Source organism: Symphalangus syndactylus, chromosome 9 (assembly GCF_028878055.3).
Source record: "Symphalangus syndactylus isolate Jambi chromosome 9, NHGRI_mSymSyn1-v2.1_pri, whole genome shotgun sequence".
Classification (NCBI taxonomy): Eukaryota; Metazoa; Chordata; class Mammalia; order Primates; family Hylobatidae; genus Symphalangus; species Symphalangus syndactylus.
In genome coordinates, this window is record NC_072431.2 from 72503345 (window position 1) to 72565264 (window position 61920).

Here is a 61920-nt window from a genome sequence, read left to right on the forward strand (position 1 = left end):
AATTCTTGTAGTTTTTTGTAGAGATGGGGTTTCACTATGTTGCCCAGACTGGTCTGAACTCCTGAGCTTAGGTGATCTGCCCACCTCGGCCTCCCAAAGTGCTGGGATTACAGGCGTGAGCCACTGCCTCCAAGCTACACGCTGCTTTTTTTTTTTTTTTTTTTTTATTGACTGATTGATTGAAACACTCTACTTTTTCATAGTTAAAATTGTTTATAGGCCATATGCAGTAGCTCACTCCTCTAATCCCAGCACTTTGGGAGGCTGAGGAGGGAGGATGGCTCGAGACCAGAGTTTGAGACCAGCATGGGCAATATAGTGAGACCCCATCTCTATAAAAAAAATTTAAAAATTATCTGGGGGTAGTGACTCATGCCTGCAGTCCTAGCTACTGAGGAGGCTGAGGCAGAAGGATCACTTGAGCCTGGGAGTTTGAGGTTGCAGTGAGCTGTGGTTGCACCACTTCCCTCCAGCCTGGGTGACAGAGCAAGACCCTGTCTCAAGAAAAAACAATAAACAAATAAAAATTATTTATAGTTATTATTATTTCATTAGTCATACTAACCAATACCCTCTTTTTGTGAACAATTTTTCAAAATGGTATTTCCTTTTTTTCTGCCAGGATATAGAAACAATACTGCATATACTCATTTGAAGGTACAAAATTCTGTTACTTGCCTTTTCCCTTCACTTTTTTTTTTTTTAAACAGTCTGGCTCTGTCCCCCAGGCTGGAGTACAGTCGCACAATCTCGGCTCACTGCAAGCCCTGCCTCCTGGGTCCAAGTGATTCTTGTGCCTCAGCCTCCCGAGTAGCTGAGAATCCAGGTGTGCCCCACCTCATCGGGCTACTTTTTGAATTTTTTGTAGGGTCTTGCTATGTTGCCAGGCTGCTCTCAAACTCCTCCTGCCTCAGCCTTCCAAAGTGCTGGGATTACAGGTATATGCCACTGCACCCAACCAATTTTGTCGTTCCTTTTTTGTTTTTTGAGACAGGGTCTCACCCTGTCACCCAGGCTGGGGTGCAGTGGCACAGTCATGGCTCACTGCAGCCTTGAACTTCTGGGCTTAAGTGATCCTCCTTCCTCAGCCTCCTGAGTAGCTGGGATGAGAAGTGCACACCACAATCCCTGGCTAATTTTTGTAGAGACGGAGTTTTGCCTTCTTTTTTTTTTTTTTTTTTTTTTTTGTGAGCAGCAGCAAGATTTATTATGAAGAGCAAAAGAACAAAGCTTCCACAGCATGGAAGGGGACCCGAGTGGGTTGCCTGGAGTTTTGCCATTTTACTCAGCTGGTCTTGAACCTCTGTGCTTAAGCAATCTTCCCGGTTCAGCCTCCCAAAGTGCTGGGATCACAGGCGTGAGCCACCGCTCCTGGCTGATTTTGTCATTTCTTGAAAATGAGATTGGGAGCTCCCTGAGAAAACTCTTCATTTTCCTTGTATGTATTCCTCATTAAACTAGCCCAATGTTCACTGCTTGGCCAACCCCAACATTGCTTATAACTTATCTAAGCTAATGATAAATTATCTAAGCTAACAATTCAAAGGCAGCTGGGCGCGGTGGCTCATGCCTGTAATCCCAGCACTTTGGGAGGCCAAGGCGGGTGGATCACATGAGGTCAGGAGTTCGAGACCAGCCTGTCCAACATGGCGAAACCCCATCTCTACCAAAAATACAGAAGTTAGCTGGGCATGGTGGTGGGTACCTGTACGGGCAGTGGTGCGATCTCAGCTCACTGCAACCTCCCTCCTCTTGGGTTCAAGCAATTCTCCTGCCTCAGCCTCCAGAGTAGCTGCGATTATAGGCACCCACCACCACACCCAGCTAATTTTTGTATTTTTAGTAGAGACGGGGTTTCGCCATGTTGGCAGGCTGCTCTCAAACTCCTGACCTTAGGTGATCCGCCTGTCTCTGTCTCCCAAAGTGCTGGGATAACAGGCATGAGTCACCTTTCTGCCCAGCCAAAAAGTTTCCTTTTAATCCTTTTTCATTCATCATTCACAAAGACTATCATTTTTTTTTTTGACAATCTCTATTTTTAGATCTCAGGAAACTAAGTGGTAAAAACTTCAGCACGGCCAGGCGCAGTGGCTCACGCTTGTAATCCCAGCACTTTGGGAGGCCGAGGCGGGTGGATCACGAGGTCAGGAGATCGAGACCACGGTGAAACACCGCCTCTACTAAAAATACAAAAAATTAGCCGGGCATGGTGGCGGGCGCCTGTAGTCCCAGCTACCCGGAGAGGCTGAGGCAGGAGAATGGCGTGACCCTGGGAGGTGGAGCTTGCAGTGAGCCGAGATCATGCCACTGCACTCCAGCCTGGGTGCCTGGGTGACAGAGCGAGACTCCGTCTCAAAAAAAAAAAAACAAACTTCAGCACTATATATATATTTTTTTGAGACAGAGTCTCGCTGTGTCACCCAGGCTGGAGTGCAGTGGCACAATCTCAGCTCACTGGAACCTGCACCTCCTAGGTTCAAGTGATTCTCGTGCCTCAGCCTCCTGAGTAGCTGCAATGATAGGCACCCACCACCATGTCCGGCTAATTTTTTTGTATTTTTTGTAGAGACAGGTTACACCACGTGGCCAAGGCAGGTCTCAAACTCCTGGCCTCAGGTGATCCGACCACCTTGGCCTCCCAAAGTGCTGCGATTACAGGTGTGAGCCACCACACCCGGCCACACTATATTTTTGGTGTAGTTTTTCTTATGTTAGAATGACATGATAAAGGCTAAGCGCTACGTGAAATGGACACATTTGGTATTTACGACACTTGCTATATAACATTTGCTTCCTGCATTGATTTTAAAATGCTTAGAAATAAAATCCCTGGCTGGGCATGTTGGCTCAGTAGGTGACCGGTTAGTTGTATCATTCTTTTTGAGACAGGCTGCAGTGCAGTGGCAATATCATAGCTGACATAGCTGACTGCAACCTCCGCCTCCTAGATTCCAGCTATCCTCCTACCTCAGCCTCTCGAGTAGCTGGGACCATGGGCATGCACCACCACGCCCAGCTAATTTTTGTACTTTTTATATAGATGGGGTCTCACTACATTGCCCAGGCTGGTCTTGAACTCCCAGGTACAAGTGATCCGCCCGCCTCGGCCTCCCAAAGTTTTGGGATTACAGTCGTGAGCCACCGCGCCCCGGCTCCTAGTTGTTTAATTCTTACAAAGAACATTACGCAGCTGTTAATGAGGACTTCCCATTGATATGGCACACTCTCCAAGACATTTAAAGTATAACACACCCTACAGTGTGTATTAGGAATTGCCATTTGTGTGGGGAAATGATTATATTCATATATAAGTTTATAAATTCAGAAAGCATTCCGAAAATTCATCGAGTATCCAGGGGTAACTGTGCTTGTCTCTAATGTTTAACTAGTGGCGGGAGGAAGATTTAATTTCCACCACATGCCCTTTGGTGCCTTTTGAATTCAGAACAATGTCCGTTATCTATTAAAAATAAAATACCGGCCGGGCACGGTGGCTCACGCCTGTAATCCCAGCACTTTGGGAGGCAGAGACGGGAGGATCACTTGAGCTCAGCAGTATCACTTGAGCTCAGGAATTTGAGACCACCCTGGGCAACATGGTGAGGCCGTGTGTCTACAAAAAGAAAAAATAAAGTAAAATATCACGTGTTACTGAATCCCTGGTATTTGGCGGGCACTGCATACTGTAAACAATTGTGGAGCTCTTTGGAAATTTACCTTAAAAGGGAGTCCTCTCAAAGGCTGGACACCATGACTCTACAAGGGTGAGTTTTCAAATCTACCATAGAAGCCCAGGGCCACAGCAGCATCCTGAGTCCTACTGACGGACAGGTTCTTATGACTCAACTCCCATCGCACCAGTCCTGCAGCTTTCTAAAGGTATCCAGCACTTTCTACCTTGCATTCTATCTTCATCTTCGCTAGTCCTTACAGCACCGCATGATCCCGGCGGAGGGTGCTTATCAGACTAGCTTGTGTGTCCCAACGGCACCTACAGCACCGTCAAGCACAGGGTCCAGAAAGCTCTAATGAAAGGCATGAAAGCAGCAAGGGAAGGAGACTGAGGAGCAAACCGCGCGAGTAGGGGCGGTAGGAGGCCCACCCTACGCCCTGTCCCGCGCGGAGCACAAGCCCTGCCCGCATCCTGAGCTCCCGGGTCCGCAAAGTTGAGCCCCACCGGGCTGCAACGCCGGAATCCAGAAGCACTTAGTGCCAGGAATAGGCAACTCCCGTGCGCGATAACGTCGCGGCCGCGGCGCGAGGGGTGGGACCGCAGGCACCGTGCAGCCGCGGACCAATAAGCGGGCGCCGAACAGCCCGTGGCCCAATGGCGGCGGCGCGGGCACGCTAGGGGCGGGCCGGGCGCGCCGACTTTTCCGGAAGATCCGGATAGAGCCTCCGGGCCACGGCGCGCCGGCTCTGGGCTCTCCGCGCGCTGCATCGCTTTCTCTTTCTCCTCTGGAGCAGCTATGGCGGCGGCGAAGACCGTGAACCCCAAGGCCAAGGTGGCCCGAGGTGGTCTGCAGGACGTGCTGAGGACCAACCTGGGGCGCAAAGGGACCATAAAGATGTAAGGCGGGGCTGGCAGGAGGGCTGGGCTGGCACTGCGCGCCTCTGCGCACCTGGCGGGCCCAGGACCGCGGACGGGAGCCCGCTGCCTCGGGGCTCCGCAGCCACCCCTCCTCGCGTCCTCCCGGGCAGGTCCTGTTCCCTGCTAAGCCCCACCATCGCGGCCATTTCTTCCTGCGTCGTGCCGTCTCCATGGAGAAAAAAGAGGCTCTAGTGTGCGGCGTTCCCCGCCTTCTTGGGCTTCCAGACACCCTGAGGGCTCTGCACAATCTCTGCGGGGACGGGGTGGGCACTACACCTGTCCTCCAGCCTGTGGGAGATAACTAGCTCCATATTCTCAGCTCCCTAAGATCGGGGAAAAGCCAGTTTTCTAATGGGACTTTTTAATTTAGTTGTCATTGATAACTAGCTCCATATCCCCGGCTCCCTAAGATCTGGGAAAAGTCCTTTTTGGTTTTGCTTTTTTTTTTTTTTTTTTTTTTTTGAGACGGAGTCTCGCTCTATCACGCAGGCTGGAGTGCAGTGGCGCGATCTCGGCTCGCTGCAAGCTCCGCCTCCCGGGTTCATGTCTTTCTCCTACCTCAGTCTCCCGAGTAGCTGGGACTACAGGCGCCCGCCACCACGCCCAGCTTGCTTTATTTATTTATTTATTTTGTATTTTTAGTAGAGACGGGGTTTCACCATGTTAGCCAGGATGGTCGCGATATCCTGACCTCGTGATCCACGCCTCGGCCTCCTAAAGTGCTGGGATTACAGGCGTGAGCCACCGCACCCCGCTAGAAAAGCCCGTTTTCTAATGGGACTTTTTAATTTAGTTTTCGTTTTAATTTAATTTCGTTTTTGTCACAATCTGATTCATTTCTGTCCCTTAAACAGTCTTGTTTCTGGCGCTGGAGACATCAAGCTTACTAAAGACACAAGAGTTGACGATCAGCCCTGGCCAACATGGTGAAACTCGATCTCTACTAAAAATAAAAAAATTAGCCGGGCATGGTCCTGCACAGTGTGCTGCTTCACAAAATGGTGAGAGGTGCTCTGCTAGGTCAGAAATGTCTTGATTTTCTGTAGAAATTTTGCTTTGTAGAAAGATTTGCAATGTCCATTCTCAAGGTAGGAGAACATTCAGAAGTGACATGTAATAGTGACAGTAATACTACTGACTGTGCCTGGAGTCTGACAGCCCTGTCTTTGAATCCCTGCTTTTTTGCCATTCACAGTCTGGGCTAAAGGACTGTAATTGTACATTAATTATAATAAAATTTGAAAAATTAAGGGTGGTTGATACAATCACATGGGCAAAATGCATGAGGATGGTTTTTCTCTTTATGGTTTTTTTTTTTTTTTTTTAAAGACAGAGTCTCACTCCGTTGCCCAGCCTGGAGTCCAGGGGTTCACTGCAACCTCTGCCTCCTGGGTTCAAGTGATTCTCCTGTCTCAGCCTCCCAAGTAGCTGGGATTACAGGCTTGCTCCACCATGCCCAGCTAATTTTTGTGTTTTTTGTAGAGATGGTATTTCACCGTGTTGGCCAGGCCAGTCTTGAACTCATGACTTCAGGTGATCTGCCTGAGTCAGCCTCCCAAAGTGCTGGGATTACCAGGCATGAGCCACCGCATCCAGCCAGTTTTTCTCTTTTTAAAACAGCAATTTCTCTGTTATGTCTCATCTCCATCTCCAACTGGAGGGGAGAGAAATCTCTTTGCTTTAACATTTTTAAAGTCTTAGGGATGGAGAATATGAAATTACTGAAGGGAGTATGCGTTTTACTCATCCCTAAATTCCCAAAACTTAGCAGTTCAAATCCAAGAAAAGGAAATGATTTCCTGCTGATTTGAGTTCAGAATAATTAGGGTTTTGCTGGTAGTATACCATGCTATCAACATCCAGATGAAATATCTTTAGTAAATGAAGGGGTGGTCTGCCCCTCCACACCTGTGGGTGCTTCTCGTTAGGTGGGACGAAAGACTTGAGAAAAGGAATAAGACACAGAGACAAAGTGTAGAGAAGGAAAAGCGGGGCCCAGGGGACCGGTGCTGTGCTTACAGAGGACCCACACCGGCACTGGCCTCTTGAGTTCCCTTAGTATTTATTCACAATTATCTTTACCATCACCGGTGCTGTGCTTTGAGATGTATATGCGAACCTCTCCATAAACCTTTTAGCAGTATTGCTCCAGCAAGCCCCACCTTATTCCTAAAGGCGGTTTTCACAATTATCTTTACCATCACCGGTGCTGTGCTCATCACCCAGGGACGGGCAGAAGACAAATGTTTTTCTTTTTCTCTAGATTAAAGAGAATGGTGATGACCTTTAACCATAAGCAGCCTTTAGGCACTTGTTTAACAAAGCACATTCTGCACCGCCCAAAATCCTTTTAACCTTAAGTCATCACAGCACATGTCTCTTGCAAGGACAAGGTTGGGGGTAGGGTCACAGATTAACAGCATCTCAAATACAGAACTAAATGGAGTCTCTTATGTCTACTTCCTTCTGTATAGACACAGTATCAGGCTGATCTCTTTCTTTTCCCCACATTTCCCCCTTTTCTTTTCAACAAGACTACCATTGTCATCATGATACAGAGATTACATACTTCACAAGGTAATAGAATATCACAAAGCAAGTGGAGGCAGGATGAGTTCACAGGTTGGTGTTAAAATTGAAATTAAAATTGCCAACGAAATTTTTGGGCACGCATAATCATTGATAACATTTTATCAGGAAATAGGGTTTGAGAGCAGACAACCTGACTGGCCAAAATTTATTAGGTGGGAATTTCCTCATCCTAATAAGCCTGGGAGCACTACAGGAGGCCGGGGCTTATTTCATCCCTTCGGCTTCAACCGTAAAAGGCAGCACGCCTCCAAGGGGGTCGTTTATAGGCCTACCCTCAGAGCGCATTCTCTTTCTCAGGGATATTCCTTGCTGAAAAAAAGAATTCAGCGATATCTCTCCTATTTGTGTGCAAAAGGAGAAAAGATATGGCTCTGTTCCGTCCGGCTCACCGGCGGCCAGTTTAAGGTTACCTCCCTTGTTTCCTGAACACCACTGTTATCTCGTTCTTTTTTTTCAAGATGCCCAGTTTTCGTATTGTTCAAACACACGTCCTCTACAATTTGTGTAGTTAAGGCAATCATCACAGGGTCCTGAGGTGACATATATCCTCCTCAGCTTACAAAGAAGATGATGGGATTAAAAGATTAAAGTAAAGACATAAGATATTACAAAAGTATAAAGTTTGGAAAACTAATAAAATGTCCATGAAATCTTCACATTTTATGCTTTTCTGCTGTGGCTTCAGCCAGTCCCTCAGTTCAAGGTCCCTGACTTCCCGCAACATTCTCCCTCCCTTTTCTTCTATATAAATGTGCCATGGCGATGAAGGCTTGTTCGTTCTCTCGATTTTGGCGCAGGATTCTTCGACTGGTCCGGCACACTAAAAACAAACCGATCAAACAGAGACACATAATTCCAAAATTTACTGCAGTAGAGTTTCCAATAGACTGAATCCAAGTCGTGGGGTTTAATCCATAAAGATTTTTTGCCACTTGATCTAACGCCTCAGCTCCAGGCACAATATTTAAGTGACTCTGAGAGGCTTCAAAAATTTGTTCTTTTAATTTAGAAATGTCTAAAGTGAGATTATCTTCTCTTCCCTGTAAATGGCGTCTTACCATGTCCCAGTGATGTCTAGACTCATTATAAACTTGGGGTGTAATACAAAAATCTGACGTATTCCAGTCACACTGTAACTGGAAACGATGTTCCAAGCTCATGAGCCTATCTCCCATCCAAATGACAGTTTGTCTAAGGTCATTAATTTGATTAGCCAATTTTTGATCGATACCAGATTGTGAATTCCACAACCTTGTGGAATTCTTTTGCCAATTGTCAACAAAGCTTACTGTCTGAACAGAAGAGTGCAATGCGACTCCTGCCACAGCGGCTGTAGCTGTGACTGCAATCAATCCCATAATCACTGCAATTAAAGTAAAAATGAATCTTTTGGATCTATTTAAAATGCCTTTTAATACTTCAGTCAAAATATGAATGGATGGCGAGGCCTCCCATGGTCGATCCATGGACACAGGGATCCACACGCCTTCTCTTGCTCTCACAAGCAGAATACGGTGCTGCCAATCAAAAGTCGAATCAATGCAAGTAAACAATCTGCAATTTTCACATGTTATAGTTTGGGAGTCTGGTTTAATAACTACATTTCCTATGACTAACATATAAGGGGGTTTTACACAACTTAGTAAAGGAACTGTTAGACTGGAATTTAGGTTGATAGAGTAAAATGTTTTATAATCTCGTTTCTATAGTTTGGTTCCCAGACCAAATTCTAAGGTGGTATGTAGCCGCAGTAAGCCTCCATAATTCTGGATGTTCAGGACCAAAAACCGGACTTATTATTTTTGGTCTTGGAGTAGAGGTTCCCTTTTCTCCCCATTTCCAAGGGTAGAAAGACTGAAATTTCTTGTACCTATGTTTGTCTAAATTTTTTATTAAGTCACTATCAACAGTTGGACTCACTAGTGCATTGGGACAGAATTGAGTTTGTCCTGTGCAATCGTGGTAGAATTGACCTCGAGGTGCCCAATCTATAACAGTTCCAAATGTGTTGTTTTGTAAAATCACGGCACTATCGGCCACACATTCTTCCCAAACTAAATCTTTTGTTTTTATGGAAATCTCCTTGGGGCAAGGTCTTCCTTTTGGCCTAAATATTAATGATCTTTGATAAGAGAAGTCTTGTAAATAGTTTACCTGTGGTTTGAGTGACATACCGCTTACCATATGATAAGTAAATCTACTGGTGGGATTGAGAGTAGGTACTTCTACCAACCAATTTTGGATAGCAGGCATTAAACATCCTGGTGCTCTCCCGAGACATATAGGAGGATAACGATACCCAATGGAAATATTTATCATCATTCCTTCTTCCTCCGGTTTTGCAGGGCAACGATCATCTGTGGGACCAGCTACCCACACACTATTATTAACATATACTTCAATGGGATTATCCATCCAAGTGACTGCCCGAATTAAGGGCGGGAAAGGCACATAGGCCCAGTAGGTATAATTAGCTGCAGCTGCTCCTGCAGGCATGGGGAGACTTACCACCGTTGATACAACCATTAAAGCTGCAAACAGCATTTTTTCTGAGGTTTGTGTCACCTTTGTGCTAGCTAGGCTTTTTCTAGCTAACAGTGTCAGCTTCTTTAACTGTGCCCAGGTTGGCAGCTCCGCCTTCTTGGTGCGTGGTGACTTCATCTGTTTTTCTAATATCACCACTTGATTCATCCTGCGAGTCAATGGTGCCTGATTGCGGTGTTTCCGTCTCCGTGGAGGCGCTTTCCTTTGCATCTCCGATGGGTTCATTGTAGAACTTCAAATGTCTAGTGGGTATCCAAACAGGAAGCTGATTTTCTCCTGGTGAAACACAAGCAAAACCTCTTCCCCAGGTTATTACCTTCCCTATCTCCCATGTCCTATTTTTGTTGTCTTTCCACCAAATCAGTTTTCCTTCATGTGGACTGTTCTTTTTACCCGTAAGATGTTGTTCTGCAGAAGTAGTAGTCTGATCTCTATAAATGTTTAAAAAATTTAAAGTATAGAGTGCTAGATTAAGCTGCATCTGAGGAGAGGTACACTCCTTACTGTCTCCCCCTTTTTTTTGTTTAACTAACTGAGTTTTGAGTGTTCTATTAGTTCTTTCAACTATGGCCTGTCCTTGGGAATTATAAGGAATTCCTGTTGTATGTGTAATATTCCACTGATTTAAGAATTTTTGGAAAGCTTTACTACAATAACCTGGTCCATTGTCAGTTTTAATTTTTTCTGGAACTCCCATCACAGCAAAACAAGATAATAAATGTTTTTTAACATGGGAAGTACTTTCTCCTGTCTGGCATGTTGCCCATATGAAATGTGAATAAGTATCAACTGTTACATGAACATATGATAATTTTCCAAATGAAGGTACATAGGTAACATCCATTTGCCATAAGGCGTTAGGACACAGACCTCTGGGATTAACTCCTGCCTCTTGGGTGGGCAGGTGTAGTACTTGACACTGGGTACAATGTTGTACAATATTTTTTGCCTGTTTCCACATGACATCAAATTTGTTTTTTAACCCTGCTGCATTTACATGAGTCAAAGCATGAAGTTCTTGTGCTTTTATGAATGCAGAGGATACCAGTAAGTCAGCTTTTTTATTTGCTTCAGTTAAAGGTCCTGGTACATTAGTATGTGCTCGAATATGAGTAATATAAAATGGGAAATTCCTTTTTCTTACAGTTTGTTGTAACAAATTGAACAGCTGGTTTAACTGATCATCCATGCTATATTTAATTAGAGCTGTCTCAACATCCTTTGTAGCCTGTACTACATATGCAGAATCTGATATAATATTAACAGGTTGATTAAAATCTTCTAACACTGTAATGACTGCAATCAACTCTGCCCTCTGAGCTGATTGATATTCAGTTTTGATTACTTGCTCCTTTGGCCTTGTGTAAGCCGCTTTTCCATTGCTGGAACCGTCAGTAAATACTGTCAGAGCATTTTCTAAAGGTTCATGTCTGGTAATTTTAGGTTAAGATCCAAGTAGTCAATTTTAAAAACTGGAAGATTTTTGTTTTTGGGTAATGATTATCAATAATTCCCACAAAATCAGCAAGGCCAATTTGCCATGTACCAGAATTGATAAAGGCTTGTTTAACTTGTTCCTTGGTTAAAGGAACAACTATTTTGTCTGGGTCGTTACCACACAATTTTATTATTCGTAATCTTGTCTGACTAATTAATGTAGCTATTTGGTCCAAGTACAATGTAAAAGTCTTAATTGTACTGTGAGGAAGGAATGACCACTCCACAAGATCAGTATTTTGAACAATGATGCCTGTTGGAGAATGTGCAGTGGCAAAAATTAAAAGTTGGAGTGGAGCTAAAGAATCTATTCTATTTATTTGCGCTGACTGAATTTTTTCTTCCACTAATTTAATTTCTTTTGTTGCCTCTGGGGTTAATATTCTTTTACTATTTAAGTCTGGATCTCCTCTTAGGATAGAGAACAAATTTGACATGGCATAGGTAGGAATGCCTAGAGTTGGCCGAATCCAATTAATATCGCCTAACAATTTTTGAAAATCATTTAGTGTTTTTAACGTGTCTTTTCTTATTTCTATTTTTTGTGGCTTAATTTTTCTATTTTCTATTTGCATCCCCAAATAATGAAAAGGATCAGAGGTTTGGATCTTATCAGATGCTATTGTTAATCCTGCGTTGGCAACCTCTGCTTGCAGAAATGTGTAACAGTCAATTAATTTGTCTCTTGTTTCTGCAGCACATAAAATATCATCAATATAGTGAATGATATAACAATCTGAAAATTTGTCTCTAACTGGTTGAAGGACTTGGCCTACGAAAGTTTGACAAATAGTTGGACTATTAAGCATTCCCTGAGGTAATACTTTCCACTGAAACCTGGTGGCTGGTTCTTTATTATTTATGGCTGGTATAGTAAAGGCAAATTTTTCACAATCTTGCTCTGCCAGAGGAATGGTAAAAAAGCAATCCTTAAGATCAATTATAATTAAAGGCCAGTCTTTTGGGATCATGGCCGGAGAGGGCAATCCAGGTTGGAGAGGCCCCATGGGTTGAATTACAGCGTTTATGGCTCTTAAGTCCATTAACATACGCCATTTGCCTGACTTTTTCTGAATTACAAATACAGGAGAATTCCAGGGTGAGAATGAAGGCTCAATGTGTCCCTTTTCTAATCGTTCCTTTGCTAATAAGTGTAAAGCCTCCAGTTTTTGCTTTGGTAGCGGCCACTGATTTACCCATACTGGTTTTTCTGCTTTCCAAGTTAATGGAATGGGTTTAGGAGGCTCTACAGTGGCCGCCCCTAAAAAGGATACCCTATTCCTTTTCTTTGTAGATTTTTCTTAGTCTCAATTGGGACTTTAATGCCATTTTCATTTTTTCCTAATCCTTTCCCTGGTATATATCCCATCTTAGTCATGATTTTTTGACTCATGGGGCTGTATAATGGAGCGGGCATAATGATTTCTGCACCCCATTGTTGTAACAAATCTCGACCCCATAGATTAACAGGAATTGAAGTAATCATTGGCTGAACAGTACTTTCTTGATTATCTGGCCCTAAACAATGTAAAATCATTGTACTTTCATACACTTCTGAAGCTGTGCCTACGCCGACAAGTCTTGTTACAGCCTTTTGTTTAGGCCAATTTTTTGGCCACTGATTTAAAGCAATTACAGAGATATCTGCTCCTGTGTCTACCAACCCTTCAAACTGTTTTCCTTGAATAATGACCTTACACACAGGTCTGCTGTCAGAGACCAGACTTGCCCAGTATGCAGGCTTTCCTGCCAGATCAGTGCTTCCGAACCCTCCTGTTCTTTTTATCTCACTGTTTGCAATTTTAATATAAGGTAGGAGTAATAATTGAGCGATCCTGTCTCCTGGACTGGCACTCCAAGGAATCGAGGAACTAATAACCAATTGAATTTCGCCTTCATAGTCTGAATTAACCACACCAGTATGAATTTGAACTCCTTTTAGATTTAAACTTGATCTTCCTAAGATTAGTCCTACAGTCCCCTCAGGCAATGGGCCGTATACCCCTGTGGGGATTTTTTGTGGAGGCTCCCCTGGAAGCAGAGAGACTGCTTGTAAAGTACACAAATCTGCTGCACTGCCACTTGTGGCGGGGGTTAATTGCTGTATTGTGATAACTGGCTTAATCCCTGAGACACTTGCGACAGTGGGGGTTGTTGTTCCTGAAAACCCTGAGGAACAAAGGGTTGAATTTGGAATGCCCCAGTTTGTTGCGGGGCCTGAGGCTGGCCCCTCCTCTCGTTTCCCGACAGTGGTTGCCCATTTTTATCAAATTTGGAACGACATTGATTACCCCAATGTTTTCCCTTTTTACATCTTGGACATAGGCCAGGTGGCCCTTTTTCTGTTGTTGTAGTAGCTTGAGTAGTTACATTTGGCTTATTTGTGACTAGGCAATTCTTTTTTAGATGACCAATTTGACCACAATTATAACATTTTCCCCCAAATGTTTTCACTTGTCCTCCTAAAGCAACTCCTGTGATTGCCTGAGCCATAAGCATAGCTTTATGCATAGCTCCTCCAATTCCATCGCATGCTTTAACATACTCTGAGATTACATCTGATCCTGCGGGAACCCTTCCTTTTAATGGCTTAATGGCTGATTGACAATCCGGATTGGCGTTTTCATATGCCATCAACTCCACTATGACTTTACGGGCATTCTCATCGGTAATTGACTTTTGAGCAGCATCTTGAAAGTCTTGCTACAAAATCAGGGTATGGCTCTTTAGAGCCTTGTCTTATTGTATTAAAGGAAGGGCAGGCGGTTCCTGGGTCTTGGATTTTCTCCCAGGCCCTAAGGCAGATAGCCCTGATTTGCTCAATGGCCTCATTTGGCATTATTGCTTGTTGGTCAACAGTGCTCCAATTTTGACCTATTCCTAATAGTTGATCTGCATCTATGTTAATTGGAGGATTGGCAGTCCTATTTCTTCGGACCTGTACTTGTGCCCCATCAATCCACCAAGTCTTAAATTGTAAAAATTGAGAGGGTGAGAGTGATGATTTTGCCAGAATCTCCCAATCATAAGGAATGAGTCTATGTCCATGAGCAATGGAATCTAACAATGTTCTCATGTAAGGAGAGTTGGGTCCATACTGTTTTACTCCTTCTTTCATCTCTTTTAGCATTTTTATAGAAAAGAACTGATATCTGGCTTCAGCTACAGGAGGCTCTCCCTCTTGGGCCCCTTCTCCAGGTGGTCTTGCTTCTAATATTACTGGGAATTGCCACGCCTCAATATCTCCCTGTTTTCTTGCCTCATCAATAATTTTATGTATTGCACTACCCTGTGTACTAGGCGGTGCTGTAGGATTAAGTCTCATGGTGGGCGGCTGAGGATATGGCACCCTGCCCTGTGGCACTGGAAATGCTCCTGGCTGTCCATATAGATTTTCTGGAGGCTGCCGATACTGCAGTTCAGCTGGCGGCCAGTATTGATAGGCTACAGGCGGCTGGATCTTACTTTCTACCTGCTGATATTGTGGACACTGTATTTGGATTGGCATTGCCGTGACAGAGACTCTATCTTTTCCTACTTGATCTTTTTTTGGAGTCTGTACTTGTTTAACCTGCATTTGAGGTTCTAAGGTTGCAGGCATCTGAGCTGTTGTAAGAGGAGTTGGCCCTCGTGGTTTAGACTCTGATGGCTCTGTCAATTCTGGATCTTTTTCCTCTAATTTTAACGTTTCAGGATATATTACCTCCTGTAATTGATTATTGTCAACATTTTGCGTTGACCGAGCCATTACCGGCTCTGCTACACATTTACAGTGTGAACTTTCTTTTCTTTTCTGGGACTTTATCCCTGCCTCTTTTTCACAATCTACTGCACAGCTTTTAGGGACATCGGAAACTGGAACGCTATCTTCTTCTGTTTGCAGCGGTTCTAAAGCTACTTTAATAATGACCCAATCATTCCATACTGTAAATGGAATGATTTTACCTTCCCTACTTGCTTGTTTTAATTCTTTGCCAATTTTTTCCCAATCTTTTAGATCTAAAGTTCCCTGTTCTGGAAACCATGGACAAAACTGTTCTATTGTTTGAAAGAGTGTATTTAGATTTTTGGTAGACACTTTAACTCCCCCTCTTTTTAAGAGAATTTTTATAAAGCTGCGATAAGAGGCATATTTACTTTTAGTTTGCCCCATTGTTACCCTAGGTTCTTCCGAGCGCACAAGCTTACCGCAAGGCTGACTGTAGACGTACTCGGGAGTCTCTCGTCGACTTGTCCTCAATGACCACGCTCTAGCGTACCTTCACCTTAGAGAAAAGCGCCTCCACGTTGGTCGCCAGATGAAGGGGTGGTCTGCCCCTCCACACCTGTGGGTGCTTCTCGTTAGGTGGGACGAAAGACTTGAGAAAAGGAATAAGACACAGAGACAAAGTGTAGAGAAGGAAAAGCGGGGCCCAGGGGACCGGTGCTGTGCTTACAGAGGACCCACACCGGCACCGGCCTCTGAGTTCCCTTAGTATTTATTCACAATTATCTTTACCATCACCGGTGCTGTGCTTTGAGATGTATATGCGAACCTCTCCATAAACCTTTTAGCAGTATTGCTCCAGCAAGCCCCACCTTATTCCTAAAGGCGGTTTTCACAATTATCTTTACCATCACCGGTGCTGTGCTCATCACCCAGGGACGGGCAGAAGACAAATGTTTTTCTTTTTCTCTAGATTAAAGAGAATGGTGATGACCTTTAACCATAAGCAGCCTTTAGGCACTTGTTTAACAAAGCACATTCTGCACCGCCCAAAATCCTTTTAACCTTAAGTCATCACAGCACATGTCTCTTGCAAGGACAAGGTTGGGGGTAGGGTCACAGATTAACAGCATCTCAAATACAGAACTAAATGGAGTCTCTTATGTCTACTTCCTTCTATATAGACACAGTATCAGGCTGATCTCTCTTTCTTTTCCCCACAAGTAAAGACTTGCTAATCTAGGAGGTGTTGTTTTTAGTGGGTTCAGTAGTGGCCCGCGTTAGCAGAAAAGTGGAGCCATAGTTAAACTTGACGTCAGAATTGTTTGGGGGCCAGGTGCGGTGGCTCATTCTTGTAATCTCAGCACTTTGGAAGGCCGAGGTAGGTGGATCACTTGAGGCCAGGAGTTCACGATCCCTGGCCAACATGGTGAAACTCCGTCTCTACTGAAAATACAAAAATTAGCCAGGCATGGTTCTGTACGCCTGTAGTCCCAGCTACTCCAGAGGCTGAGGCAGGAGAATAAATCGCTTGAACCTGGGAGGCTGAGGTTTCAGTGAGCCAAGATTGTGCTACTGCACTCTCCAGCCTAGGCAACAGAGTGAGACTGTCACCAAAAAAAAAAAAAAAAAAAATTTATTTGGGTTTTAGTGTGTGAGAAATACAGCATAGGTGAGAAGCACATAGAACATTTACAGTTTAGGAAATAATTATAAAGTGGACACACACAACCGCCATTGTAGTTAAGGAATAAATTGTTGCCACCACCTCAGAAGTCCCCTCCCACTGGAACCTCTCTCCAATCTCCAGAAGTCTGTTTTTCAGTTTTCTTTGAAAAAATTACAAACCTACGAAAATAATAATTATATTGTATGTGCCCTTTACCTAGATTCACCAATTGTTTACATGTTGCTCCATTTCTTTTCTATTTTTCCTCTGAATCATTTGAAGGTAAGCTGCAGACATGTCATTTTACCTCTAAAATACAATTTTTTTCCGCTTTTTTTTTTTTTTTTAAGACAGGATTTTGCCATGTAGCCCAGGCTGGTTTCGAATTCCTGAGTTCAAGGGATCCATCTGCTGTGGCCTCCCAAAGTGCTGGGATTACAGGCATGAGCTAACACACCTGACCTTTCCTTTTAAATTATTTGGCCATTGCAGAGTAACAGTGGAGGCTGCTGAGCTTTCATTTTAGGAGATACCTGGCTTATTCTCACTAGAGCCCTACACTTGCCTAAAGAGGCAAGGGTGTAAAATTATCTGTTACTGTTAACTGTTAGCTGTCATCTTGAGTAAACTTTTACTGAGCCTCAAGCTTCCTCATCTGTAAAGTAGAGATAACCTGGGAAATAAATTACACATGAAAATGTTTCGATCATTACAATTGCATGCGCATGATAGCTAATTGTGACTTTTTAATCTTAGTAATTTGTAGCCAAATACTTGGGTAGCTTTTGCAAGTAGATAGCACTTAAAGAGGCCCTTCATGCATTCTGTTTGTGGTATATTTAGACTGCTTCATATGTTTTAAGTGATTCATTCTTTTTCTACTTTCAGCAAATTCAACACCCAACAGCTTCCTTAATAGCAAAGGTAGCAACAGCCCAGGATGATATAATTGGTGATGGTACGACTTCCAATGTCCTAATCATTGGAGAGCTGCCGAAACAGGCAGATCTCTACATTTCTGAAGTATGCACAACTTTTTTTTGTTTTGTTTTTTTGAGATGGGGTTTCACTCTTCTTGCCCAGGCTAGAGTGCAATGGCATCTTGGCTCACTGTAATGTCCGTCTCTTGGGTTAAAGCAATTCCCAGCCTCAGCCTCCTGAGTAGCTGGGATTACAGGCATGTGCCACCACACCCGGCTAATTTTGTATTTTTCGTAGAGACGGGGTTTCTCCACGTTGGTCAGGCTGGTCTCAACTCCTGACCTCAGGTGATCCATCCGTCTTGGCCTCCCAAAGTGCTGGGATTAAAGGTGTGAGCCATCACGCCCGGCACACTTTTGTTTCTGTAATATTTTATTGTATATAGGATGTGTCAGATACTTATACAAATTGATGTGTTAATACTAGCGGAGGCCATGCAGTAGAATTAGGGGGCTTAAATCTGGGTCTTTGTCCTGGTCTAAAACAAATTAATTGTGACCTTGGACAGGTTATGGAACCTTTTTTGGCCTGAAAATAATTGTGTAATCAAGTTGAATTGCCTATGTGATTTGTATCTGTCTTTAGATTAATAATTGAGATTTTAAAATGGGATGTTTAGGACTAGGCATATTTATTTGTTAGGAAAAAGACAACCAAAAGCTTACATTTGGATAAATTCCACTTTTTTAGCCCTGACTAGTTCCAAGGTTTAAAACAAACCTCAGTGAGTACGAATCTATTGTCAGAATTTTCTGGTAAAAGAGAGCAGACAGTCTTTATTTATTTTTATTAGTAAATGATGTGAATTAGTTTGAGATTACCTATAGAAAAGATAGAATAATGCTACCATCTGTGAGTTGTTGGGACACAGTGTCGATTTTGACACGATTCGGAGTGGTTTGCACAGTGAACACCCAAGTGTGCTTTATAGTTCCCTTGGCTTTGACCCTGTGCTAGAGCATTGCCTGCTCCTCTCCTCTGCATTGAAAGGAATATTTATCCTTTTAAATGTATTCAGAAAGCCAGCACATTATATTACCTCGTGTTCAAAGGTGTGATGATCAGAATATCTCTCCAAGAATTATCTGAACTTTATCATGAACTATAGTTGCACCTAATTGAAGATGCAAGTGTTATTGTGTGTTTATTGTAGGCCCTTCATCCCAGAATAATTACTGAAGGATTTGAAGCTGTGAAGGAAAAGGCCCTTCATTTTTTGGAAGAAGTCAAAGTAAGCAGAGAGATGGACAAGGAAACACTTAAAGATGTGGCCAGGGCATCTCTTTGTACTAAAGTTCATGCTGAACTTGCAGATGTCTTAACAGAGGTATGTATTAAATTTTGTCTGTGTCTGGTATGGTACACCTATATGAAAATCTCTGATAGTAGAAACATGAATATAATTACCAAGTTCAATCACAAGGTGCTATGTAGGTTCATTTTTGTGGTAGTGATACCTAATCTGTGTCTCTAAAAAGTAAAATGAGGAAATTTAAGTAATAGTATACCTAAGCAGGTTTTAAAAGTAAAACTGGAGCTTTCATTAAAAGGTTTATAAAGTGGAGATTTTGTTATTAGAAAGCTTCCAGTTAATGAAACACCAGGAGGAATGTTAATGTTAAGGAATGTTAATGTTTGGGAATTACAGATTGAGATTTCAGAAATGTAACAGCTGTTCATATATAATGTATTCTATCTGCTTATAGAAAAAAAAAATCAGTGTAGAAATTGTAAAATGAAGAAACTGTTCACTTTAGCCTTCTGAAAAGCAACATGTTCTGCTACTGCAAATTGAATTTACTTAATGGTTATCCTTCTCCTGTTGCAGGCTGTAGTGGGCTCCATTTTGGCCATTAAAAGAAAAGATGAACCTATTGATCTCTTCATGATTTTGTGATCATTGACAAGAAACATAAATCTGAAACTGATACAAGGTAGGTGGTAGAAGACTATGAAATACTAATAGTTGGGCGTGGTGGCTCAGGCATGTAATCCCAGCACTTTGGGAAGCCGAGGTGGGTAGATCACCTGAGGTCAGGAGTTCGAGACCAGCCTGGCCAACATGGAGAAACCCCGTCTCTACTAAAATTACAAAAATTAGCCGGGCATGGTGGCGGGTACATGTAATCTCAGCTACTTGGGAGGCTGAGGCAGGAGAATCGCTTGAAACTGGGAGGTGGAGGTTGCAGTGAGCCAAGACCACACCATTGCACTCCAGCCTGAGTGATAAGAGCAAAACTCCATCTCAAAAAAAGAAAAATACTAATTAAGTGTGTTTTGAAATTTAGGGGTGCTTTGTACAATATATATTGTTGGCAAAATTTTTAATATATTTGGATATAGAATATTGTATATTTACCTGAAGATATAAGTTGGATAAATTGCTAGGTGAAGATTGTTTTTACTTTTAGTAATATTTTTTCCTGAAATAAGGTGAATATTATGTTGTATTTATGGGTAGAATTATTCTGAAAAGTGAACAACATCAGTCATTTGGCGTTTATTGAATTGCTAGGTACAAAGCATAATGAGAAGCAGTAAAGGAATTAAAAAAATTTTTTTTTCCAAAGACTTAGTTAGAAAACATGTGTATGTTCATTTTTCCTTTCTTTTTGTGGAGAATGGAGTCTCCTTATGTTGCCTAGCCTGGTTTTGAATTCCTGGGATTAAGGTGTCCTCTCACCTCTGCCTCCCCAAGTGCTGGCATTACAGGCACTTGGCAGAAAACATGTTTTTAAAAGATGTCATCATAGTTTGACAGCCTACCAGGGAGATTATCTCTGCAGACTTTTCTGTACAGCATAGGATCTTCAAGTAATTCAAGAAACAACGCTGACTGCATGAAAATTATCAATGCCTTCTCAGTTCAGTGTTTAACATATACCCATCGGGAAATCAATAACCATAATTCTGTGTGTGTTTCAACAGCTTAATCAGAGGGCTTGTTTTGGACCACAGAGCATAGCGTCTTGACAGGAAGGAAAGGGTGGAGGATGCATACATCCTCACTTGTAACATGTCATTAGAATATGAAAAAACTTAAGTTTATAGCCCCTTAACGGTGAAATGGAGGAGCTTCGTGTTTTAGGTGAATTACTTTTTTGTGCAACTTCGTTTCCCACTGTAAGGACAATAATCCTCAAATTGGTTTGGGAGAGTTATAGGAAACAGCCTCTGAAGATGTGCAAGGGGCAGGATTGGAGCTCAGTGAGCTGTTTGTTAAATCTTAGGACTAATCCAGTTTCAGAAGCTATTTTCTCAAAAAATAAATGTTTCCCTGCTTTCTGTAACTTTTTTTTTTTTCTTCTTAATAGAGAAGTGAATTCTGGCTTTTTTTTTACAAGAGTGCAGAAGAGAGAAAAACTCATAAAAGCTGAAAGAAAATTCACTGAAGATAGAGTTAAAACAAATAATAGAACTGAAAAGGAAAGTCTGTGGTGATTTAGATAAAGGATTTATTAATCAAAAGGTGAGAATGAAAATCCAGTGTATAAACTAAATAGTATGTATCATCCTTTTTACTTTTAAGGTGAAAGATGTTGAAACTAATTTTTATTTTTATTATAGGGAATTGACCCCTTTTCCTTAGATGCTCTTTCAAAAGAAGGCATAGTCGCTTTTCACAGAGCTAAAAGGAGGAATATGGAGAGGTATGAGTAGCAGATTTATCCGAGTAATTTGACTTTTACTTATTTTGCAAATGAATTGGGATTACTTGTTTTTCTTTATACTTTATCTTTGAGTTTTTCAACTGTACAATTAATTGGCATTAACTATATTCACATTATTTTGCACCTGTCAGCACTGTCCATGTCTAGGATTTTTTTTATCATCACAAACTGAAACTGTATACCCATTAAATAGTTACTCCCTGTTTCTCATTCCCCCCATGCCCTTGTAAACATTATTTTACTTTTTGTTTCTGAATTCAGTATACTTTCTCCCAAAGAGGTCACCACAATGAAAGTTTTTTTAAAAATACTTTATTATTTTTTTGAGACAGTCTTGCTCTGTTGTACAGTGGCATGATCGTGGTTCATTGCAACTTCCACTTCCTGGGTTCTTAGGATTCTCGTGCCTCAGCCTCCCGAGTAACTAGGATTACGGGTGTCTGCCACCATGCCCGTTGAATTGTTTCATTTTCTTTTTGCTTTTTTGGTAGAGATGGGGTTTTGCCATGTTGGCTAGGCTGGTCTCAAACTTCTGGCCTCAAGTGATCCACCCACCTCAGCCTCCCAAAGTGTTGGGATTACAGGCGTGAGCCACCATGCCTGGCCAATAAACAGCTCTTGTCCATCTTTAGATTTCATTTGCTGACTTGGGGAGAGTGGTTTAAATGGAGGGTTAAAAGACTGGTTTTCAGCTGGTTGATGGCAAATGAAAAGGCTTAGGTTAAAGTACATTTTAAAATGTAATTTTGTGTGTAATTCTGAAAAATTCCTTTCTAGAAATTACCGGTCTTCTCTTTGAACTTCACTGGTAACATTGCTTATTCATTTCCCTTAAAATGCTATTTCAGGCTGACTCTTGCTTGTGGTGGGGTGGCCCTGAATTCTTTTGAGGACCTAAGTCCTGATTGCTTGGGACATGCAGGACTTGTATATGAGTATACATTGGTAAGTGTATTTTCTTCTTGAGGGTAATAGAACTTTTTAGCTCATGAATTATTTTTGTTTTGTTTGTTTGAGATGGATTCTCACTCCTGCCCGGGCTGGAGTGCAGTGGTGTGATCACAGCTCACTGCAGCCTCATCTTCCTGGGCTCAAGTGATCCTCCTGCTTCAGGCTCCTGAGCAAATGGGGCCACAGACATGTGCTACCATGCCTGGCTAATTTTTTTTTGTAATTTTTATAGAAACAGGGTCGTATTGTGTTGCCCAGGCTGGTCTTAAACTCTTGGGCTCAGGCTGTCCTTCACCCTCAGCCTCCCAAAGTGCTGAGATTATAGGCATGAGTCACTGTGCCTTGTTCATGAAGTCTTTAGCAGAAAAATTAATTGAAATTCAGGATCAGATTTTTGTTTATATACATTTTGAAGATTTATGTGTAGTAATGGGAAGCCATTTATATGTGATTTTTCAAAAAGATAATTTGGTTTGATGCGATCGAATTTGTTCCTTATTAATATGCTGCTTGTCATTCTCTGTAAGTCCCTCTTCTCTCTTTGCACAAATCCTGTTTTTGAAAATCATGTTTATTCTACACAAAGGGAGAAGTTCACCTTTATTGAGAAGTGTAACAACCCTCGTTCTGTCACATTATTGATCAAAGGACCAAATAAGCCCACACTTAGATCAAAGATGCAGTAGGGGATGGCTTGAGGGCTGTCAAAAGTGCTATTGATGATGGTAAGATCCTCACCATATTTCAATTCTATTAAATTGTTTTGCTGGTCTGAAAAGCATGGCTGAATACTGTGTTCTTTTATCAGTAGTTTACACAGCCAGACACCATGCAAAAGCAGTCTTCCCTTTAGAATGACTGATGGTATGCTAAGGTTTTTCATAGCATATCATTATTAAAGGTGAATACAAATAAATGAACTAATACTGATCTGTTGAAAGAGCTGCCAGTGGCCAGTGAAGCCATTCTGGTTGGACCATTCTCCTATTTGATGTTAGTCGCTTGTATTGTGGCTTTCAAAAGCAGTACTTAAATTGATGTGGTCATAGTGAATTTGTAAGAAATTAATGGCTTTCATATGTATATTTTGTTATTCATAATTAGTTCTACAGTTTTCTTAGCATTTTGCTTTTTCCCCCGTCCAACAGGCTGTATTGTTCCAGGTGCTGGTGCCGTGGAAGTGGCAATGGCAGAAGCCCTGATTAAATATAAGCTCCGTGTAAAGGACAAGGCACAGCTTGGAGTCCAGGCATTTGTTGATGCGTCGCTCGTTATTCCCAAGGTGTGTATGCCTTAAACAGTCAATCTTCCAAAAGATTCAGCTGATCAAACCTTTTTGATAATGTAGGCTTTATTCATAATACGGATTTTGGATAAACAGGTTTGATCAGTTTTCTTCCTGACTCTAGAACATCCAAATGTATTTGGTTTCTCTGGGAGGCCTGCATAGCTGACATTTCAGATGGCAAGAGAGAACCTGTAGCTTAATATTTGCAGTATTAGGGGTTATACTTGAGTACACACTTGCTTTTTGTTTTGGTTTTAAACTGATATCATTGTTTTTGATTATATACTAATTTTGAAGTATAGTTTATGACTGGTGTATTGCTGCTGGGTTTGGGGTAGATGAGAGAGTTGATCAGTAACTTGTGTCTGGTTATTCTCTGAAGGGAACATAAATGTTCTGTCTTCATGCAATGAGATTTTCTTTTTTTTTTTCTTTTTAAGAATTTGGAGAGTTTTGCTCTTGTTGTCCAGGCTGGAGTGCAATGGTGTGATCTTGGCCCACTGCAACCTCAGCCTCCCCAGTAGCTGGGATTACAGGTGCCTGCCACCACACCCGGCTAGGTTTCTTTTGTATTTTTAGTAGAGATGGGGTTTCACCATGTTGGCCAGACTGGTCTCGTACTCCTGGCCTCAGGTGATCCACCTGCCTTGGCCTCCCAGAGTGCTGGGATTACAGGCGTGAGCCACTGCATCCAGCCGAGATTTTCTTTTGCTTTTTTTTATTTTTTTTTGGAGATGGAGTCTCTGTCGCCCAGGCTGGAGTGCAGTGGTGTGATCTCGGCTCACGGCAACCTCCACCTCCCCCTCCCAGGTTTAAGCAGTTCTCCTGCCTCAGCCTCCTGAGTAGCTGGGACTACAGGCATGTGCCACAATGCCCAGTTAATTTTTTGTATTTGTAGTAGAAACAGCGTTTCACCATGTTGGCCAGGATAGTCTCGATCTCTTGACCTTGTGATCCACCCGCCTCAGCCTCCCAGAGTGCTGGGATTACAGCTGTGAGCAACTGTGCCTGGCCTTTTTTTTTTTTTTTTTTTTTTTTTTTTTTTTAAATACCAATTCTTCCTGTTTTCTCAAGAATTAAATTTGTTTACTTTAGGTTCTTGCTCAGAATTCTGGTTTTGACCTTCAAGAAACATTAGTTAAAATTTAAGCAGAACATTCAGAATCAGGTCAGCTCGTGGGTGTGGACCTGAACATAGGTAAGAGAATGCAACTGTCTGTAGAGGGAAAACTAGATGTAGTACATGTGAGTTGAAGCCAGGAAAGATTCAAAACGGGGACCAAAAAAAAAAACTTTTTGCTTTGTGATTTGACACCAGTACTATTAGGGAACTCTGGATTCTAAAATGGGATAAAATAGGATATTAATAAAAATGGAATGACTAGGTATAATAATTAAGGGAGTAGAGTAGACTGAGTAATTTTGGTATAGTTTTGTTGGAGATGTTGAGTGGTGGTAGATGGTTCAGATTAATGTTGAAGGATTTTCATATTGCATTTGACTTACTCTGTTCTTTCTTTTTTTTTTTTTTTTTGACAGAGTCTTGCTCTTTTGCCCAGGCTGGAGTGCAGTGGCAAGATCTCAGCTCACTGCCGCCTCCCAGGTTCACGACATTCTCCTGCCTCAGCCTCCCGAGTAGGTGGGACTACAGGCACCCGCCACCACGCCTGGCTAATTTTTTGTATTTTTAGTTGAGATGGGGTTTCACTGTGTTAGCCAGGATGGTCTCGATCTCCTGACCTCATGATCCGCCCGCCTCAGCCTCCCAAAGTGCTGGGATTACAGGTGTCAGGCACCGCACTCGGCCACCTTACTCAGTTTTTAATCAAGTACTATGATAAGAAAATAGATTGGGTGATTATATTCATGGGTGAAAAACAGCTAAAGATAGCAAATAATGCCAGAAAAGGGGATCTAGAAATCTAATGAAATGGTGACAGCCCTGATCTTAGGCCCCTGTAACAAAACAACACAAATTAAGTACAAAGTAGGAGACAGATAACAGGTACATCCATGCAGTATGTGCAAGACCTATTGTTGTCAACATTATTATTTAATAAAAGAGATTTCTGGAATGAGAGAAATGATCAGTCTATTTTAGCCAGATTATAGTTGCAGTGTGTACTTTAGTATGGGTAAACAGAAATGTATCCAGAAGAAGAGAGGGGTGTTCAGGTCTTCTAAGTAGAAGTCAGACACTCCTCAAATATTGTGGACAGGGGTCATGGTTTAGAGTAGAAAATTGGGCTAACAGGGAAGCTTTGAATTCTCATAGTTAATACTGGCGGAAATGAGTCATCAGTGATAAAGCCACACACAATATTGTTGGTTCTTATTGACTGAACTTACTTTGGTTGCCTTTTAGGTGAGCCCGTGGTAGCAGCAGAAGCAGGCGTTATGGGATAACCATTGTGTAAAGAAACAGCTTCTTCACTCCTGGTAAGTTTGGGAAAATGAAAACTAAACTGTTAGAGAATCATCATACTCTTTTCATTTAGTGTTTTCTGTTTAGTTGCTCATTTTCCCCCATGAATAATGTAATCAGCTGAAAGTATGGAAACCGAACTAGCCCTCTGATGTGTATAGGGGAAGGGGGAAATTTAACTGGATGTTAACGTGTGCAGCTTAGTTGGAAGTGGGAAGTTGAGTCGAATTAGGGCTCCTAATCATCTGAGCCATCTAATTTTTGTCCCCCTTTCAGCACTGATTGCCACCAACATTCTCTTGGTTGATGAGATCATGCAAGCTGGAATGTCTTCTCTGAAAGGTTGAATTGAAGCTTCCTCTGTATCTGAGTCTTGAAGACTGTGCAAAGTGATCCTGAAGAATACAGCTGTGGAATTTTTGTTCAAGCTTCAAATGAGTTTCAAGGGAATTTTCCCATATGAAAAAAGGAGAGAACACTGGCATCTATTGAAATTTGGAAGTTCTGAAATTATAATTACAGTATTTTTTTAAAATTGCACTGAAGTGTACACACATAAAGCAGGCCTTTCACCCAGTAAACAGGATGTTTTGCTTTAGCAGCAGTGACATAGAATTCCATGTTAGATAAGCATGTATTACCTACCTTATTAAATACTCCTTGAAAAAGCAGATTTTAATGGTTTAATTTTATGTGGACGTGTGTTAAATTATTCAACAGTACCCTATTGTTAAGCATTTGGTTTTAAAATTTTTATGCTAATATAAATAACGCTTAAGTAATTTAAAATTTTGGAAGCATCCCCTGTTAAATTTCTGAGTAAATTTATTGATCAGTTGGACTTTTCACGCTTTAGAAATAGCTTTGCTAAAATGCTCCCCCTACAAAGTTGTAGGAAATGGGAAGAGGAATAAACTAGAGGCAAGGGAGTTGAGAGAGCTGGAAGGCATGGTGGCTAAGGGCTACAGTTATCAGGAGAAATTTGAGATTTGTAGGCTGACTATATTTTCAAGCTTCTGAACTTTTGCTTATGCAAAATATTCATCCCAAAGCCTCTAGCGTCATAGTTTTCTCACCCAAATTACTATGTTTCCACAAGATTTATATAGTTGGTCTATCTCTGTGGTCCTTGAAGGTGAAGTTGGTGTTACTAGGCTGTGTGTTTTGGGGGCTCAGCAGTGACCTGGAGTGTGCAAATAAATGTTAAGTTGAAACCACCTTTGTGGTCTTGGAATGGTTTGACACACAGAAGCAATCTTAAAGGGAATGAAAACTGTCCAACCGTTCAAGAAGTAGTGAAGGGGCCTCTAGGGACCCTCAACGTGCTTTTCCTTACTTCTCTGGGCGGCCCTGCAGGTGGTATGGCCAGTCCTACCCTTCGCGTCCGTCAGTTTCCCCCGCCGAACTGTTGGAACTGTTGGGTGAGGGGCGGTGGTGGAGCAGCATGCGCATGTGTGGAGGAGGCGACTGCCACCATGGTGCGTGAGGGCGGATGAGCAGCGGGGCCGTGGTTGTGCGTGGCGTGGCGTGCCAGTCCTGATGCCAGCATGGGTTGTTCACCGCTGCTGTCCCTGCTGTCGCTCCTGGTTGGTGCGTGGCTCAAGCTAGGTCATTGAACCACCAGCCACCCCGGGGGCGCTGGGAAAGGGGATGGGGCCCTCCGCCCTGGCGGGAGAGAGCCTGAGGCCCCTCTGCCCGCTTCCGGGATGCACCTGCAGCCGCTGGCTGGGGAGGTCGCTCTCCGTGCGCATAGTGCCTCACCGCCTTGTGCTTTCAACTTCTTGGTCTGGGATCTTTCAAACTTATAAAAGGGAAAGAGGCCGGGCAAGGTAGCTCACACGTGTAATCCCAGCACTTTGGGAGGCCTAAGCGGGTGGATCACTTGAGGTTAGGAGTTGGAGACCAGCCTGGCCAACATGGTGAAACCCCGTCTCCACAAAAATACAAAAAATTAGTCGGTCGTGGTGGCGTAGTCCTGTAATCCCAGCTACTCAGGAGGCTGAGGCAGGAGAATCGCTTGAAGCCACGGGGCGGAGGCTGCAGTGAGCCAAGATTGTGCCATTGCACTCCAGCCTGGGCGATAGAGCGAGACTTCATCTCAAAAAAAAAAAAAAAGGGAAAGAGGAGAATGTAACGAGGAACGACCCCTGCCCCCACGTACTCGTGGGCCAGCTTAAAGAGCTGCCAGTTTGTGGCCAGTCCTGCTCCTGCGGAATCGCACTCTCCCCGTCTCCTGGAGCCATTCTGAAGTGGGTCCAGACATCCCATTTTATTCTACACCTTCAGCTGGAATAGTCAAAAGAAGTCACGAAAAAATAATTACCCTCTCTCACCTAAAAAACTGACAGTGCTGCTTAATAATATATCCAGTCTGTTCAAATTCATCTATTATCTCATAAAGGGTTTTTAACGTTTGCTGGCTGAATTAGGGACAAAATAAAGCTCATACGTTGCAATTGTATGTTATTTCTTAATTCCGATTCAATCTATTTCCCTACTTACTCCTTGTATTTATTTGTTTTTTTTTTGGTGGGGCCGGGGGCAAGGTCTCACCGTGTGGCCCAGGCTGGAGTGCAGTGGTGCCATCATAGCTCACTGTGGCCTCAAGCAATCCCTGCCTCAGCTTCCCAAAGTGCTAGGATTACAGGCCTGAGACACCACGCCAGGATGATCCATTTTTTCCCCTTGGCGATATGTTTGTTGAAGAAACTGAAAATAGGCCGGGCACGGTGGCTCACGCCTGTCATCCCAGCACTTTGAGAGGCCAAGGTAGGCGGATCACAAGGTCAGGAGTTCAAGACCAGCCTGGCCAATATGATGAAACCCCGTCTCTACTAAAAATACAAAAAATTAGCTGGGCATGGGGGCACGCACCTGTAGTCTTAGCTACTCAGGAGGCTGAGGCAGGAGAATTGCTTGAACCCGGGAGGCAGAGGTTGCAGTGAGCCGAGGTCGCACCACTGCACTCCAGCCTGGGCAACAGGGCAAGGCTCTGCCTCAAAAAAGAAAAAGAAAAAGAAAATGGATGAAATCAGTGTGAATGTGTCAGAATAAGAGAACCAAAGATAGATAGGATCTTGAGGAACATCAAAAGACCAGGACTCTGCCTTGGAAGAAGTTACAGTGCTTAGACATCCTTTCTTGGAAAGACACTGAAGTGGTGCATGAAGCTGAAGAAGTGTGGCCTATTGGAAACAGCACTGTAAAGAGACCCGAATCTAGTCCTGTCACCTGCTAACCAGCTCTTTAAGTCATACTTTTTTGGGGGGTCTTGGTTTCCTCCTGTGGAATAAGGAGTTTGAAGCAAAGACCCTTTTTTTATTTATTTTAAGACAGAGTCTCACTCTGTCGCCCAAGCTGGAGTGCAGTGGCATGATCTTGGCTCACTACAACCTCTGCCTCCCAGATTCAAGTGATTCTCCTGCCTCAGCCTCCCAAGTAGCTGGGATTACTGGTGTGCACCATCATGCCTGGCTAATTTTTTTCTTTTTTTGAGATGGAGTCTCACTCTGTTGCCCAGGCTGGAGTGCAGTGGCGCAATCTTGGCTCACTGCAAGCTTCGCCTCCTGGGTTCACGCCATTCTCCTGCCTCAGCCTCCTGAGTAGCTGGGACTATGGGTGCCCGCCACCACGCCCGGCTAATTTTTCTGTAGTTTTAGGAGAGATGGGGTTTCACCTTTTTAGCCAGGATAGTCTCGATCTCCTGACCTTGTGATCCGCCCACCTCGGCCTCCCAAAGTGCTGGGATTACAGGCGTTAGCCACCACACCCAGCCTAATTTTTGTATTTTTAATAGAGACGGGGTTTCACCATGTTGGCCAGGCTGGTCTTTAACTCTTGACCTCAGGTGATCTGCCTGCCTCTGCCTCCCAAAGTGCTGGGATTCCAGACGTGAGCCACCACACCTGGCCGGTCCTTTTTAATTCTATGATTTTTCTGAAGCATTCAAACAAGTCTAAAGGTGCTCATTTAACTATTTGGCGATAACCATTGCACATTTATGGCAGGAGCCAGGGATACACTGTCAAAAATAGATATGTATTATATACTTCCCTTCTGGAGCATGTAATGATGAGAATCACTAAGAACTGATAAGAGTTCAGTAAGTGGAGAGGAAGAGGCAGAGAAACAGCATGAGCAGAAGGATGGGTAGAAAATGCTAGATGTATTTTAGGGTAGAGTGTCTCAATTTGCCTAGGTGGGGCAAGGGTTTGTGTAGAGGAAGAGATAAGTGCAAATCTATCATGTGCTCAACATTTCACCCATGCTGTTTTATTACTATCTTTTTATTTTTTATTTTTTGAGACAGGGTCTCACTCTGTCACCTAGGCTGGAGTGCAGTGACACGATCATAGCTCACTGCAACCTTGAACTCCTGGGCTCAAGCAATCCTCCTGCCTTAGCATCTGCACCCTGTCTCTGAGCCATTGCACCCGGTTCTGTGTTACTTTAATTGATACAGCTACTACTTAAGAGATAGTGAGATACTATCCCCATTTTTCATACTTATTTTTTTTCTTTTATCAGCAAGCTACAGTTGTGCATAGGTATCCCCATTTTTCAGATGAAGAAATTGAATCCCAGCCGGGCGTGTTGGCTCACACCTGTAATCCCAGCACTTTGGGAGGCTGAGGTGGAAGGATCACTTGATCTCAGGAGTTTGAGACCAGCCTGAGCAACATAACAAAACCCCATCTCTACAAAAAATACAAAAATTAGCCAGGCGTGCTGGTGCACACTTGTGGTCCCAGCTACTCAGGAGGCTGAGGTGGGAGGATTGCTTGAGCCCACGGGGGCAGAGGCTGCAGTGAGCCAAGACTGCATGACTGCACTCCAGCCTGGGTGACACAGTGAGATCCTGTCACAAAAAAAAAAAAAAAAGAAAAAAGAAAAGAAATTGAATCTCAGATTAAGAAATTTGCCTAAGGTTTCCCATCAAACTAAGTGGCAGAACAAGAATGTGAAGGCAAACAAAACGCAAAAGGAATTTAAAGCCAGATTTTTAAACCTCCACATTTTTTGTTTTGTTATACCATCATGAGTATTGCATATGATCCAAATATTACCACTTGTTTTATATATATGCATGTATTAGCGATAACTCTCCTTTTTATCTGCAGGAAATGGACAGGCTACTAGCATGGTCCAACTGCCAGGTGGGAGATTCCTCATGGGAACAAATTCTCCAGACGGCAGAGATGGTGAAGGCCCTGTGTGGGAGGCGACAGTGAAACCCTATGCTATCGACATATTTCCTGTCACCAACAAAGATTTCAGGTACATCAGGTGTTCTTCCAGGAGGAATGAAGGCCCTCTCTAATCTCATTCTTTTTTTCTTTCTTTTTTTTTTTTTAGACTGAGTCTCACTCTGTCACCCAGGCACTGGAGTGCAGTGGTGCAATTTCGCTCACTGCAACCTCCGCCTCCCGGGTTCAAGCGACTCTCTTGCCTCAGCCTCCCAAGTAGCTGGGATTACAGGGGCCCACCACCACACCTACCTAATTTTTGTATTTTTAGTGGAGACGGGGTTTCACCATATTGGCCAGGCTGGTCTCAAACTCCTGATCTTGTGATCCACTCACCTCGGCCTCCCAAAGTGTTGGGGTTACAGGTGTGAGCCACTGCGCCTGGCCTAATTCTTAATATTTAAAGGGAAACTAACTTGTTCACTGTCACATGTCATCTTTGCAGTGTACTATGGGATAAGTGTTATCTATGTTATTCAGATGAAGAATCTGAAATCCAAACAAGTTTGACTGACTCTGTCAGGCAGTGGATGAGCTTGGCCTGGAACTGAAATCCCTGGGCTCTTGAGTCAGTCTGTGCATTTTCCATTACACTGGGCATAGCACTGAGAAATATAAGCAAATGCCAGTCACTCAACAGAACCCTATTCTACATGCGGAAAGGGATTGGGAGAAGGGACATCATAGTAGAGAGTCCCTTAAATTCCCCTTATAGGCCAGGTGTGGTGGCTTACACCTGCAACGTGAGCACTTTAGGAAGCCAAGGCAGCAGGACTGCTTGAGCTCAGGAGTCTAAGACCAGCCTGGCAACACAGGGAGACCCTATCTCTGCTAAAATAAATAAGTATATAAATATACATATTATATATATAAATGTATATATAACAATCCATCTTACTCTGACAATCTGCCTGCTGAAACTTACTAAACCATACCAAACTATATGAATTTATTTTTATTATTATTGTTATTATTTGAGACAGGGTCTGGCTCATCACCCAGGCTGAAGTTCAGTGGTATGATCTCAGCTCAACACAGCCTCTGCCTCCCGGGCTCAAACCATCCTCCCATCTCAGCCTCCTGAGTAGCTCGGACTACAGGTGGGCACTACAATGCCCAGCTTATTTTGTGCTTTTGATAGAGACAGGGTTTTGCCCTGTTGCCCAGGCTGGTCTCGAATTCGTGGGCTCAAGCAATCCTCCTGCCTTGGCCTCCCAAAGTGCTGCGATTATAGGTGTGACCCACTATGCCTGGCCTTGAAAATCCATTTTATTTTATTTTATTTATTTATTTTTTTTTTGAGGTGGAGTCTCGCTGTCACCCAGGCTGGAGTGCAGTGGCACAGTCTCGGTTCACTGCAAACTCTGCCTCCCAGGTTCACGCCATTCTCCTGCCTCAGCCTTCCCAGTAGCTGGGACTACAGGCGCGCGCCACCAAGCCCGGCTAATTTTTTTTTTTTTTTTGTATTTTTAGTAGAGACGGGGTTTCACCGTGTTAGCCAGGATGGTCTCAATCTCCTGACCTCGTGATGCGCCCGCCTCGGCCTCCCAAAGTGCTGGGATTACAGGCGTGAGCCACCGTGCCCCGCCGAAAATCCATTTTATTCATTTATTTACTTATTTAGGTGTGACCCACCATGCCTCGCCTTGAAAATCTTATTTATTTATTTAGAGACAGAGTTTTGCTCTTGTTGCCCAGGCTGGAGTGCAATGGCGCGATGTCGGCTCACTGCAACCTCCACCTCCCGGGTTCAAGCAATTCTCTGCCTCAGCCTCCCCGAGTAGCTGGGATTACAGGCGCCCGCCACCAAGCCCAGCTAATTTTTGTATTTTTAGTAGAGACGGGGTTTCACCATGCTGGCCAGGCTGGTCTTCAATTCCTGACCTGGTGATCCACCCACCTCGGCCTCCCAAAGTGCTGGGATTACAGGTGTGAGCCACCGCGCCCGGCCAATCTCAATTTTTAAAAAGATGTTTTCTTCGTTTCCTAGCCCCTTCTACCCACTTACAAAGTTCCAAAGGCTTTAATGCTATTGCAACGGCAGTCAGAGGTCAAGCTGGCGGGGGTGCGGCGCAGATCCCTAATGCGGGGCAGCCTCAAAGGGGGCCGACCCTGCCCAGCACGAAAGGCACCGGGCGGTGGGGGACGCTCCGGAGGTCCCCGGAACATGGCTGGGGGAAGTACTGGGGGGTGCACACACCCAGGCTCAGCTGAGGCGAGTGCGCGGCCAGGGTTGCAGCTGGCGCTGGTTGGCACTTGCGCCGGCCATTGAGGAGCTTCTGGGCGACTCTGCGCTCATGCCTACCAGGCGCCAGCCGGTAGGTGTGCAGCGCCTGCTCGAGCAGCGTCAGGCCTTTGCTACGCGGACCCCGCAGGCCGGGAAGTCATGCAGGTAGTAGTAGTCCAGGTGGTCGTAAAGTTCCTCCTCATAGCTTATGGGTGGCGGCGGCTGGGCTGAAATCTGCGCACAGGACGTCTCGCCGGGCCGCCCGTGGTCACCCTCCCGCGCAGGCGCGCTCCTGGAAGACCCAGCACCTCGAGTTCCGATTGGCTTTGCGTGTGGGGCGGGCCTTTGCGACATCTTGCGGGGGGCGCCTTCGGTGACGTCACAGGGGGGTCTTCTGCCACGTCACAGGGGCTGTATAGAGCCTGGAGCTGGGCAGTCTTCTCAGAGTGGAGCCTGGTAACCGCGACCTCCCCGCCAGTTCCTGTGTGTTGCTGGCTGGAAAGGGATAGTTAACAAACTCCCACCCAGCACAGTATTTATGTCGGTCAAAAATGGAAAACTATGTCCGGGCGCGGCCGAGGTGGGAGGATCCCTTCAGGCCAAGAGCAGCCTAGCAATATGGCGCAACCCCATCTCTGTAGTCCAACCTCAGTCTCCCAGCTACTTGAACCCCAAGATTCAAGGCTCCAATGAGCTATGATCTTACCACAGCACTCCTGCCTGCGAGACTGAGGTAAACCCTGTATAAAAAAATAAAAAAGAACACTATCCAAGTGTACAACCGGGAGGGACTGCTTAAGGAAAACATGAGGCTGCCTGGACCCTGCTATCCCAGCACTTTGGGAGGCCGAGGTAGGAGGATGGCTTGGGTTCAGGAGTTCGAAACGCGCCTGGGCAACATGATGCAACCTCGTCTCTACGAAAGACACAAAGATTAGCCAGGCGCGGTGCACGTTTGGCCTAATTTTTGTATCCTTCGTAGAGACGGGGTGTCTTGCTATGTTGCCCGGGCCGGTCTCGAACTCCTGGGTTCAAGTGTTCTCACCTTGGCCTTTAGAGTTGTTGGGATTACAGGCATGAGCCACCGCACCCTCCTGGGCTAGGCTATTTAATAACATAAGAAAGTGCGGTGGCTCACGCCTGTAATCCCAACACTTTGGGAGGCCAAGGCAGGTGGATCACCTGAGGTCAGGAGTTTGAGACCATCCTTGCCAATATGATGAAACCCAGTCTCTACAAAAAATACAAAAATTAGGCCGGGCGCGGTGGTTCACACCTGTAATCTCAGCACTTTGGGAAGCTGAGGTGGGCCGATCACCTGAGGTTGGGAGTTCAAGACCAGCCTGGCCAACATGGAGAAACCCCATCTCTACTAAAAATACAAAATTAGCTGGGCGTGGTGGTGCATGCCTGTAGTCCCAGCTACTCAGGAGGCTAAGACAGGAGAAGCTCTTAAACACAGGAGGCAGAGGTTGCAGTGAGCCGAGAAGCATCACTGCACCCCAGTCTGGGTGACACAGCGAGACTCCAGAGCTTGAGACCAGCCTGGGCCATGTAGTGAAACCCTGTTTATACAAAACAAACAAAAAAGGCCAAGTGTACCTGTGTCCACCTGTGGCCCCGCTACTTAAGAGGCTGAGGCAGGAGGATAACTTGAGGCCAGGAGCTGAAGCCTGCAGTGAGCTATGATCATCCCACTGCTCTCCATCCTGAGCAATAGAATGAAGCCATGTCTCTACATAGCTAGCTAGCTAGGTAATTGATACGTAGTTTTCTATCGGAAATTTTTTTCCTAGACTTGAACATGTTTTTCTAAAGTAGCATTCAACACATCAGCATTTTACAGTGTTATTAGTTGTTAATATGATTTTGTTTTTCTGAAATACAGTATTCTTTACAAAAGCAGTTTTGTCTTTCAAAGCACATAGGTCCTCCAGTGAATTTGTCTGATGTTGGTGACCTTTGCTTTCTGATGACTGAGTCAACAGTATCTGTTTCATAAATAATGTAGCCCTATTTTTTTTTGAGACAGGGTCTTGCTCTGTTACCCGGGCTGGAGTGCAGTGGTGTGATCTCTGCTCACCGTAACTACCGCCTCCTGGGTTCAAGCGATTCTCCTGCCTCAGCTTCCTGAATAACTGGGATTACAGGTGCCATCACATCTGGCTAATATCTTTCTGTTTTTATTTTTGAGACGGAGTTCGCTCTTGTTGCCCAGGCTAGAGTGCAATGTCGCCATCTCGGCTTACTGCAACCTCCACCTCCCGGGTTCAAGCGATTCTCCTGCCTCAGCCTCCCAAGTAGCTGGGATTGCAGGCATGCGCCACCATGCCTGGCTAATTTTGTATTTTTAGTAGAGACAGGGTTTCTCCATGTTGGTCAGGCTGGTCTTGAACTCCCAACCTCAGGTGATCTGCTCACCTCAGCTTCCCAAAGTGACAGGTGTGAGCCACTGCACCCGGCCTAATTTTTGTATTTTTAGTAGAGATGGGGTTTCACCATGTTGGCCAGGATGGTCTTTAATTCCTGACCTCAAGTGATCGGCCTGCCTTGGCCTCCCAAAGTGTTGGAATTACAGGCATAAGCCAACATGCCCGGCCAGCCCTATTTCTTTAAGCATATACGTTTTGCACTTGTTAAAAGTATTTGAACATATAATTATCCAGCTTCCCTTGTTTATGTATGTTTGAATTTTGTATAAGCTTAAATATTTTTTCCAATCTAAGCTTTATTATATCCCCTTTCTTCTATATTTATATAATTTTAGGTGGCTGTCTTTGTTGAAAGTTTTTTCTGAAAACCCTTAAAACAGAATATAGTTATTGGCAGCAATTTCAGAGTTATTTGAGGGCAAGTGGAGATTTATAATGATGATTCAAATGAAGCAAACTAAAAAGTAATGAAGCAAGACAGAGGATAAAGCAGTATTCACTTGAGCACATCCCAAAAAAAATAAAATTTCAAATGTAACTAGAAAAAGGTATGCTGAAGATCGTAATACAGGAATAATTATTAATATTCAAAATAGCTTTAAAGCTGCTCACCTTTTGAATGTTGGGAATTGACCAGGAGGTGGCTGTAACCTAAGGTGGTTCCTTCTGTAATGACCATTTTCTTTTTCAACATGATGATGATTCTCCACCTTCTAAGAGACCAAAGACCAACCAACCACCACAGCCACCAGTTCCGGAACCTGCCAATGATGGGCAACGGAAAGTGAGGGAGTTCAACTCTGGTAAGTTCTCAGTGAAATCCACAACCTTTTCCTTCATCTTCTGGACTCTCAATGTGGCTGATGAAAGTTACAACATGCTCATCTGCAGGGGGAAATGCTTTAGCATTGTAAAGCCAGGAGCTTTTTGAAAGTCACATTATAGACATTGTTTAAACGTGGTTTGAATTTACCAAAGCATAGGACATTGTTTCATCTCATATTAATTAGTTGGCTCAAAATTAGTGTTAATGACTTAGTAATTCAATGGTTTCTCTTAGCTTTAAAACCTTCTTTATTTCAGAACTATTTCACCTCTTGGTTTTCATTTTTGCTGTGTGTCACTGCCTGCCAGCTGCTAATGTGTTAACTCCCAGTGGATCATGTGTCCTGTGAAGGGACTGAATGAGATATTAATGGCAAATTATGTTGATGATTCATATTTTGAATATAAATAGATCATTAAGCTTGTACACATTTTGAAAATAGTATGTTAATATTCTTTTGTGTCATAGTCCCAATGATTGGCTACATATTGAATTTATATGTACATTAAGTTGTTGTATGTTTATGTTCTTTAGCATTCTAACTTGCAACTGTATATCTGTTAAGTCTTTTTTTTTTTTCCAAGAAGATCAGACTCTGATTTATTGAGGCATCTGTTTGATGCCAAGTTAAGTGGCCCAGGCTCTGTGTAGGGGGGTGAGGTTAACGCAGGAAGAAGGATGGTGAGGGGCAAGGGTGCCAGGATGAGGTTGGAATGAGGCTCCCCAAGTTTCCCTGGCCCTGGCCGGTTGTGCTGCTGGCCTGAGCATCTGATGAGCTTGCAAGAGTGACTCCGAGAGGTGGGTGGTCCAGGGGCTAGGGCAGGGACTTTGGAGTCACGCTGTTGGCTTTGAATCCAGACTCCTACACTTGGTAGCTGTGATCTTTCCATGCCTCGGTGACCTGCAGAACTGAGCTCTGTCTGAGCCAGGTCCCATCCAGGCACTGCGGATCCCTCCAGAGTTAAACCACCCCAGGTTGCTCACTATCTGCTGCCTTCTCAAGCAGATCCTTGTCTCCTTGGAGGCCTTCACAATCCAGTGGAGGAGGTGAAACTCATCTGCCTCTGTCCCTCTGGGTGCGCCTCATGCCAGGTGCATCCGTGGACACAGGCCATGCTCCTGGGCTTCCAAAGTTGGAGAAAGTTGCCAGGCTCAGGTGGCTATATCAGAGCAGCTGCTACCCTCTGGACACAGTGACGAAAGAACACTCTGGGCCTAGAGCCCTGGTCTGGGGCACTGGGCAAGGCTCTTGCACTTCTCTGAGCCCATTTCCCCATCTGGAAAGTGTGCTGATTGAGTCTCTCTTTGGGCACTGAGGGCTCAGTGTTAGTTTGAGAGCCAGCATCTGGGGTTTGGGCTGTAATTCCCCTTCAGCCCCATAGCTGAGGGGAGTCAGGGACTTTGTCGGGATTACCCTAGGCATCAGTCCAGCTTCCTGCTCCTGGCTTGGGCTCAGCATCTGAAGTAGTTTGGGGGGCAGGTGGTCCTGGTGGGGGTTGGGTCTTTTCCCCAGACGTAGGTCACTCCCAGAGCCAGAAATCTTGACACCTGCTCTGGGCTAAGGATGCATCTGGTCCCCAGGGTGCAGGTAACTGCCCACCTTACCTGGTTTCTGCCTGCCAGGGCCAATCTTCAGACGTCGGGACTTCCCAGCCTATCCCACCTCCCTCTCTGGCCAGCCTTGAATCCTCGTGGGTCCAGCACTTTTTCCAGGCCGTCTCCTGGTTGTCCTCCTGCCCCGAGGCCTGGCTCATGCTGCTCCCCCTCCCACTCACCATGACCCACAAGGACCACTCCACACCCAGCTCAGCCCCATCCCCTTGGATAGTCCTTTCTCTTTCCTCAGGCGACCAGGTGCATATCTTGGTGTCAGGACCTTCCCTGCACCTGGGAATGCCTACTGGTCACCTCGGTCACAGAGACCAAGGCATTTACTTGATATGAGTGCCTTTGGTTCATTGTCTACATGGCCAGGGAGGGAGTCAACGATAGGCTTTTCACTTGCTGCAAGGGCCAGTTTTCCTGGCCCCATGGCCCTAGGGATGGAGGATGCTGCAGGATACACACCGCTCACTTCCCAGCTGAGGACTGTGGGCCATCTCAGGGCAATTTCACAGTCACCACATGCCCCACCCCCTCAGCTCTGCAAATACCAAGCAGCTCAGCCTGCCTAGGGGACAATGGGCTCAGGACTGCCCAAGTGGACTCAAGACTGCCCAGGTAGTCCCCAGAGTGCCCTTGGCAGGCCCCTCACCTAGCTGCTCCCACAGCTCTGTAGCAAGAGTCTAACCTTTTTTGAGTGTGGAGCCTGCTGAGAATGAGAGCTGTGGGCCGTTTTCCCAGAAACGCATGTGCCCGCTCTCCACACAAAACCTTGCATTGTTTCAGGGGACTCACACCTCCCTAAGTGCCCAGTTATTGAACCCCTCGGACCTGAGAATGAGAAACTTTGCCTCAATAGAGTCTTTCTGTGTTGCCCAGTCTGGAGTGCAGTGGCACAACCTCAGCTCACTGCAACCTCCGCCTGCCAGGTTCATGCAATTCTCCTTCCTCAGCCTTCTGAGTAGCTGGGACTACAGGTGCGCGCCTACCACTCTTAGCTAATTTTTTGTATTTTTCGTAGAGATGGGGTTTCACCATGTTGGCCAGGATGGTCTAGATCTCTTGACTTCGTGATCCGCCCGCCTCGGCCTCCCAAAGTCCCAGGCATGAGCCACCATGCTGAGTCAGGGTCCCTCTTAAACTTGTATTTTTAAGGTCTAGGGTCCCTCTTACTTAATCTTTTTTTTTTTTTTTCTTTTTTTGAGATGGAGTCTTGCTCTGTCACCCAGGCTGGCAGTGGCGCAGCCTCGGCTCACTGCAACGTCCGCCTCCTGGGTTCAAGTGATTCTCCTGCCTCAGCCTCCTGAGTAGCTTGGACTACAGGCACCTGCCACCATGTCTGGCTAAGTTTTGTATTTTTGGTAGAGACGGGGGGCGGAGGCAGGGGGTTGGGGAGGGGAGGGGGGATTTTGCTTTGTTGCCCGGAGCTCAAAGTGATCCGCCCACCTCTGCTCCCAAAGTGCTAGGATAACAGGCCTGCACCACTGCACCCAGCCACTGTAAAGCCTTATTTCCACACAGCTGAGACATGTTTTAGGAAGTTTGCCAAAAGACCTTTGGAGACCTCCTCATTGTGGCCTCCCTGTTGTCGTGTTTAATTTGATTGATCTTTTCTGCCCTCCTGCTTTTCAGAAATTAAAAGGCTAAAAAGAGGTATTAAACTTTAAAACTTCTCTTATAGTCTCCCATTAAACTAATTCTAAGAACCACCAAAAAAGGGAAAAATGTTTTCGAAAGCAGTAAAATGATATGGACTGTTAGTATGTAAAATATAGGAAATAAGTCATTATATATTAGTGCTGCTCTGACATAGGGACATATTATTGAGAATCAGCTTTTGCTCAGTTTTCAGAGAAATGGAATAATCATAACGCTAATCTGTGTAAACAAGTTGAAGAATTGTCTGACAGAAAATACAGTATGTTTAAATTGGAAAAGTCCTGTAATACTTTGTTCATTAGCATTTATACAATGGGGTTATTGTTCATCGTGGGGGTACTGTGGACAAGCCCAGGGCTGCTGGTAAGTCATGCCATCCTTACACGTCTCTCCTTTTAAGGTGCTTTGTAGTTTCTGTCTAAATATTAGAAACATTCGTTGTTTCTAGATTACTGCAAAACTAAGGAAAAGTTTTATTTCTTTAGCATTTCTTTTAAACTTTCAGCATGGATATTGGGGATTTATTTACATATTTATTGCAAAGCCCTGGATCTTAGAGATTTAATTGAATATTATTTTTTGAAGCTAATTGTTTCTCTTAATCTGCTTTGTTAAATTCAGTATTCACCAAGATGCCCCTATTGTCTCTACTTTTATCTTTTTTTTTTTTTTTTTTTTGAGATAGAGTCTCACACTGTTGCCCAGACTGCAGTGTAAGGTGCAATCTCAGCTCACTAAAACCTCCACCTCCCGAGTTCAAGCGATTCTCCTGCCTCAGCCTCCTGAATAGTTGGGATTACAGGCAATTCTGCTGCCTCATCCTCCCAAGTAGCTGGGATTACAGGGATGTGTCAACACGCCCAGCTAATTTTTATATTTTTGTAGAGACAGGGTTTCACCATGTTGGCCAGGCTGGTCTCGAACTCCTGACCTCAAGTGATCCACTCGCCTCAGCCTCCCAAAGTGCTGGGATTACAGGCGTAAGCCACCACACCCGGCCTATGTTTTTATTATATTGTTAATTTAGTACTATTCTGAATAAAAATAATTTGCTATTACAGTTTTGTAAATTCACTATGACAATTTTATAAATGTCAGTGCTTTTTATAAAGTGAAACAGATTATGTTGTGGGGCTTTTGTTGTGATGGTGATTTATTATTTAAAGACAGTAATATTCAGTTGTGAAATTATAAAAACAATCTTCACATTTTATATATATATATATATATATATATATTTTTTTTTTTTTTTTTTTTTTTTTTGAGACAGAGTTTTGCTTTTGTTGTTCTGGCTGGAGTGCAATGGCGCAATCTCAGCTCACGGCAACCTCCGCCTCCCAGGTTCAAGCGATTCTCCTGCCTCAACCTCCAGAGTAGCTGGGACTACAGGTGTGCACCACCATGTGCAGGTAATTTTTGTACTTTTAGTAGAGACAGGGTTTCACCATGTTGGCCAGGATGGTCTTGATCTCTTGACCTCGTGATCTACCTGCCTCAACCTCCCAAAGTGCTGGGATTACAGGCGCAAGCCACTGCGCCTGGCCCACATTTTATAATTTTAAAGCAGTATTAATGGTAATTGCCTTAGAGAAAGATACTTTTGTTGTGATATATAAGTATGATATTCAAGTATAGTGTACAGCAAAGGACATTAAACCTAAGTCAGCACTAATGTGTTATATGATACACTTGAAACTTTAGTACAAATATTAATGTTTAGCAAATAGACCTTAACATATAATGATAGCAAAAAAATGGAGCTGTTCAGATGAGAGACCACTGGTTATGTCTGATTTTAATACTCCCTATGCTCTTGACTTTTTCTTTTTTTCCTTTGAGACAGAGTCTTGCTCTGTCACCCAGGCTGGAGTGCAGCAGCATGATCACAGCTCACTGCAACCTCCACCTCTCAGGTTCAAGCGATCCTCCCGCCTCAGCCTCCCTAGTAGCTGGGACTACAAGTGAGAGCCACCATGCCCAGCTAATTTTTGTATTTTTAGTAGAGACGGGGTTTCGCCATGTTGGCCAGGCTGGTCTCAAACTCCTGACCTCAGGTGCTCCACCTGCCTTGGCCTCCCAAAGTGTTGGGGTTACAGGCATGAGTCACCACACCTGGCCACCTCTTGACTTTTTATAGCTGTTGTATTATTTTAATCGTGAGTAAATAAATGCAGTTGAAATGATGCAGTTCAGGAGAATCTTCTGCTTCTCTTACTAAAAAAAAATATTTTTTTAAGTCCAATAAAGTTACACTAATGTTTATGTGCGGAAAATATTACCTTTTCCAGCCGGGTGCGGTAGCTCACACCTGTAATCCCAGCACTTTGGGAAGCTGAGGTGGGTGAATCACCTGAGGTCAGGAGTTCAAGACCAGCCTGACCAATATGGTGAAACCCCATCTCTACTAAAAATAAAAGAAACTAGTCGGGCATGGTGGTGGGCGCCTGTAGTCCCAGCTACTCGGGAGGCTGAAACAGGAGAATTGCTTGAACCCAGGAGGCAGAGGTTGCAGTGAGCCGAGATCGTGCCATTGCACTCTAATACTCTGTCTCAAAAAAAAAAAAAGAAAATATTACCTATTCCATTTAGTACTATATGTTTTAAATGATATTAGCTGGTATTTTTTTGGCTTTATAATGTGGTTCAGATTTCTGTAGAAATTCTGGCTGCATCTACATTGCCTTAAAGTAATGGGATATTTCTTTTTTTCTTTTTCTTTTTCTTTTTTTCTTCAGCTGGAGTTTCACTCTTGTCGCCCATGCTGGAGTGCAATGGTGTGATCTCGGCTCACTGTAACCCCTGCCTCCCAAGTTCAAGTGATTCTCCTAGCTTAGCCTCTTGAGTAGCTGGGATTACAAGCACCTGCCACAATGCCTGGCTAATTTTTGTATTTTTAGTAGAGATGGGTTTCACCGTGTTGGCCAGGCTGGTCTTGAACTCCTGACCTCGTGATCTGCCTGCCTCAGCCTTTCAAAGTGTTGGGATTACAGTCGTGAGCCACCGTGCCCAGCCTGTCTTTTCTTTCCGAAGCCATCTTGGTGATTAAATGTTAAATATGTACTAGTGGATATTACTTTGCTGAATATTGCCTAGTGAATATTAAGTATTTATTCTCACCTTGCAGACATGAACTTGTGAATTCAACATGTGAAGATTTACAACTTGATAAACCAGCTTCAGGAGGTAGGTCTTCAGTCTTAAGTCAGATTAGAAGGTTATGTGAAATAATTATTTAATGCTTAACATTGATTTTTTAATGGTATCTTCCACAGGAAATAATATTCCTCCAACATTTAATTACATGCTAGGACAGGAGAATTCATGTTGTCAAAATTCTAATACTCTCTAGAACAGTAAACTCATTTTTATTAACCCATTATAAATACATGTAAATGTTGCATTTATGGGTAGACAGAACTAAAAGAACAATATTTTTCCTACTTTTGAGATGCAAAATTTATCTGTCATAATGCATTGACAGGTTATTATTGAAGCTTGCACCAGACAACTGAACAAACATTCATCAAATGTCCATGATACCCAGGACATAAGAGGCTTCCTTTTAGAGTATGGAGCCATGCATATCATCTTTTAATTGTTAGATGTGTTTTGAAAGAAATAGGAATATAACTGATTTTCTTATTTGTTTTGGCTCTGGAGTAGAGTGGAGACAAAACAGAATGGAATCACACTGTTTAGATTTACTAAAATGGAAGGATTGCAGCGAGATTATATCCGTAGTCTCCCCATAGCAAATGGCACCTGCTAGCTGTTTGTTTTTTTGTTTTTTTTTTTTTTGCGATGGAGTTTTGCTTTGTCGCCCACGCTGGAGTGCAGTGGTGTGATCTCAACTCATTGCACCCTCCACCTCCCAGGTTCAAGCAATTCTCCCTACCTCAGGCTCCCAAGTAGCTGGGATTATAGGCACCTGCCACCATGCCTGCCTAATGTTTGTATTTGTAGTAGAGCTGGGGTGTCACCATGTTGGCCAAGCTGTTCTTGAACTCCCAACCTCAGGTGATCTGCCCGCCTCAGCCTCCCAAAGTGCTGGGATTACAGGTGTGAGCCACTGCACCCGGCCTGCTAGTGGTTCTTGAGCACACTGAGTTCTGCTTTTTCCCAGCTTTAGTGAATGTCTGGTTCTTCCTTTTTTGTGCAGTGTGTGTCAGTATTGTTTCAGTAATAAATATATTCTGGATCTTAGAAATAATTTTAGTCACAGGAAAAGAAAAAATAACACTGCCTATTTTATAATAATAATATTTAATAACCCAAGCTATTAAACCCATTAAATTGAGAAAACTTGTATTCCTGTGATTTCAACAGTAAAGGAAGAATGGTATGCCAGAATCACTAATGAAGAAAGACGGTGGATCAGCTTTTCTGCAAAAAAATTTGGTAAGTCTCTTTTTTCCCCTTTCAACTAAAGTATATTCCTGAGTAACGTTTTTTATAATGTTGTTTTATTTTAGGAAAGTAAATATAATGAGCAGGACTCAGCTCCAGTTTTTTCTTACTGTTTTGTTTTTGAGACAGAGTTTCGCTCATGTTACCCAGGCTGGAGTGCAGTGGCGCAGTCTCGGGTCACTGCAACCTCCGCCTCCCAGATTGAAGCGATTCTCCTGCCTCAGTCTCCCAAGTAGCTGGGATTACTGGCACCTGCCACCATGCCCAGCTAATTTTTATATTTTTAGTAGAGATGTAGTTTCACCTTGTGGGCCAGGCTGGTCTCAAATTGCTGACCTCAGGTGATCCACCCACCTCAGCCTCCCAACATGCTGGGATTACAGTTGTGAGCCACCACGCCCAGCCTCTCTTACTATTTTTTTTTTTTTTTTTTTTTTGAGATGGAGTCCAGGCCGGAGTGCAGTGGTGTGATCTCGGCTCACTGCAACCTCCGCCTCCTGGGTTCAAGCAATTCTCCTGCCTCAGCCTCCCTAGTAGCTGGGATCACAGGTGCGTACCACCACACCCAACTAATTTGTTTTTGTATTTTTAGCAGAGACAGGGTTTTACCACGTCACCAGGCTGGTCTCAAACTCCTGACCTCAGGTGATCCACCTACCTTGGCATCCCAGAATGCTGAGATTACAGGTGTCAGCCACCGCACCTGGCCAGGAGTGGATTATTTTTATGGTTCCCCTTTTTAGACCATATAGGGTAACCTCCTGATGTTGCCATGGCATTTGTAAACTGTCACAGCATTGGTGGGAGTGTAGCATTGAGGATGACCAGAGGTCACTCTCATCACCATCTTGGTTTCGGTGGGTTTTGGCTGGATTCTTTACTGCAACCCATTTTATCAACAAGGTCTTTATGACCTGTATCTTGTGCTGATCTCCTCTCTCACCCTGTGACTTAGAATGCCTTAACCATTTAGGAATGCAGCTCAGTAGGTCTCAGCCTCATTTTACCCAGCTTCTATTTAAGATCGAGTTGCTCTCGTTCAAACACCTCTGACAGTATTGCTGCTTTCTTTAAGGTTCCTGAAAGGGAGAGAGGAAATCTTAGATTTGTCATTGCTGGGAACCACTGCAAGTATTCAGGAAATATTCACTACTTCCAACATCATAATCCTGCAGTTATTTGGCACCTGTGAGTCAGGTGCCAGGAACTGGGCAGTGCAGAAGACAGTGCCCTGCCCCGTGCATTCTGGAGCATTCAATCTGGTGGAGAAACGTGTAGTAAGTAGGAGATATTTACTCTGTAAGAAGGCATGAGGTCTGGGAAAGAATTAAGTGGAATAAGGGGAATGGGGAGGCAGGGAGTGTGATTGGGGCAGCCTTGATGATATGTGATGAGCACGTTATGTAGTTGGCCTTGCCTCTTTCTAAACTTCCACTTTTCACTCTCAACTCCAATTGGTTCTTTTTTATTTTATAAAAACTTTGTTAGAATTAGGTTTATATATTTCCTTGTTGAATTAACAGAATAATTTTATTTAACATCACTCTCTAGTGTGACTGAAAGCCTCTAATCCTTTACTGTTATTTGTTTATGGGCATATTTCTTTTTACAGCTATGATAATTATTTCATTTTGTGTGGTTTCTCAAAAATACATATATTTCTGATCTCAGAGAGTTCCTATACTAGAGCCCTTCAGATTTGGTGCTAATATCATGAAGTAAGAATTTAAGACAAATCTTGAGATGTTAGAGGAAAGGCAATCTAAGAACAAAGACATTAATTATTAATAAATAATTAAATTATTAATTAATTTCAAGTTGACATTTAAGTTGAGGTGTGGAGGTGAAGGAGACAGTTGGATAAATAAGTCTGGAAGTAAGGAGAAAGATCTGGCAATAGATACAATTTTAGATTTTGTTTGTTTGTTTTTTTGTTTTTGAGATGGAGTCTCGCTCTGTCACCCAGGCTGGAGTGCAGTGGTGGGATCTCGGCTCACTGCAAGTTCCGCCTCCCAGGTTCATGCCATTCTCCTGCCTCAGCCTCCCAAGTAGCTGGGACTACAGGTGCCCACCACCATGCCCGGCTAATTTTTTTTTGTATTTTTAGTAGAGACGGGGTTTCACCATGTTAGCCAAGATGGTCTTGATCTCCTGACCTTGTGATCCACCTGCCTCGGCCTCCCAAAGTGCTGGGATTACAGGCGTGAGCCACCATGCCCGGCCTATAATTTTGGATTTTATAGTTATGTTTTGATAGCAATTGTTGATATCACCAAAATAATTCATCAGTGAGCTCCCTGACAGCTCCCCGACTTTTCTTTTTAAAGAAACAGGGTCCACTGGGTGTGGTGGCTCACACCTGTAATCCCAGCATTTTGGGAGGCTGAGGCAGGTGGATCACCTGAAGTGGGGGGTTCGAGACCAGGCTGACCAACATGGAGAAATCCCATCTCTACTAAAAATACTCAATTAGCTGGGCGTGGTGGCGTGCGCCTGTAATCCCAGCTACTTGGGAGGCTGAGGCAGGAGAATCACTTGAACCCAGGAGGCGGAGGTTGCAGTGAGCCAAGATTGCACCATTGCACTCCAGCCTGGACAACAAGAGTGAAACTCCATCTCAAAAAAAAAACAAAGAAAAAAAGAAAAAGAAAAGAAACGAAGAAACAGGGTCTCATGTTGTCTGGGATGGACTAGAACTCCTGGGCTCAAGTTATCCTCCTGCCTCAGTCTCCTAAGTAGCTGGGGCTACAGGCACATGCCACCATGCCCAGCTTTGAGCGACTCCCAACCATCAGGTTGCAAAATATTTAAATGTTACATACAGAGGTGCAAGGGAGATCTGTATATAAATAGCACGATATAAATTGCTTGAATCTTTCTTCTTAGAGTTTTGTTTGGATGTGGCTTCAGAGCAGGGATTAGTCAATTCATTTTTACTTTTTTTTTTTGGTGGATTCTCACTCTGTCGCCCAGGCTGGAGTGCAGTGTCACGATCTTGGCTCACTGCAGCCTCTGCCTCCCAGGTTCAAGCAATTCTCTTGCCTCAGCCTTCTGAGTAGCTGGGACTATAGGTGCCTGCCACAACAACTGGCTGATTTTTTTTTTTTTTTGGTAGAGACAGGCTTTCACCATGTTGGCCAGGCTAGTCTTGAACTCCTGACCCAAGTGATCCACCTGCCTCAGCCTCCCAAAGTGTTGGGATTACAGGCATGAGCCATCACTCCTGGCCCTTTTTTTACCTTTTTAAATTACAGTTTTTGTACCTATTCAAAAGTAGAGAAAATAGTACAATGAACACTAAAATACCCATTCCTCAATTTCTGTGATCATTAAGATTGTCCTACATTTTGTTCTTCTATTCCTTTACCTCCCTTTGCAGGAATATTGTAAAGCAAATCAGTCATCACATCATTTTATCTGTTCAGTGTGCATCCCCAAACAGCATTAACATTTTCTTACACAGCTACTATCTCATCACATCTGACAAAATTACAATGATTTTTTTGGTGTCAACTCATCTGTAACCCTTAGTTGAGTTTCCTCACTCTTTTTTTTTTTTTTGAGACCAAGTCTTGCTGTGTCACCCTAGGCTGGAGTGCAACGGCGCAATCTCAGCTCACAGCAGCCTCTGCCCCCCCGGCTCCAGCAATTCTCCTGCCTCAGCCTCCTGGGTAGCTGGGATTACAGGCGCACGCCACCATGCCCAGCTAATTTTTGTATTTTTAGTAGAGACAGCATTTCACCTTGTTGGCCAGGCTGGTCTGGAACTCCTGACCTCGGGTAATCTGCCCACCTCGTCCTCCCCAAGTGCTGCGATTACAGACGTGAGCCACTGTGCCTGGCCAAGTTTCCTTACTCTTACCTGAACAGTATCTCATTTCCTCATTATCTGAAAAATTTTGCTTTAAATCTGGGTCCAAACAATCTTCATGTGCTAACTTTGGTTGTTATGCCTCTTTTAATCTAAACTGGCCTCTGCTTACTATTTTTATTTCCCATTTCATGAATTCTTTGTGGAAAGTTATTTCTTTTAAAATAGCACACTGATCTCGTGGTTGCAGTGTGGATGAAAATTTAGCCTGAAATGCGCCTGTTTGCAGCTGCCAATGGAGGAGGGTTATTAATTTCACAAGCAGATAGTGGCAAAAGGCTGCTTCCAAATAGTATTTGCAGGCCAGCTGTGGTGGCTCACACCTGTAATCCCAGCACTTTGGGAGGTCGAGGTGAGCAGATCGCTTGAGGTCAGGAGTTTGAGACCAGCCTGGCCAACATGGTAAAACCCCGTCTCTACTGAAAAGTACAGAAATTAGCCAGGTGTGGTGGCAGGCACCTGTAATCTTAGCTACTCAGGAGGCTGAGGCAGGAGAATCACTTGAACCCAGGAGATGGAGCTTGCAATGAACCGAGATAATGCCACTGCACTCCAGCCTGGGTGACAGAGCAAGACTCCATCTCGGAAAAAAACAAAACAAAACAAAAACAAAAACAAAAAAATAGTATTCAGGTTGTGTTCTTTATTGTCTATAATTTTCTTTCTCTTCTTCCTAAGAATATTGAAAAACAAAGTTTAATCTTTTAAGATCTTATAGTTATTAAGATTGTCTTAGGATCAGGACACTTAAATCTGCCAAAATCTGGTTGGTAATGATGGGTCATTTATTTTTATTATTATTATTTTTTAACTTTTAAAATTTTTATTTCTTAGCCTTGGGATTCTGATATGTAAAAATGCAAGTATCTTCAAAGATAGAAAACATATACAGATATCATTAAGATGGCAGAACTCAGTATATACAATCATGGAGCAGTGCCTTCTACCAGCTCTCCAGCTAACTGCAGCTGCAAGCATGATTCTCATGCTGTCTTGTACTTAGTGTTCAACTAGTGACCCAGCTTCCTCAGTCATGGGGAAGGGCCATCAGCAAATGGCACTCAGGCATGGGGCGCTTGAGAAAAGATCCCACACACTCAAGGCCATGTTAGACATTTCATGAAAGGATTAGGTATGTTACCCCTGGCTTTCTCCCCCAGAGTTTATCGAGACTGATAATAAAGTAAATGCATTATAAGCCACACATACAAGTTGTGGAGTCAAGGAAATAGAGTGACTTTTCTGTGTATCCTGTTTTATAGGCTTTAATTATTTGTGGCCTTGGATTGGGGGCAGGATTTTGTTATTATTATTTTTTATTATACTTTAAGTTCTGGGGTACATGTGCAGAACGTGCAGGTTTGTTACACGTGCCATGGTGGTTTGCTGCACCCATCAACCCATCATCTACATTAGGTATTTCTCCTAATGCTGTCCCTCCCCTAACCCTGCACCCCCCGACAGGCCCTGATGTGTGATGTTCCCCTCCATGTCCATGTGTTCTCATTGTTCAGCTCCCACTTATGAGTGAGAACATGCAGTTTTTGGTTTTCTGTTCTTGTGTTAGTTTGCTGAGAATGATGGTTTCCGGCTTCATCCATGTTCCTGCAAAGGACATGAACTCATCCTTTTTTATGTCTATGTAGTATTCCATAGTGTATGTGTGCCCCATTTTCTTTATCCAGTCTATTATTGATGGGCATTTAGGTTGGTTCCAAGTTTTTGCTATTGTGAATAGTGCCGCAATAAACATACATGTGCATGTGTCTTTATAGTAGAATGATTTATAATCCTTTGGGTATATACCCAGTAATGGGATTGCTGGGTCAAATGGTATTTCTGGTTCTAGATCCTTGAGGAATCATTACACTGTCTTCCACAATGGTTTAACTAATTTACACTCCCACCAAAAGTATAAAAGCGTTCCTGTTTCTCCACATCCTCTCCAGCATCTGTTGTTTCCTGACTTTTTATTGTTTGCCATTTTAACTGACATGAGATGGTATCTCATTGTGTTTTTGATTTGCATTTCTCTAATGACCAGTGATGAGCATTTTTTCATGTTTGTTAGCTGCATAAATATTATATTTTAGATTATTCCTGCTTTCTCTTATGGGCATTTAGTGCATTAGTCATTTAGTGCTATAAATTTCCCTCTAAACACTGCTTTAAATGTGTCCCAGAGATTCTGATATGTTGTGTCTTTGTTCTCACTGGTTTCAAAGGACATCTTTATTTCTGCCTTAATTTCGTTATTTACTCAGTTCTCATTCAGGAGCAGGTTGTTCAGTTTCCATGTAGTTGTGCAGTTTTGAGTGAGTTTCTTAATTTTGAGTTCTAATTTAATTGCACTATGCAGTGAGAGCCTGTTTGTTATTATTTCCGTTCTTTTGCATTTGCTGAGGAGTGTTTTACTTCTAATTAGGTGGTCAATTTTAGAATAAGTGTGATGTGTTGCTGAGAAGAATGTATATTCTGTGGATTTGGGGTGGAGAACTCTGTAGATGTCTGTTAAGTCCGCTTGGTCCAGAACTGACGTCAAATCCTTAATATCCTTGTTAATTTTCTGTCTCATTGGTCTGTCTAATAATGGGTCATTTATACTTGCCTTTGCTTTAAGCCTGCTTCAATACTTAGTAAATATGTTTCTAGAGTTTTTCCAATTTAAAAAAATTGACCTGCACCTTGCTTTGGATTGTACTAAAATCTGATTTCAACACAAACATAATCTTCTGAATTGTTTTGGTTGTGTTCAGCTGAAGCCTGGGGGAGCACTGAAACCAAGGCTCTACTGTACCAAAAATTTGAAGGCCATGCGAATGATCTGTATGTGGAAGGACTAAAAACATTCCTTTCAGAAGTCCCTCGTGGTATGGAATCCCAAGGCTGGAAAACATCATTCAAGTGGGCAATCGAATTAAATTTCTTATTAAAAGGTAAGATGATAATCTGCAGAAACAAATTCAGTGTCTTCCCTAAGGAGAGATTAATTCAATGAGGAAGGGCCTTTTGTTCCCCTATCATCATGACTTCCTTATATTTACAATTAACATTTAGATTCACTTATTGAACAAACATGTATTTAATATAAGTATCAGATGTGCAAAATTAGGTCTAGCAAGAACCCTGTCCTTGGGAGGCTTAATATTATGAAAAATGCAATGAAGAGTTATTGAACATTTTTAGGGGAGAAGGCAAGGATGGCATACCCAGATCAGTCATTTGTGCATCCAGAAGGGAGGGAACGTGTTCCAAATATGAGTAAAGGCAGGGAGATGTCAAATATGCTCACATATTCACATACCTTACCCATTCTGTGTGGAGTGAGGAGTGCCATGTGGGCATGGTGGGATTGCATAGATTGACTTGGGTGGCCAAATGGAGGAAGGCCTTAGATCCTACAAAAGCAGTGGCAGTCACTAAATGGTCTCATAGCAGTTCCCTCTTAAAATAATTTGGATCTGTCCTTTAGAAAGGTTGTTCTGGCTTAATTTTGAAGGGTAATAGATGGGTAGTTTGAGTGTTGGGGGTAGGAACAGAAGGCCTCTCTCTACTCATGAAAGGAATGTTGAAGTGGGTAGAGTCTTGCTTACTGATTGAGGTTGTGCATCTGTGTATATTCGTTGGGACTGAGTTATACATGGAGAGGAAAGGTTTAAGATGATATAGCAAGCTGCTTCTGACTCTGCTGTGGGACAGTTCATCTAAGATTCAGAAACAGAATTGAGCTGGTTTGGGGAAAAAGTGACTTTTGCATATTTATCTTATAAAAAAGATGACTTTGGAGACATCCAGGTGGTCTCACCTGGATATCTGAAAATTGCTATTTTCAAAATTCAAGTCACCAAAATGATTATTTTCACTATAAAATGAAGGCAGAATGGATTACGTTTAAAAATTGGCCAGGCACAGTGGCTTACGCTTGTAATCCCAGCACTTTGGGAGGCTGAGGTGGGTGGATCACCTGAGGTCAGGAGTTCGAGACCAGCCTTGCCAACATTGCAAAACCCCGTGTCTACTAAAAATACAAAAATTAGCCAGGTGTGGTGGCGCGCACTTGTGGTTCCAGCTACTCAGGAGGCTGAGGCAGGATAATTGCTTGAACGTGGGAGGTGGAAGTTGCAGTGAGTCGAGATCGCACCACTGTACTCCAGCCTGGACAACAGGACAAGACTCTGTCTCAAATAATAATAATAATAATTAGCAGTACACAGCTGTGTGAGAAAGGCCTGTAAATTTCTTCTAAATGCTTTATTATAATATTAGTATCAACTATGTATTTATGGTCCAGAACTTCTTACTCACAATACAACTGTAGTTACTCAGCTAAGAACAAATACAACAGGTAAAATAGTTGTGAAATCCTTTTTAAAAGCACAGATTAATCTTGAAGCTTTTAAAAATTAATCTTTTAAAGTGATAGAACTGCTCCTTCCTTCATCTCCCCAAAAAATCTTTTGCAGAAGCTCAATACAGGCAGTCCTTGATTTATCAATATGCACATATGCAGTGTAGGGATGACTGAAGCTTTTTTTCTTTCTTCCTTTTTTTGATAGAGTCTCACTGTGTCACCCAGGCTGGAGTGCAGTGGTGCGATCCCGGCTCACTGCAACCAGGCTCAAGCAATTCTCCTTCCTCAGCCTCCTGAGTAGCTGGGATTACAGGCGTGTGCCACCATGCCTGGCTAAGTTTTGTATTTTGTGTAGAGACAAGGTTTCACCATTTTGGCCAGGCTGGTCTCAAACTCCTAGGCTCAGGTGATCCTTCTGCCTGAGCCTCCCAAAGTGCTGGGATTACAGATGTGAGTCACCGCACCCAGCATTAAGCTTTGAACTTTGACCAGTGGTATCTAAGAGAAATACAATGTGTGCTGCAAATGCAAGCCACATACGTAATTTTACATTTTGGAGTCCAACCTGAAATCATTATAAATAAATACACAATGAAGTATTTCACATTCTTTACTTCATTTGCATATATTCTTTTTGTTGAGAATTGGTGTGTCTTTCATACTCATGGCATATTTCAGGTTCAAGTAGCCGCACAACTGTTCAGGGATAGCAGTTACTGTCCGCATTTGGACCTTAATGTTTATTCATATGAGCCCTGTTCCTAAAATGGCAAATACTGTAACTCTGGCCTGCACACAAATATCACAGCCTAATAGGAAAGATCTAAGGAGTCCCCATTGTTCAATGTTGTTCAATAATTTTCTTTTCTTTTCTTTTTTTTTTTTTTTTTTTGAGCCAAAGTTTTGCTCTTGTTTCCCAGGCTGGAGTACAATGGGGCGATCTTGGCTCACTGCAACCTCCGCCTCCTGGGTTCAAGCAATTCTCTTGCCTCAGCCTCCCAAATACCTGGGATTACAGGCATGTGCCACCATGCCTAACTAATTTTTGTATTTTTAGTAGAGGCGGGTTTTTGCCATGTTGGCCAGGCTAGTCTCGGACCCCTGACCTCAGGTGATCTGCCCACCTCAGCCTCCCAAAGTGTTAGGATTACAGGTGTGAGCCACCGTGCCCAGCCTATTTTCTTTATTAGAGCTCTTTATTAGAGCTTTCTTTCTTTCCCATCTTTTTGTTTGCCATTGTGCATTGTCAGAGTAAGTGACCACAATTTGTAGATTACCTGCCACCTTAGGAACTTAAGTTGCCAAGAACCAATAACTACCCATTTAGTATGAAGTTTTGTATTGTCAGGAAATAAGTGTTGGGAATCAAGTATGAATTATGTGTGTGTATTAGGTGTTTACAAATTTGTGCAGTTAATCATTCTCATTAATACTACGGTGAATAAATGTTCTCAAGTTGGGTTAATGGGTGTGTCCTAAAATACTGCTCCTTCAGCTCTCACAGTACCTTGGGGCAATTAGTGAAGGTCAGTCAGTGTGCCAAATAGATTTTGTGGTTGAGAAATTCTGTAGTAGGCTAAGAAAATAATCCCTGTCCAGGAGTCCTGCAGTGGAGAAGACAAAACTCAGCGTTTCACTCATAGGTTAAGCATGTTTTTTCTTTCTTTCTTTTTTTTAATTTTTTTTTTGAGACAGAGTCTTGCTTTGTTGCCCAGGCTGGAGTGCAGTGGCATGATTTTGGCTCACTGTAACCTTCACCTCCTGGGTTCAAGCAGTTCTCCTGCCTCAGCCTCCCAGTACCTGGGATTACAGGTGCACGCCACCATGCTGGCTAATTTTTGTATTTTTAGAAGAGATGGGGTTTCACTATGTTGGCCCAGCTGGTCTTGAACTCCTGACCTTGTGATCAGCCTGCCTCAGCCTCCCGAAGTGCTGAGATTACAGGTGTGAACCACTGTGCCTGGCCCTCAGCATGCTTTTGATTTAGCCAAAGAATCAAAGCATTGGTGAAGAATTGAAGATTGGAAGTTACACATTTTTTTGCTAAGGGAAGTAATAGAGAAAGAAAAATATTCCTGGAGGTAAATCTTCAGTTTGGATTAATGTGAACATGAAGAAACCTGTAGAAACCTTCATTTCTCAAGACAAAGCTCAAATTCAAGGTTGTGAGGAATGCAGTCACTGCTTTTCTTAGGGGCAGTTGTGACAGTGATTGCAGAAACCGAGACTGCAAAGCCTGTATTATATAAAGAATGTGCAAGCGCCATAAAAGACACTGCAAGGATTGGGTGCTGGAGCAGTGCTGGACCTGCCATCATCACCAGAATGCAGCAGAGAGAATCTCCTCTCTTGCCATCACTAACAGCACTTGACTTTGTCCCACTCCTAAAAGATCTTGGAAGGAATTAAAGGTGATTGGTGGTTTCTCATTCCAACATAACCTTACTTGGCCTGACCATGAACCATGCATTAGTCTTTGGACAGGGCAATTCAAATCACAGACCACATAACAAAAGAATTTTGTGGCCACCTGAACTGTCTCCTTAAACACACCATGGGTGCACTGTGTCCTCAGCTTGGTGAAAGGTAGATGTCACACGCAAGAAGGTGGTGGAGCCCGGCACGTGATGGAGCCTCGAAGAGTGGGAGGTGGCAGCTGGCTCTGTGAGGAGGGTGTGAAGTCCTCCCTGGGAGGAGCAGATGCCAGAAAGGGAGGTGAGGGTGGGCAGAAGAGGAGGCTGAGCAGCAAGTGAATAGACGCGCTCGACCTCAGAGGAGAGTCCCATGTCTTTATTGGTAATATTCAAATGTGGTTCCTAACGGAGTTATTTTCTGTGGCTGAAGGGTTCAACTACTCTGAAATCCATGGGGAAAAAAAAAACTCATACTAAAAACCCTTGAGATGTTAAGTTTTAAAGTAAAGGAAATGTTACAAGATTTTCTGAAACCACCAACCTTTAGCAATATTTTCAGACTTTCTCCAACATTTTCTACTGCCTTTGTCAGCAATCAGAGATGACCTTCAAACTGAGGTGAATCTTCCACTTCCCTTACCCTTTTCCTTTTCTCTCTCTTTCTCTCCTTTCCTCATCCAGTAACTCTAGTTGGACTCCATTGTGTCCAAGTCAACTTTTGTCCTCATCCACAACTCCTCCACACAAGCCCTGAACACCTGTCCGTGTAAGTGACATCCTTTATGTCTTTATCTTTATATTGTATTGTATTGTATTTTGTATTGTGTTGTGTTGTATTGTATTGTATTTTGTATTGTATTGTATTTTCTATTCTGTTGTATTCTATTGTATTTTATTGTATTTTGTATTGTATTGTATTATATTTTGTATTGTATTTTGCATTGTATTGTATTGTATTGTGTATTGTACTGTATTGTATTGTGTATTGTATTGTATTTTGTATTGTATTCTATTTTGTATTGTATTTTATATTGTATTGTATTTTTATTGTATTGTATTTTGTGTTTTATTGTATTGTATTTTGTATTGTATTCTATTGTATTTTGTGTTGTATTGTATTTTGTATTGTATTGTATTTTGTATTGTATTGTATTGTATTTTGTGTTGTATTGTATTTTGTATTGTATTGTATTGTATTTTGTATTGTATTGTATTTTGTGTTGTATTGTATTTTGTATTGTATTGTATTGTATATTGTATGGTTTTGTATTGTATTTTGTATTGTATTGTATTGTATTTTGTATTGTGTTTTGTATTGTATTGTATTTTGTATTGTATTGTATTTATTGTATTGTATTGTATTGTTGATCAGTTATTTTGAGATGGAGTTGCCCTCTGTTGCCCTGGCTGGAGTGCAGTGGCACAATCTCGGCTTACTGACACCTCCACCTCCTGGGTTCAAGCATTTGTCTGCCTCAGCCTCCCGAGTAGCTGGGATTACAGGCACCCACCACCATACCTGGCTAATTTTTGTATTTTTAGTAGAGACGGGGTTTCACCATGTTGGCCAGGCTGGTCTTGAACTCTTGACCTCATGATCCACCCGCCTCAGCCTCCCAAAGTGCTGGGATTACAGGCGTGAGCCACTGTGCCCAGCCCGTGATTTACTATTTATAAGAATATGGGCTTCCTACTTGTGTAACACTTACCTCTGTATTTTAGATGGGAGTTGCTGAGGTTTGGTGACTACATCTGGCCTCTCAGGGAAATGACCAAGTTGTTCACATCTAACCTGTATGTGAAGTTGTTTGTCAGCTTCATTGGTTACTACTGTGAGATGAGTTATAAAGGGAAATTTTTATTTTTTATTTTTATTTTTAGTAGAGACGGGGTTTCACCATGTTAGCTAGGATGGTCTCGATCTCCTGACCTCATGATATGCCCACTTCAGCCTCCCAAAGTGTTGGGATTATAGGCGTGAGCCACTGCGTCCGGCCATAGTAAGGGAAATTTTTTATAAAAAGAAATAGATTTAGGCTGAGCGCAGTGGCTCACACCTGTAATCCTAGCACTTTGGGAGGCCAAGGTGGGTGGATTGCCTGAGCTCAGGAGTTTGAGACCACCCTCGGCAACATGGTGAAACCCCATCTCTACTAAAATACAAAAAACAAAACAAAACAAAAAAATTAGCTGGGCATGGTGGTGGGTGTAGTCCCAGCTACTGGGGAGGCTGAGGCATGAGAATTGCTTGAGCCTGGGAGGCAGAGGTTGCAGTGAGCTGACATCACGCCATTGCCAGCCTGGGCGACAGAGCAAGACTCTGTTAGTAAAATATGTCTAGTACCAGATGCTTTTTGGTCTCCTAATGACCTATCAAACTGCAGGTTTTTTGGCTTTTTAATATATTCAGTTCCAGATTTATTCAAGAATTGAGGACTTTTTGTATCTTCATTGTGTGCCAAGTACTGGGTGGGACACTAGGTGACAGAGATGAACAAATCCCTGATCCCAGGATTTCACAGTGGATGTTGGAATTTAGTGCCATTTAGCTTCATTCAATTCTGCAGTAGTCCCAAGATTTTCCAAGATCATCCTGTCCTCCAGTGTCTGTTGATTCAACTTCAGAATATATCCCAGAGTCTGTCCCTCTTCATTCCTCACTGCTGCCACCCTGGACCCATCTGCCATCATCTCTCACCTGGTTTATCTCAGTCTCCTAACTGTTTTTCTTGTTTCCATGCTTGCCTCCTTGCCTCCTTCAGTCTATTCTGTCTTTTCTTTTTTTTTTTTTTCTTCTTTTTGAGACAGAGTCTTGCTCTCTTGCCAAGGCTGGAGTACAATGCTGTGATCTCTGCTCACTGTTACCTCCGCCTCCCAGGTTCAAGCGATTCTCCTGCCTCAGCCTCCCTAGTAGCAGGGATTACAGGCACGAACCACCATGCCCAGCTAATTTTTTTGTATTTTCAGTAGAGACAGGGTTTCGCCATGTTGGCCAGGCTGGTCTTGAACTCCTGGCCTCGAGTGATCCGCCTGCCTTGGCCTCCCAAAGCGTTGGGATTACAGGCATGAGCCACCGCACCCAGCCTGTCAACTCTCAATACAACAGCTAGAACAGTCCTTTTTCAGTGGACTTTAGACATGTTTACCCCTCTGTTCAAACTCTCCAGTGACTTTCTGTTTTCTGCATGATCTTGCCCCCTACTACCTGTCTCACAGTGCTTCCTGCTACTCACCTGCTCTTACTCCTCTGTATAAACACTGAGCTCATGGCATTTCCTTTAACATGCCAGGCATGCTTGACCCTGTCCTGTCTCTGGGCCTTGCTGTTCCCTCTGCCTGGAACATTCTTCCCCTAGTGTCTGCGTGGCTTACTGTCTCACTGCTTTGGATTGAGGCTCAAAAATCACCTTATCAAAAGTGCCTCCAGAGTGCTCTGCGTAAAATATATCCTCAACTCATTTCCTATTTGATGTCTGACTCTCTCACTTTTCTTCACTAAAACGTAAGCTCCATAAGGAAAGGGATTTTGTCTGTTTTGTTCTGTTGTATCCCTAAATACCTAGAAGGTGCTCAGTAAATATTTGTTGGTTGAATGACTAAATCAGCCTATTGTTGAATCGGTCAATGTCCTCTGTAGGAGGGACTTCTCATACCAGTGGTGCATATCTGTATGTTAGCTGGTGTAGGGAGGGATGTGGTCAGAATGGCTCTGTCTGTGTGGAATAGTTTTGCTTAGCATAATCCCAGCAGGCTCCTATTGGGGTTAAGCCACAGTTTTAGCCTTATTAGTATCACTCTTTAATCATAAAGTCAGAGGATGTTAAAATTGGAAGGGATTTGGAAGACTATTCGGTTCGCTTTCTCATTATTGATGTGAGAATAACAGAGCCTAGCGAGAGTAAGTTAATTACTCACAATCATAAAGCTGTACAGGTCAATCTGAAATTAGGCTTCTGACATCAGATTCTGTAGTCTTTGCTACGCGTGTTCTCCCCTGGCTGAGACAGTTCATGGGCTTTCAGGTTTGACAATTTTCTCTCCAGTCTCTAAACAGGAGCTTTTATCTGGACATTCTAGGTTAGCCTAGATGGACGATGATCCTGTGAGGTGTGGAAAATCCCAAAGGTTGACCACTGTGAATAGGAACTACCCTAGATGTGTCAGGAGCACCGCAGGCACGCTCACTCCTCCATTTGCTGGAGCCGTGTAGGGTGGAAGGAAACCCAAATCAAGACCATTTGCTGCTTCAGTTCTTTTAATGCATGTGACAGTCCAATGTGTCTCCATTTAAATTCAGATTTTTTGATGAATGGTCAGACCAGCTGCAGGCCCTTTGGGCCAGAAGTCTTGATCTCACCAACTGTTCATATTCTTTTCTCTTTTCTTTTCTTTTCTTTCCTTTCCTTTTCTTTCTTTTCTTTCTTTCTTTCCTTTCTTTTTTTTTAGATGGAGTTTTACTCTTGTTGCCCATGCTGGAGTGCAATGGTGTGATCTTGGCTCACTGAAACCTCTGCCTCCCGGATTCAGGTGATTCTCCTTCCTCAGCCTCCAGAGTAGCTGGGAATACAGGTGTGTACCACCATGCCCGGCTAATTTTTCTATTTTTTAAGTAGAGATGGGGTTTTACCATATTGGCCAGGTTGGTCTCGAACCCCTGACCTCAGGTGATCTGCCCACCTCAGCTTCCCAAAGTGCTGGAATTACAGGCATGAGCCACTGCGCCCAGCCGATAACAGATATTTTTTGAGCCCCTGCCAAGTGCCAGGCACAGATCTAGGTGCTGGGAACTTAGGGGAGAATGAGTAAGACAGTCTCTGTGCTCGGGGAGCTTCCGTTCTAGTGGTGGTGGAGAAGCAGACTATATACATGCAACAAATGTGATATTTTTTCAGACAGTGATAAGTAATTTGAAGAAAATAAATAGAGTTATGGGAGTTAGAAAGTTTGGGCATTGGGATGGGCACTGACCTACTGGGGTGGGCAGTGAAGACCTCTCTGAGGAGGTGACATTTGAGCTGAGGCAGCTCAAAGAAGATCTGGGCAAGAGTGGTTGTGATGGGTAGAATATCAAGTGCAGGGACCTGAGATGTGAACAGACTTGGCACAGTGTTTAAGCACCATAAAGACGGTCAGGGTGGCTGGAGCATAGTGGAGCCTGGAGGAGCAAGTAATACTCAGATGAGGATGGAGCACCTTTTAGGCTATGGAAAGGAATCTGGATAATTCCAATGGAATAAGAAGCACTGCAATTACATCAGGGGTCAGCAAACTCTATGGCCCATGGGTCAAATCTGGCCTGATGCCTTTTTTTATGAATAAACCATATTGGAACACAGTCTCACCCATGGGTTTACATATTGTCCATGGCTGCTTTTAAGCAGAGTTGAGTAGTTTCAACAGAGAACATATGGCCCAGAAGCCTAAAATATTTACTGTCTGGTTTTTATAGAAAAAGTTTACTGACCCCTGAATAAAATCTAAGTTTTGAGGAGGAGACACTCTGGGTACTATTGGCATGGTGTACCCAGGTATACTTTTGTCTCTTACCATTCCCAGATTGGGTACTACTCTGTGAATGAATGGTAAGAGACAAGAGTATACCTGAATAGTTCAGATAAGAAATAACTGGATGTTGGCCGGGCGCAGTGGCTCACGCCTGCAATCCTAGCACTTTGGGAGGCTGAGGTGGGTGGATCACGAGGTCAGGAGATGGAGACCAGCCTGGCCAACATGATGAAATCCAATCTCTACTAAAAATAGAAAAATTAGCTGGGAGTGGTGCACACCTGTATTCCCAGTTCCTTGGGAGGCTGAAGCAGAAGAATTGCTTGAATCCAGGAGGTGGAAGTTGCAGTGAGCCGAGATCGCACCACTGTACTCCAGCCTGGGTGACAGAACAAGACTCTGTCTTGCAAGAAAAAGAAAAAAGAAATAACTAGATGTTGAGCCACCAGAAAACAAAGATCACACTGTTTTTATTGTGTTTAAAAACACCTAGCTGTGCTTCATACTCATTAAATATTGTTGAATGAGTGATGAAATGCTGAATAGGAGGTGCCCGTGAATATGAAGGGGAAGTGAGGTTTTGAGAGATATTTAGGAGGTAAATATGATCCACCTACCTTGGCCTCCCAAAATGCAGGAATTACAGGCCTGAGCCACTGTGCTTGGCCAAAGGCAGGTTTTTTTGTTTTTGTTTTTTTAGGTGGAGTTTTGCTTTTGTTGCCCAGGCTGGAGTGCAATGGCGCGATCTTGGCTCACTACAACCTCCGCCTCCTGGGTTCAAGTGATTCTCCTGCCTCGGCCTCCCGAGTAGCTGGGATTACAGTCATGTGCCATCACACCTGGCTAATTTTTTGTATTTTTAGTAGAAACGGAGTTTCACCGTGTTAGTCAGGATGGTCTCCATCTGCTGACCTCAGGTGATCTGCCTGCCTCAGGCTACCAAAGTGCTAGGATTACAGACATAAGCCACTGCGCCCAGCCAAAGGCAGGCTTTTAAAGGGTTGCACAGCACTGCATATGCTACTTAAAATGAGATGATTATTCTTCATTCTTAGAATGCCAGTTGGTTTTATTCATTGATAAATTCCCAGTTAGTAGTACTCACAAGCGCAACATTGATGATGAGTCTGACATCCCTTCCTAACTTAAGAATCATTAGTATGACTGCCCTATGGAGGCATACTGCTCTATCTCAGGTTTATTTCAATAATAAAACCTTTGGAAGTTTTAATAATGAAACCTACTTAAGGCCCTTTGCTCAAGAAGTCTGAATCACTGATCACTGCAATTACTCCCATGGCAGCTGTAGAGCAATTTAACAGGATAATAGTGAATAAGATAAATTACACTTCAGATTCTTAATGGATTGATGTGCAAAAGTATGTAAGGGAAGATGGGGGTGGGAGAGGAGTGCCTTTCAAATTTCTGCACACAGTAATAAAATAGGGAACTGGGCCATTGTAGC

The 61920-nt window shown here is 43.4% G+C and overlaps 1 protein-coding gene, 1 long non-coding RNA gene, 2 other non-coding genes and 2 pseudogenes across 4 annotated transcripts; 4 read left to right on the forward strand and 2 right to left on the reverse strand.

The window, feature by feature from the left end:
- The first annotated feature begins 4391 nt into the window (after positions 1–4391).
- Positions 4392–27132, forward strand: LOC129490704 (T-complex protein 1 subunit zeta-like; annotated as a pseudogene).
- Positions 8760–10031, reverse strand: LOC134731336 (endogenous retrovirus group K member 5 Env polyprotein-like). Its single transcript, XM_063608923.1, is given in 2 exon segments — positions 8760–8925; positions 8927–10031. Coding segments are annotated over 2 exon segments (1065 nt in total). The 5' UTR covers positions 9953–10031; the 3' UTR covers positions 8760–8886.
- Positions 18480–18613, forward strand: LOC129490903 (small nucleolar RNA SNORA22). Its single transcript, XR_008660374.1, has one exon. It is a non-coding gene; the product is annotated as a small nucleolar RNA SNORA22 (small nucleolar RNA).
- Positions 22981–23115, forward strand: LOC129490893 (small nucleolar RNA SNORA15). Its single transcript, XR_008660366.1, has one exon. It is a non-coding gene; the product is annotated as a small nucleolar RNA SNORA15 (small nucleolar RNA).
- On the reverse strand, positions 27003–33742 carry LOC129490705 (nuclear protein 2-like; annotated as a pseudogene).
- A 99-nt stretch (positions 33743–33841) lies between these two features.
- On the forward strand, positions 33842–55712 carry LOC129489886 (uncharacterized). The gene is made up of 6 exons (XR_008660113.2): positions 33842–34121; positions 36539–36627; positions 41180–41316; positions 44234–44305; positions 51044–51121; positions 55632–55712. It is a non-coding gene; the product is annotated as an uncharacterized lncRNA (long non-coding RNA).
- Positions 55713–61920: the final 6208 nt, after the last annotated feature.